The following is a 72,089-nucleotide window of genomic DNA, read 5'->3' as shown; positions in this document are numbered from 1 at the left end:
TCTCTTTAAAACTAGGGGGGTGTAGTCAGGTCTATGTAAACCTAGGGGGTTGTAGTCAGATCTATGTGAACCTAGGGGGGGTGTAGTCAGATCTATGTAAACCTAGGGGGGTGTTGTCAGATCTATGTAAACCTAGGGGGTGTTGTCAGATCTATGTAAACCTAGGGGGTTGTAGTCAGATCTATGGTACCTAGGGGGGTGTTGTCAGATCTATGTAAACCTAGGGGGGTGTAGTCAGATCTATGTAAACCTAGGGGGGTGTTGTCAGATCTATGTAAACCTAGGGGGGTGTCGTCAGATCTATGTAAACCTAGGGGGGTGTTGTCAGATCTATGTAAACCTAGGGGGGTGTAGTCAGATCTATGTAAACGTAGGGGGGTGTAGTCATATATATGGTACCTAGGAGGGTGTAGTCAGATCTATGTAAACCTAGGGTGGTGTTGTCAGATCTATGTAAACGTAGTGGGTGTAGTCAGATCTATTTAAACCTAGGGGGGTGTTGTCAGATCTATGTAAACCTAGGCGGATGTAGTCAGATCTATGTAAACCTAGGGGGTGTAGTCAGATCTCTTTAAAACTAGGGGGGTGTAGTCAGGTCTATGTAAACCTAGGGGGTTGTAGTCAGATCTATGTAAACCTAGGGGGGTGTTGTCAGATCTATGTAAACCTAGGGGTGTGTGGTCAGATCTATGTAAACGTAGGGGGGTGTTGTCAGAACTATGTAAACCTAGGGGGGTGTAGTCAGATCTATGTAAACCTAGAGGGGTGTAGTCATTTATATGGTACCTAGGAGGGTGTAGTCAGTTCTATGTAAACCTAGGGGGGTGTAGTCTGATCTATGTAAACCTAGAGAGGTGTTGTCAGATCTATGTAAACCTAGAGGGGTGTAGTCAGATCTATGTAAACCTAGGGGGGTGTTGTCAGATCTATGTAAACCTAGGGGGGTGTAGTCAGATATATTTAAACCTAGGAGGTGTAGTCAGATCTATGGTACCAATGGGGGTGTAGTCAGATCTATGGTACCTAGGTGGGTGTGGTCAGATCTATGTAAACCTAGGGGGGTGTTGTCAGATATATGTAAACCTAGGGGGGGTGTTGTCAGATCTATTTAAACCTAGGGGGGTATTGTCAGATCTATGGTACCTAGGGGGGGTGTAGTAATACCTATGGTACCTAGGGGGGTGTAGTCAGATAAATGTAAACCTAGGGGGGTGTAGTCAGATCTATGTAAACCTAGGGGGGTGTAGTCAGATCTATGTAAACCTAGGGGGGTGTTGTCAGATCTATGTAAACCTAGGGGGGTGTTGTCAGATCTATGTAAACCTAGGGGGTGTTGTCAGATCTATGTGAACCTAGGGGGTGTAGTCAGATCTATGGTACCTAGGGGGGTGTAGTCAGATCTATGTAAAACCTAGGGGGATGTAGTCAGATCTATGTAAACCTAAGGGGGTGTTGTCAGATCTAGGTAAACCTAGGGGGTGTTGTCAGATCTATGTAAACCTAGGGGGGTGTGGTCAGATCTATGTATACCTAGGGGGGTGTTGTCAGATCTATGTAAACCTAGGGGGGTGTAGTCAGATCTATGGTACCTAGGTGGGTGTGGTCAGATCTATGTAAACCTAGGGGGTTTTGTCAGATCTATGTAAACCTAGGGGGGTGTAGTCAGATCTATGTAAACCTAGGGGGGTGTAGTCATTTCTATGGTACCTAGGAGGGTGTAGTCAGATATATGTAAACCTAGGGGGGTGTTGTCAGATCTATGTAAACCTTGTGGGTGTAGTCAGATCTATGTAAACCTAGGGGGGTGTTGTCAGATCTATGTAAACCTAGGCGGATGTAGTCAGATCTATGTAAACCTAGGGGGTGTAGTCAGATCTCTTTAAAACTAGGGGGGTGTAGTCAGGTCTATGTAAACCTAGGGGGTTGTAGTCAGATCTATGTGAACCTAGGGGGGTGTTGTCAGATCTATGTAAACCTTGAGGTGTAGTCAGATGTATGGTACCAAGGGGGGTGTAGTCAGATCTATGGTACCTAGGTGGGTGTGGTCAGATCTATGTAAACCTAGGGGGGTGTTGTCAGATCTATGTAAACCTAGGGGGGTGTAGTCAGATCTATGTAAACCTAGGGGGGTGTAGTCAGATCTATGTAAACCTAGGGGGGTGTTGTCAGATCTATGTAAACCAAGGGGGGTGTTGTCAGATCTATGTAAACCTAGGGGGTGTTGTCAGATCTATGTGAACCTAAGGGGTGTAGTCAAATCTATGGCACCTAGGGGGGTGTAGTCAGATCTATGTAAACCTAGGGGGATGTAGTCAGATCTATGTAAACCTAGGGGGGGTGTTGTCAGATCTAGGTAAACCTAGGGGGTGTTGTCAGATCTATGTAAACCTAGGGGGGTGTAGTCAGATCTATGGTACCTAGGGGGGTGTTGTCAGATCTATGTAAACCTAGGGGGGTGTGGTCAGATCTATGTAAACCTAGGGGGGTGTTGTCAGATCTATGTAAACCCAGGGGGGTGTAGTCAGATCTATGTAAACCTAGGGGGGTGTTGTCAGATCTATGTAAACCTAGGGGGGTGTTGTCAGATCTATGTAAACCTAGGGGTGTGTGGTCAGATCTATGTAAACGTAGGGGGGTGTTGTCAGATCTATGTAAACCTCGGGGGGTGTAGTCAGATCTATGTAAACCTAGAGGGGTGTAGTCAATTATATGGTACCTAGGAGGGTGTAGTCAGTTCTATGTAAACCTAGGGGGGGTGTAGTCTGATCTATGTAAACCTAGAGAGGTGTTGTCAGATCTATGTAAACCTAGGGGGGTGTAGTCAGATCTATGTAAACCTAGGGGGGTGTTTTCAGATCTATGTAAACCTAGGGGGGTGTTGGCAGATCTATGTAAACCTAGGGGGGTGTTGTCAGATCTATGTAAACCTAGGGGGGTGTAGTCAGGTCTATTTAAACCTAGGAGGTGTAGTCAGATCTATGGTACCAAGGGGGGTGTAGTCAGATCTATGGTACCTAGGTGGGTGTGGTCAGATCTATGTAAACCTAGGGGGGTGTTGTCAGATATATGTAAACCTAGGGGGGTGTAGTCAGATCTATGGTACCTAGGGGGGTGTAGTAAGATCTATGGTACCTAGGGGGGTGTAGTCAGATAAATGTAAACCTAGGGGGTTGTAGTCAGATCTATGTATACCTAGGGGGGTGTAGTCAGATCTATGTAAACCTAGGGGGGTGTTGTCAGATCTATGTAAACCTAGGGGGGTGTTGGCAGATCTATGTAAACCTAGGGGGGTGTTGTCAGATCTATGTAAACCTAGGGGGGTGTAGTCAGATCTATGTAAACGTAGGGGGGTGTAGTCATATATATGGTACCTAGGAGGGTGTAGTCAGATCTATGTAAACCTAGGGTGGTGTTGTCAGATCTATGTAAACGTAGTGGGTGTAGTCAGATCTATTTAAACCTAGGGGGGTGTTGTCAGATCTATGTAAACCTAGGCGGATGTAGTCAGATCTATGTAAACCTAGGGGGTGTAGTCAGATCTCTTTAAAACTAGGGGGGTGTAGTCAGGTCTATGTAAACCTAGGGGGTTGTAGTCAGATCTATGTAAACCTAGGGGGGTGTTGTCAGATCTATGTAAACCTAGGGGTGTGTGGTCAGATCTATGTAAACGTAGGGGGGTGTTGTCAGAACTATGTAAACCTAGGGGGGTGTAGTCAGATCTATGTAAACCTAGAGGGGTGTAGTCATTTATATGGTACCTAGGAGGGTGTAGTCAGTTCTATGTAAACCTAGGGGGGTGTAGTCTGATCTATGTAAACCTAGAGAGGTGTTGTCAGATCTATGTAAACCTAGAGGGGTGTAGTCAGATCTATGTAAACCTAGGGGGGTGTTGTCAGATCTATGTAAACCTAGGGGGGTGTAGTCAGATATATTTAAACCTAGGAGGTGTAGTCAGATCTATGGTACCAATGGGGGTGTAGTCAGATCTATGGTACCTAGGTGGGTGTGGTCAGATCTATGTAAACCTAGGGGGGTGTTGTCAGATATATGTAAACCTAGGGGGGGTGTTGTCAGATCTATTTAAACCTAGGGGGGTATTGTCAGATCTATGGTACCTAGGGGGGGTGTAGTAATACCTATGGTACCTAGGGGGGTGTAGTCAGATAAATGTAAACCTAGGGGGGTGTAGTCAGATCTATGTAAACCTAGGGGGGTGTAGTCAGATCTATGTAAACCTAGGGGGGTGTTGTCAGATCTATGTAAACCTAGGGGGGTGTTGTCAGATCTATGTAAACCTAGGGGGTGTTGTCAGATCTATGTGAACCTAGGGGGTGTAGTCAGATCTATGGTACCTAGGGGGGTGTAGTCAGATCTATGTAAAACCTAGGGGGATGTAGTCAGATCTATGTAAACCTAAGGGGGTGTTGTCAGATCTAGGTAACCCTAGGGGGTGTTGTCAGATCTATGTAAACCTAGGGGGGTGTGGTCAGATCTATGTATACCTAGGGGGGTGTTGTCAGATCTATGTAAACCTAGGGGGGTGTAGTCAGATCTATGGTACCTAGGTGGGTGTGGTCAGATCTATGTAAACCTAGGGGGTTTTGTCAGATCTATGTAAACCTAGGGGGGTGTAGTCAGATCTATGTAAACCTAGGGGGGTGTAGTCATTTCTATGGTACCTAGGAGGGTGTAGTCAGATATATGTAAACCTAGGGGGGTGTTGTCAGATCTATGTAAACCTTGTGGGTGTAGTCAGATCTATGTAAACCTAGGGGGTGTTGTCAGATCTATGTAAACCTAGGCGGATGTAGTCAGATCTATGTAAACCTAGGGGGTGTAGTCAGATCTCTTTAAAACTAGGGGGGTGTAGTCAGGTCTATGTAAACCTAGGGGGTTGTAGTCAGATCTATGTGAACCTAGGGGGGTGTTGTCAGATCTATGTAAACCTTGAGGTGTAGTCAGATGTATGGTACCAAGGGGGGTGTAGTCAGATCTATGGTACCTAGGTGGGTGTGGTCAGATCTATGTAAACCTAGGGGGGTGTTGTCAGATCTATGTAAACCTAGGGGGGTGTAGTCAGATCTATGTAAACCTAGGGGGGTGTAGTCAGATCTATGTAAACCTAGGGGGGTGTTGTCAGATCTATGTAAACCAAGGGGGGTGTTGTCAGATCTATGTAAACCTAGGGGGTGTTGTCAGATCTATGTGAACCTAAGGGGTGTAGTCAAATCTATGGCACCTAGGGGGGTGTAGTCAGATCTATGTAAACCTAGGGGGATGTAGTCAGATCTATGTAAACCTAGGGGGGGTGTTGTCAGATCTAGGTAAACCTAGGGGGTGTTGTCAGATCTATGTAAACCTAGGGGGGTGTAGTCAGATCTATGGTACCTAGGGGGGTGTTGTCAGATCTATGTAAACCTAGGGGGGTGTGGTCAGATCTATGTAAACCTAGGGGGGTGTTGTCAGATCTATGTAAACCCAGGGGGGTGTAGTCAGATCTATGTAAACCTAGGGGGGTGTTGTCAGATCTATGTAAACCTAGGGGGGTGTTGTCAGATCTATGTAAACCTAGGGGTGTGTGGTCAGATCTATGTAAACGTAGGGGGGTGTTGTCAGATCTATGTAAACCTCGGGGGGTGTAGTCAGATCTATGTAAACCTAGAGGGGTGTAGTCAATTATATGGTACCTAGGAGGGTGTAGTCAGTTCTATGTAAACCTAGGGGGGGTGTAGTCTGATCTATGTAAACCTAGAGAGGTGTTGTCAGATCTATGTAAACCTAGGGGGGTGTAGTCAGATCTATGTAAACCTAGGGGGGTGTTTTCAGATCTATGTAAACCTAGGGGGGTGTAGTCAGATCTATGTAAACCTAGGGGGGTGTTGTCAGATCTATGTAAACCTAGGGGGGTGTAGTCAGGTCTATTTAAACCTAGGAGGTTTAGTCAGATCTATGGTACCAAGGGGGGTGTAGTCAGATCTATGGTACCTAGGTGGGTGTGGTCAGATCTATGTAAACCTAGGGGGGTGTTGTCAGATATATGTAAACCTAGGGGGGTGTAGTCAGATCTATGGTACCTAGGGGGGTGTAGTAAGATCTATGGTACCTAGGGGGGTGTAGTCAGATAAATGTAAACCTAGGGGGTTGTAGTCAGATCTATGTATACCTAGGGGGGTGTAGTCAGATCTATGTAAACCTAGGGGGGTGTTGTCAGATCTATGTAAACCTAGGGGGGTGTTGGCAGATCTATGTAAACCTAGGGGGTGTTGTCAGATCTATGTGAACCTAGGGGGGTGTAGTCAGATCTATGTAAACCTAGGGGGATGTAGTCAGATCTATGTAAACCTAGGGGGGTGTTGTCAGCTCTAGGTAAACCTAGGGGGTGTTGTCAGATCTATGTAAACCTAGGGGGGTGTGGTCAGATCTATGTATACCTAGGGGGTGTTGTCAGATCTATGTAAACCTAGGGGGGTGTTGTCAGATCTATGTAAACCTAGGGGGGTGTAGTCAGATCTATGTAAACCTAGGGGGGTGTAGTCTGATCTATGTAAACCTAGGGGGGTGTAGTCAGATCTATTTAAACCTAGGCGGTGTAGTCAGATCTATGGTACCAAGGGGGGTGTAGTCAGATCTATATAAACCTAGGGGGGTGTAGTCAGATCTATGTAAACCTAGGGGGGTGTTGTCAGATCTATGCAAACGTAGGGGGGTGTTGTCAGATCTATGTAAACCTAGGGGGGTGTAGTCAGATCTATGGTACCTAGGGGTGTGTAGTCAGATCTATGTAAACCTAGGGGGGTGTAGTCAGATCTATGGTACCTAGGGGGGTGTTGTCAGATCTATGTAAACCTAGGGGGGTGTGGTCAGATCTATGTAAACCTAGGGGGGTGTTGTCAGATCTATGTAAACCTAGGGGGTGTTGTCAGATCTATGTGAACCTAGGGGGGTGTAGTCAGATCTATGTAAACCTAGGGGGATGTAGTCAGATCTATGTAAACCTAGGGGGGTGTTGTCAGATCTAGGTAAACCTAGGGGGTGTTGTCAGATCTATGTAAACCTAGGGGGGTGTGGTCAGATCTATGTATACCTAGGGGGTGTTGTCAGATCTATGTAAACCTAGGGGGGTGTTGTCAGATCTATGTAAACCTAGGGGGGTGTTGTCAGATCTATGTAAACCTAGGGGGGTGTAGTCTGATCTATGTAAACCTAGGGGGGTGTAGTCAGATCTATTTAAACCTAGGCGGTGTAGTCAGATCTATGGTACCAAGGGGGGTGTAGTCAGATCTATATAAACCTAGGGGGGTGTAGTCAGATCTATGTAAACCTAGGGGGGTGTTGTCAGATCTATGCAAACGTAGGGGGGTGTTGTCAGATCTATGTAAACCTAGGGGGGTGTAGTCAGATCTATGGTACCTAGGGGTGTGTAGTCAGATCTATGTAAACCTAGGGGGGTGTAGTCAGATCTATGGTACCTAGGGGGGTGTTGTCAGATCTATGTAAACCTAGGGGGGTGTGGTCAGATCTATGTAAACCTAGGGGGGTGTTGTCAGATCTATGTAAACCTAGGGGGTGTTGTCAGATCTATGTGAACCTAGGGAGGTGTAGTCAGATCTATTGTACCTATGGGGGTGTAGTCAGATCTATGTAAACCTAGGAGGGTGTTGTCAGATCTATGTAAACCTAGGGGGTGTTGTCAGATCTATGTAAACCTAGGGGGGTGTAGTCAGATCTATGGTACCTAGGGGGGTGTTGACAGATCTATGTAAACCTAGGGGTGTGTAGTCAGATCTATGTAAACCTAGGGGGTTGTAGTCAGATCTATGTAAACCTAGGGGGGTGTTGTCAGATCTATGTAAACCTAGGGGGGTGTAGTCAGATCTATGGTTCCTAGGGGTGTGTAGTCAGATCTATGTAAACCTAAGGGGGTGTAGTCAGATCTATGGTACCTAGGAGGGTGTTGTCAGATCTATATAAACCTAGGCGGATGTAGTCAGATCTATGTAAACCTAGGGAGTGTAGTCAGATCTATGTAAACCTAGGGGGGTGTTGTCAGCTCTAGGTAAACCTAGGGGGTGTTGTCAGATCTATGTAAACCTAGGGGGGTGTGGTCAGATCTATGTATACCTAGGGGGTGTTGTCAGATCTATGTAAACCTAGGGGGGTGTTGTCAGATCTATGTAAACCTAGGGGGGTGTAGTCAGATCTATGTAAACCTAGGGGGGTGTAGTCTGATCTATGTAAACCTAGGGGGGTGTAGTCAGATCTATTTAAACCTAGGCGGTGTAGTCAGATCTATGGTACCAAGGGGGGTGTAGTCAGATCTATATAAACCTAGGGGGGTGTAGTCAGATCTATGTAAACCTAGGGGGGTGTTGTCAGATCTATGCAAACGTAGGGGGGTGTTGTCAGATCTATGTAAACCTAGGGGGGTGTAGTCAGATCTATGGTACCTAGGGGTGTGTAGTCAGATCTATGTAAACCTAGGGGGGTGTAGTCAGATCTATGGTACCTAGGGGGGTGTTGTCAGATCTATGTAAACCTAGGGGGGTGTGGTCAGATCTATGTAAACCTAGGGGGGTGTTGTCAGATCTATGTAAACCTAGGGGGTGTTGTCAGATCTATGTGAACCTAGGGAGGTGTAGTCAGATCTATTGTACCTATGGGGGTGTAGTCAGATCTATGTAAACCTAGGGGGGTGTTGTCAGATCTATGTAAACCTAGGGGGTGTTGTCAGATCTATGTAAACCTAGGGGGGTGTAGTCAGATCTATGGTACCTAGGGGGGTGTTGTCAGATATATGTAAACCTAGGGGTGTGTAGTCAGATCTATGCAAACCTAGGGGGTTGTAGTCAGATCTATGTAAACCTAGGGGGGTGTTGTCAGATCTATGTAAACCTAGGGGGGTGTAGTCAGATCTATGGTTCCTAGGGGTGTGTAGTCAGATCTATGTAAACCTAAGGGGGTGTAGTCAGATCTATGGTACCTAGGAGGGTGTTGTCAGATCTATATAAACCTAGGCAGATGTAGTCAGATCTATGGTACCTAGGTGGGTGTGTTCAGATCTATGTAAACCTAGGGGGGTGTTGTCAGATCTATGTAAACCTAGGGGGGTGTAGTCAGATCTATTTAAATCTAGGGGGGTGTTGTCAGATATATGGTACCTAGGGGGGTGTAGTAAGATCTATGGTACCTAGGGGGGTGTAGTCATATCTATGTAAACCTAGGGGGGTGTTGTCAGATCTATGTAAACCTAGGGGTGTGTGGTCAGATCTATGCAAACCTAGGGGGGTGTTGTCAGATCTATTGTACCTAGGGGGGTGTAGTCAGATCTATGGTACCTAGGGGGGTGTTGTCAGATCTATGTAAACCTAGGGGGGTGTTGTCAGATCTATGTAAACCTAGGGGGTTGTAGTCAGATCTATGTAAACCTAGGGGGTTGTAGTCAGATCTATGTAAACCTAGGGGGGGTGTTGTCAGATCTATGTAAACCTAGGGGGGGGTCGTCAGATCTATGTAAACCTAGGGGGGTGTTTTCAGATCTATGTAAACCCAGGGGGGTGTAGTCAGATCAATGGTACCTAGGGGTGTGTAGTCAGATCTATGTAAACCTAAGGGGGTGTAGTCAGATCTATGGTACCTAGGAGGGTGTTGTCAGATCTATATAAACCTAGGCGGTTGTAGTCAGATCTATGTAAACCTAGGGGGTGTAGTCAGATCTATGTAAACCTAGGGGGGTGTTTTCAGATCTATGTAAACCTAGGGGGTGTTGTCAGATCTCTTTAAAACTAGGGGGGTGTAGTCAGGTCTATGTAAACCTAGTGGGGTGTTGTCAGATCTATGTAAACCTAGGGGGGTGTAGTGAGATCTATTTAAACCTAGGAGGTGTAGTAGGATCTATGGTACCAAGGGGTTTAGTCAGATCTATGGTACCTAGGTGGGTGTGGTCAGATCTATGTAAACCTAGGGGGGTGTTGTCAGATCTATGTAAACCTAGGGGGGTGTTGTCAGATCTATGTAAACCTAGGGGGGTGTAGTCAGATCTATGGTACCTAGGGGTGTGTAGTCAGATCTATGTAAACCTAGGGGGGTGTAGTCAGATCTATGGTACCTAGGGGGGTGTTGTCAGATCTATGTAAACCTAGGGGGGTGTGGTCAGATCTATGTAAACCTAGGGGGGTGTTGTCAGATCTATGTAAACCTAGGGGGTGTTGTCAGATCTATGTGAACCTAGGGAGGTGTGGTCAGATCTATGTAAACCTAGGGGGGTGTTGTCAGATCTATGTAAACCTAGGGGGTGTTGTCAGATCTATGTAAACCTAGGGGAGTGTAGTCAGATATATGGTACCTAGGGGGGTGTTGTCAGATCTATGTAAACCTAGGGGGGTGTGGTCAGATCTATGTAAACCTAGTGGGTTGTAGTCAGATCTATGTAAACCTAGGGGGGGTGTTGTCAGATCTATGTAAACCTAGGGGGGTGTCGTCAGATCTATGTAAACCTAGGGGGGTGTTGTCAGATCTATGTAAACCTAAGGGGGTGTAGTCAGATCTATGGTACCTAGGGGTGTGTAGTCAGATCTATGTAAACCTAAGGGGGTGTAGTCAGATATATGGTACCTAGGAGGGTGTTGTCAGATCTATATAAACCTAGGCGGATGTAGTCAGATCTATGTAAACCTAGGGGGTGTAGTCAGATCTATGTAAACCTAGGGGGTGTTTTCAGATCTATGTAAACCTAGGGGGTGCAGTCTGATCTATGTAAACCTAGGGGGTGTAGTCTGATCTATGTAAACCTAGGGGGGTGTTGTCAGATCTATATAAACCTAGGCGGATGTAGTCAGATCTATGTAAACCTAGGGGGTGTAGTCAGATCTATGTAAACCTAGGGGGTGTTTTCAGATCTATGTAAACCTAGGGGGGTGTTGTCAGATCTCTTTAAAACTAGGGGGGTGTAGTCAGGTCTATGTAAACCTAGTGGGGTGTTGTCAGATCTATGTAAACCTAGGGGGGTGTAGTCAGATCTATTTAAACCTAGGAGGTGTAGTAGGATCTATTGTACCAAGGGGTTTAGTCAGATCTATGGTACCTAGGTGGGTGTGGTCAGATCTATGTAAACCTAGGGGGGTGTTGTCAGATCTATGTAAACCTAGGGGGGTGTAGTCAGATCTATTTAAATCTAGGGGGGTGTTGTCAGATATATGGTACCTAGGGGGGTGTAGTAAGATCTATGGTACCTAGGGGGGTGTAGTCAGATCTATGTTACCTAGGGGGGTGTTGTCAGATCTATGTAAACCTAGGGGGTTGTAGTCAGATCTATGTAAACCTAGGGGGGTGTAGTCAGATCTATGTAAACTTAGGGGGGTGTTGTCAGATCTATGTAAATCTAGGGGGGTGTTGTCAGATCTATGTGAACCTAGGGGGGTGTAGTCAGATCTATGGTACCTAGGGGGGTGTAGTCAGATCTATGGTACCTAGGGGGGTGTAGTCAGATCTATGTAAACCTAGGGGGGTGTTGTCAGATCTATGTAAACCTAGGGGGGTGTTGTCAGATCTATTGTACCTAGGGGGGTGTAGTCAGATCTATGTTACCTAGGGGGGTGTTGTCAGATCTATGTAAACCTAGGGGGTTGTAGTCAGATCTATGTAAACCTAGGGGGGGTGTCAGATCTATGTAAACCTAGGGGGGTGTCGTCAGATCTATGTAAACCTAGGGGGGTGTTGTCAGATCTATGTAAACCTAGGGGGGTGTAGTCAGATCTATGGTACCTAGGGGTGTGTAGTCAGATCTATGTAAACCTAAGGGGGTGTAGTCAGATCTATGGTACCTAGGGGTGTGTAGTCAGATCTATATAAACCTAGGCGGATGTAGTCAGATCTATGTAAACATAGGGGGGTGTAGTCTGATCTATGTAAACCTAGGGGGGTGTTGTCAGATCTATGTAAACCTAGGGGGGTGTAGTCAGATCTATGTAAACTTAGGGGGGTGTTGTCAGATCTATGTAAATCTAGGGGGGTGTTGTCAGATCTATGTGAACCTAGGGGGGTGTAGTCAGATCTATGGTACCTAGGGGGGTGTAGTCAGATCTATGGTACCTAGGGGGGTGTAGTCAGATCTATGTAAACCTAGGGGGCTGTAGTCAGATCTATGTAAACCTAGGGCGGTGTTGTCAGATCTATGTAAACCTAGGGGGGTGTTGTCAGATATATGGTACCTAGGGGGGTGTAGTAAGATCTATGGTACCTAGGTGGGTGTAGTCAGATAAATGTAAACCTAGGGGGGTGTAGTCTGATCTATGTAAACCTAGGGGGGGTGTTGTCAGATCTATGTAAACCTAGGGGGGTGTAGTCAGATCTATGTAAACTTAGGGGGGTGTTGTCAGATCTATGTAAACCTAGGGGGGTGTTGTCAGATCTATGTGAACCTAGGGGGGTGTAGTCAGATCTATGGTACAAAGGGGGGTGTAGTCAGATCTATGTAAACCTAGGGGGCTGTAGTCAGATCTATGTAAACCTAGGGGGGTGTTGTCAGATCTATGTAAACCTAGAGGGGTGTAGTCATATCTATGGTACCTAGGAGGGTGTAGTCTGATCTGTGTAAACCTAGAGGGGTGTAGTCAGATATATTTAAACCTAGGAGGTGTAGTCAGATCTATGGTACCAAGGGGGGTGTAGTCAGATCTATGGTACCTAGGTGGGTGTGGTCAGATCTATGTAAACCTAGGGGGGTGTTGTCAGATCTATGTAAACCTAGGGGGGTGTAGTCAGATCTATTTAAACCTTTTGGGGTGTTGTCAGATCTATGTAAACCTAGGGGGGTGTAGTCAGATCTATGTAAACCAAGGGGGTGTTGTCAGATCTATCTGAACCTAGGGGGGTGTCGTTAGATCTATGTAAACCTAGGGGGTGTTGTCAGATCTATGTAAACCTAGGGGGGTGTAGTCAGATCTATTGTACCTAGGGGTGTGTGGTCAGATCTATGTAAACCTAGGGGGGTGTAGTCAGATCTATGGTACCTAGGGGTGTGTAGTCAGATCTATGTAAACCTAAGGGGGTGTAGTCAGATCTATGGTACCTAGGGGTGTGTAGTCAGATCTATGTAAACCTAGGGGGGTGTTGTCAGATCTATGTAAACCTAGGGGGTGTTGTCAGATCTATCTGAACCTAGGGGGGTGTCGTTAGATCTATGTAAACCTAGGGGGGTGTTGTCAGATCTATGTAAACCTAGGGGGGTGTTGTCAGATCTATGTAAACCTAGGGGGTGTTGTCAGATCTATCTGAACCTAGGGGGGTGTCGTTAGATCTATGTAAACCTAGGGGGGTGTTGTCAGATCTATGTAAACCTAGGGGGGTGTAGTCAGATCTATGGTACCTAGGGGTGTGTAGTCAGATCTATGTAAACCTAGGGGGGTGTAGTCAGATCTATGGTACCCATGAGGGTGTTGTCAGATCTATATAAACCTAGGCGGATGTAGTCAGATCTATGTAAACCTAGGGGGTGTAGTCAGATCTATGTAAACCTAGGGGGGTGTTTTCAGATCTATGTAAACCTAGGGGGTGCAGTCTGATCTATGTAAACCTAGGGGGTGTAGTCTGATCTATGTAAACCTAGGGGGGTGTTGTCAGATCTATATAAACCTAGGCGGATGTAGTCAGATCTATGTAAACCTAGGGGGTGTAGTCAGATCTATGTAAACCTAGGGGGTGTTTTCAGATCTATGTAAACCTAGGGGGGTGTTGTCAGATCTCTTTAAAACTAGGGGGGTGTAGTCAGGTCTATGTAAACCTAGTGGGGTGTTGTCAGATCTATGTAAACCTAGGGGGATGTAGTCAGATCTATGTAAACCTAGGGCGGTGTTGTCAGATCTATGTAAACCTAGGGGGGTGTTGTCAGATATATGGTACCTAGGGGGGTGTAGTAAGATCTATGGTACCTAGGTGGGTGTAGTCAGATAAATGTAAACCTAGGGGGGTGTAGTCTGATCTATGTAAACCTAGGGGGGGTGTTGTCAGAACTATGTAAACCTAGGGGGGTGTAGTCAGATCTATGTAAACTTAGGGGGGTGTTGTCAGATCTATGTAAACCTAGGGGGGTGTTGTCAGATCTATGTGAACCTAGGGGGGTGTAGTCAGATCTATGGTACAAAGGGGGGTGTAGTCAGATCTATGTAAACCTAGGGGGATGTAGTCAGATCTATGTAAACCTAGGGGGGTGTTGTCAGATCTATGTAAACCTAGAGGGGTGTAGTCATATCTATGGTACCTAGGAGGGTGTAGTCTGATCTGTGTAAACCTAGAGGGGTGTAGTCAGATATATTTAAACCTAGGAGGTGTAGTCAGATCTATGGTACCAAGGGGGGTGTAGTCAGATCTATGGTACCTAGGTGGGTGTGGTCAGATCTATGTAAACCTAGGGGGGTGTTGTCAGATCTATGTAAACCTAGGGGGGTGTAGTCAGATCTATTTAAACCTTTTGGGGTGTTGTCAGATCTATGTAAACCTAGGGGGGTGTTGTCAGATCTATGTAAACCTAGGGGGTGTTGTCAGATCTATCTGAACCTAGGGGGGTGTCGTTAGATCTATGTAAACCTAGGGGGTGTTGTCAGATCTATGTAAACCTAGGGGGGTGTAGTCAGATCTATTGTACCTAGGGGTGTGTGGTCAGATCGATGTAAACCTAGGGGGGTGTAGTCAGATCTATGGTACCTAGGGGTGTGTAGTCAGATCTATGTAAACCTAAGGGGGTGTAGTCAGATCTATGGTACCTAGGGGTGTGTAGTCAGATCTATGTAAACCTAGGGGGGTGTTGTCAGATCTATGTAAACCTAGGGGGTGTTGTCAGATCTATCTGAACCTAGGGGGGTGTCGTTAGATCTATGTAAACCTAGGGGGGTGTTGTCAGATCTATGTAAACCTAGGGGGGTGTTGTCAGATCTATGTAAACCTAGGGGGTGTTGTCAGATCTATCTGAACCTAGGGGGGTGTCGTTAGATCTATGTAAACCTAGGGGGGTGTTGTCAGATCTATGTAAACCTAGGGGGGTGTAGTCAGATCTATGGTACCTAGGGGTGTGTAGTCAGATCTATGTAAACCTAGGGGGGTGTAGTCAGATCTATGGTACCCATGAGGGTGTTGTCAGATCTATATAAACCTAGGCGGATGTAGTCAGATCTATGTAAACCTAGGGGGTGTAGTCAGATCTATGTAAACCTAGGGGGGTGTTTTCAGATCTATGTAAACCTAGGGGGTGCAGTCTGATCTATGTAAACCTAGGGGGTGTAGTCTGATCTATGTAAACCTAGGGGGGTGTTGTCAGATCTATATAAACCTAGGCGGATGTAGTCAGATCTATGTAAACCTAGGGGGTGTAGTCAGATCTATGTAAACCTAGGGGGTGTTTTCAGATCTATGTAAACCTAGGGGGGTGTTGTCAGATCTCTTTAAAACTAGGGGGGTGTAGTCAGGTCTATGTAAACCTAGTGGGGTGTTGTCAGATCTATGTAAACCTAGGGGGGTGTAGTCAGATCTATTTAAACCTAGGAGGTGTAGTAGGATCTATGGTACCAAGGGGTTTAGTCAGATCTATGGTACCTAGGTGGGTGTGGTCAGATCTATGTAAACCTAGGGGGGTGTTGTCAGATCTATGTAAACCTAGGGGGGTGTAGTCAGATCTATTTAAATCTAGGGGGGTGTTGTCAGATATATGGTACCTAGGGGGGTGTAGTAAGATCTATGGTTCCTAGGTGGGTGTAGTCAGATAAATGTAAACCTAGGGGGTTGTAGTCAGATCTATGTAAACCTAGGGGGGTGTTGTCAGATCTATGTAAACCTAGGGGTGTGTGGTCAGATCTATGCAAACCTAGGGGGGTGTTGTCAGATCTATGTACACCTAGGGGGGTGTAGTCAGATCTATGGTACCTAGGGGTGTGTAGTCAGATCTATGTAAACCTAGGGGGGTGTAGTCATATCTATGGTACCTAGGAGGGTGTAGTCAGATCTATGTAAACATAGGGGGGTGTAGTCTGATCTATGTAAACCTAGGGGGGTGTTGTCAGATCTATGTAAACCTAGGGGGTGTTGTCAGATCTATGTAAACCTAGGGGTGTAGTCAGATCTATGTAAACCTAGGGGGGTGTAGTCAGATCTATGTAAACCTAGGGGGGTGTAGTCAGATCTATGTAAACCTAGGGGGTGTAGTCAGATCTCTTTAAACCTAGGGGGTGTAGTCAGGTCTATGTAAACCTAGGGGGGTGTAGTCAGATCTATGTAAACCTAGGGGGTGTAGTCAGATCTCTTTAAACCTAGGGGGGTGTAGTCAGGTCTATGTAAACTTAGGGGGGTGTAGTCAGATCTATGTAACCCTAGGGAGGTGTAGTCAGATCTATGTAAACCTAGGGGGTGTTGTCAGATCTATGTAAACCTAGGGGGGGGGTCAGATCTATGGTACCTAGGGGGGTGTAGTCAGAGCTATGTAAACCTAGGGGGGTGTAGTCAGATCAATGTAAACCTAGGGGGGGTGTCATCATAGGGGGGGGTGGGGGCACGCTTTTTGTCCAGTGTAAAATGCCTCAAACCTGGCGTTCGGTTTCCTTGCGCTGCTCGTTAGTATTCAGAACACTCACCGGCAGATTACAGAATTTACATATGAAAAGCAGAGCAGGACTTTAGTGACACAACAGACACTTTGTGGTGGTTTGGCCATACTGTTAAATAACAGACTTGCTACCGTGAGGGGTTAAATTGAAGCTGCTGCAACAAGTCATCTTTATTACAGACCGAGTAGTCTACATACCAGTAGACCTGCCCAAACGTTTACATGTTTATAAACTATTTGTTTCCAGTGCTGCTTCTTTAGTGTCCAGTTCCCGTTCCAAACTCTCCTAATTCAATCAATCATTATTATTCTCCACGCGGATAATACTGTTATAGAGCCAGTTTAGTGTTTAGGAAGGAATATTGTGTTAAGATAGAGAAGATGGTGTAGTAGGCTAAGAGAAGGATGGATAGAGGAGTCAGTGAGGTGTGTCCTCGAAGGTCTTACCAGGCGCCAGGCGGACCAGACAGGGCAAGCGGACCTTACTGACCACAGCATCTAACGGAACCGACACGGAGCTCCAAGACACCTCCGACAGGCTGGTCCAAAGCTTCTCCATCATATCTCATACTGGCACTACGTCATCACACCCCACACCGGGAGAGGTCCGGGATGGTGCAGCTCTTCGCTCAGTCTCACCATTTTTTGGAGAGCGAGAGAAAGTTGATTTGAGAGAAAGTGCACGGAAGGTGTGGGCGGGGGAACTAGCGAGCTCTGTTCCTGTTCTTCTTGCGGACATCTACTCCTCCTCCCATCTCTCTCTAAGCGTCACTCCCTCCCCTCGAACAGCCAATCATTGACTCCAGCGGATTCTCCAGGCCGGTTGATTACTAAATGAGCTCCGCCGGGAGAATAGACAGGCTCAAACCAACTGCCTCGCGAGGAAGCGGGCTGAAACCTGTGCAGCGGTGAATGACTCTAATGGAATCTAAATATCAATGTTGGTTTCTATTACACACCTTAATGAACACTTTTAAATTATACAGTATTTGAGATAAACAAAAATGACATTTTCCTTCAAGTATATTTTTTTACGATTGCTAATTGTACTGTGCCTATTACAACAAAAATAGTTAAATACATGTAATTTTCTCCTTGAAACATTTTATTGAAAAACTGTAGAATTCCATTCATTCCCATGGAGGACTGCTCCTACTATGTCCAACCGGTGGCTTCAAAGCCTCTCAATGGCCAATATTACTGTGAATCCAGGGTTTATATAGGTAATTCGTTTCTGAGTTCTACTGCAGACCTGTTTCTATATAGTTGTACTTCACTACAGAGAAGTCATGTTGATTTCACTCCAGCCAATCACAAAGTAAATTACCCAGCCATCTCCTTTGTCTTGAGACATGCAATGGAGACATCTCAAGATACTTCCATTCAAGACATGCCTCAAAACACCTCTTGAAGAGATTTCCAGAGACAGCCTGTCAAGACACTAATGCCATGTCTTGAGACATTTTATGTACAGTGCATTCAGAAAGTATTCAGACCCCCCTTGATTTGTTTTGGTACGTTACAGCCTTATTCTAAAATGGATTCAATATTATTTTCCCCTCATCAATCTACACACAATAACCCATTGTTACGTTCCCCAGATTATGTGTTGTAGTTTGTGTATTTGCATGTGTTTATTTCAGGAAATGGCTTCCTGAAATCCCTCAATCAGCTGATTGGTCGACTCCAGGGCTAATTGGAGAGCTGACCCCGCCCCCTCGTCAAGACACAGCTGTCTCCAGTTAAAAATTCATTCTGAAGCTATATATAAAGCCAGTGTTCTGTTCAGGAGAGTGAGATTTGCTGGGAGGTCATTCCAGAGCGATTGATTGTGATAGAGAGATTTTGCTAGTGGTTGAATTTGCTGGGAGTTCATTGCTGAGAGTTGGTATGTTCTGTGAGTTTGTTGCTCAGGTAGAGCTTATTTGATGTACTTTGTTTCTTAGTTTGTTTGTGAAACTGTTTAATATTCTGTTTCATTTGTTCCCAGGGGGGAAGGGGAAGGCACCTTGGGAGTGCTTAGGCAAGAGGCCCGCGGGCATACATATACCCGTAGTATATTCACTGTCTAGGCACACTAGGTAAGACCTGGGCGGACCACCCCCTGTATTTTGGTTAGGGCACCAGGTGGTGCTAAATTAGGTAAGTAGTGGGTAGGCAGGTAAGATAGGAGAGGGGGCTTTGAGATTTACTTTCTTTGCTTTGGTTCCGTCCAGCCCCTTTTCCCCATATTACCGTGTAAAGGAATAAAGTCCTTGTAAACGGTACCACATTCTGCCTGTTGTCATTCTTACTCACGCCTACAGTCCATACCTTTTTCACTTCACGGAGAGTTTAGTTGTAGCAGGATGTTGCGTTCCCTCTTCATAGAGGCGTGCGTAACACCCATTATGACATCACAATACCCCATAATGACATCACAATAACCCATAATGACATCACAATAACACAATACCCCATAATGACATCACAATACCCCATAATGACATCACAATAACCCATAATGACATCACATTACCGCATAATGACAAAGTGAAAACAGGTTTAGACATTTTTGCAAATGTATTACAAATAAAAACAGAAATACCTTATTTAGTATTCAGACCCTTTACTATGAGACTTGAAATTGAGCTCAGGTGCATCCTGTTTCCATTGATCATCCTTGAGATGTTTCTACAACTTGATTGGAGTCCAACTGTGATAAATTCAATTGATTGGACATGATTTGGAAAGGCACTCACCTGTCTATATAAGGTCCCACAGTTGACAGTGCAGTCAGAGTAAAAACCAAGCCTTGAGGTCGAAGGAATTGTCCGTAGAGCTCAGAGACAGGATTGGGGCGAGGTACAGATCTGAGGAAGGGTACCAAAACATTTCTGCAGCATTGAAGGTCCCCAAGAACACAGTGGCCTCCATCATTATTAAATGGAAGAAGTTTGGAACCACCAAGACTCTTCCTAGAGCTGGCTGCCCAGTCAAACTGAGCAATCGGGGGAGAAGGTCCTTGGTCAGAGAGGTGACCAAGAACCAGACGGTCACTCTGACAGAGCTCTAGAGTTGCTCTGTGGAGATGCGAGAACCTTCCAGAAGGACAACCATCTCTGCAGCCCTCCACCAATCAGGCCTTTATGGTAGAGTGATGAGGGAAGTTGACTGCATGATAATAGCTGTTTGTTTTTACATTGCTCCTTTTTTCAGGATAAGAGAATGGAAGACATGTTAGCAACTCAAAGTAACTTAAGGCATCGTTAAAAAGAACATAACACCTGCCAAGTTCCTTTCTTCCCATGACAACGGACTGATTCATTGTATTTTCAGACTCAACATAGAATAAAGCTGGGTCCTATCTGGTGCCAAACCGTTAGCCCTCATGGGCGGTTGGGATATCTAGTTCAACATAGAATAAAGCTGGGTCCTATCTGGTGCCAAACAGTAAGCCCTCATGGGTGGTTGGGATATCTACTTCAACATAGAATAAAGCTGGGTCCTATCTGGTGCCAAACCGTAAGCCCTCATGGGCGGTTGGGATATCTACTTCAACATAGAATAAAGCTGGGTCCTATCTGGTGCCAAACCGTAAGCCCTCATGGGCGGTTGGGATATCTACTTCAACATAGAATAAAGCTGGGTCCTATCTGGTGCCAAACAGTAAGCCCTCATGGGCGGTTGGGATATCTACTTCAACATAGAATAAAGCTGGGTCCTATCTGGTGCCAAACAGTAAGCCCTCATGGGCGGTTGGGATCTCTACTTCAACATAGAATAAAGCTGGGTCCTATCTGGTGCCAAACAGTAAGCCCTCAAGGGCGGTTGGGATATCTACTTCAACATAGAATAAAGCTGGGTCCTATCTGGTGCCAAACCGTAAGCCCTCATGGGCGGTTGGGATATCTACTTCAACATAGAAACAGTAAGCCCTCATGGGCGGTTGGGATATCTAGTTCAACATAGAATAAAGCTGGGTCCTATCTGGTGCCAAACAGTAAGCCCTCATGGGTGGTTGGGATATCTAGTTCAACATAGAATAAAGCTGGGTCCTATCTGGTGCCAAACAGTAAGCCCTCATGGGCGGTTAGGATATCTACTTCAACATAGAATAAAGCTGGGTCCTATCTGGTGCCAAACAGTAAGCCCTCATGGGCGGTTGGGATATCTACTTCAACATAGAAACAGTAAGCCCTCATGGGCGGTTGGGATATCTACTTCAACATAGAATAAAGCTGTGTCCTATCTGGTGCCAAACAGTAAGCCCTCATGGGCGGTTGGGATATCTACTTCAACATAGAATAAAGCTGGGTCCTATCTGGTGCCAAACCGTAAGCCCTCATGGGCAGTTGGGATATCCACTTCAACATAGAATAAAGCTGGGTCCTATCTGGTGCCAAACAGTAAGCCCTCATGGGTGGTTGGGATATCTACTTCAACATAGAATAAAGCTGGGTCCTATCTGGTGCCAAACAGTAAGCCCTCATGGGCGGTTGGGATATCTACTTCAACATAGAAACAGTAAGCCCTCATGGGCGGTTGGGATATCTACTTCAACATAGAATAAAGCTGGGTCCTATCTGGTGCCAAACCGTAAGCCCTCATGGGCGGTTGGGATATCTACTTCAACATAGAATAAAGCTGGGTCCTATCTGGTGCCAAACAGTAAGCCCTCATGGGTGGTTGGGATATCTACTTCAACATAGAATAAAGCTGGGTCCTATCTGGTGCCAAACCGTAAGCCCTCATGGGCGGTTGGGATATCTACTTCAACATAGAATAAAGCTGGGTCCTATCTGGTGCCAAACCGTAAGCCCTCATGGGCGGTTGGGATATCTACTTCAACATAGAATAAAGCTGGGTCCTATCTGGTGCCAAACAGTAAGCCCTCATGGGCGGTTGGGATATCTACTTCAACATAGAATAAAGCTGGGTCCTATCTGGTGCCAAACAGTAAGCCCTCATGGGCGGTTGGGATCTCTACTTCAACATAGAATAAAGCTGGGTCCTATCTGGTGCCAAACAGTAAGCCCTCAAGGGCGGTTGGGATATCTACTTCAACATAGAATAAAGCTGGGTCCTATCTGGTGCCAAACCGTAAGCCCTCATGGGCGGTTGGGATATCTACTTCAACATAGAAACAGTAAGCCCTCATGGGCGGTTGGGATATCTAGTTCAACATAGAATAAAGCTGGGTCCTATCTGGTGCCAAACAGTAAGCCCTCATGGGTGGTTGGGATATCTAGTTCAACATAGAATAAAGCTGGGTCCTATCTGGTGCCAAACAGTAAGCCCTCATGGGCGGTTAGGATATCTACTTCAACATAGAATAAAGCTGGGTCCTATCTGGTGCCAAACAGTAAGCCCTCATGGGCGGTTGGGATATCTACTTCAACATAGAAACAGTAAGCCCTCATGGGCGGTTGGGATATCTACTTCAACATAGAATAAAGCTGTGTCCTATCTGGTGCCAAACAGTAAGCCCTCATGGGCGGTTGGGATATCTACTTCAACATAGAATAAAGCTGGGTCCTATCTGGTGCCAAACCGTAAGCCCTCATGGGCAGTTGGGATATCCACTTCAACATAGAATAAAGCTGGGTCCTATCTGGTGCCAAACAGTAAGCCCTCATGGGTGGTTGGGATATCTACTTCAACATAGAATAAAGCTGGGTCCTATCTGGTGCCAAACAGTAAGCCCTCATGGGCGGTTGGGATATCTACTTCAACATAGAAACAGTAAGCCCTCATGGGCGGTTGGGATATCTACTTCAACATAGAATAAAGCTGGGTCCTATCTGGTGCCAAACCGTAAGCCCTCATGGGCGGTTGGGATATCTACTTCAACATAGAATAAAGCTGGGTCCTATCTGGTGCCAAACCGTAAGCCCTCATGGGCGGTTGGGATATCTACTTCAACATAGAAAAAAGCTGGGTCCTATCTGGTGCCAAACAGTAAACCCTCATGGGTGGTTGGGATATCTACTTCAACATAGAATAAAGCTGGGTCCTATCTGGTGCCAAACCGTAAGCCCTCATGGGCGGTTGGGATATCTACTTCAACATAGAAAAAAGCTGGGTCCTATCTGGTGCCAAACAGTAAGCCCTCATGGGCGGTTGGGATATCTCTTTCAACATAGAATTAAGCTGGGTCCTATCTGGTGCCAAACAGTAAGCCCTCATGGGTGGTTGGGATATCTACTTTAACATAGAATAAAGCTGGGTCCTATCTGGTGCCAAACAGTAAGCCCTCATGGGTGGTTGGGATATCTACTTCAACATAGAATAAAGCTGGGTCCTATCTGGTGCCAAACAGTAAGCCCTCATGGGTGGTTGGGATATCTACTTCAACATAGAATAAAGCTGGGTCCTATCTAGTGCCAAACAGTAAGCCCTCAAGGGCGGTTGGGATATCTACTTCAACATAGAATAAAGCTGGGTCCTATCTGGTGCCAAACCGTAAGCCCTCATGGGCAGTTGGGATATCTACTTCAACATAGAAACAGTAAGCCCTCATGGGCGGTTGGGATATCTAGTTCAACATAGAATAAAGCTGGGTCCTATCTGGTGCCAAACAGTAAGCCCTCATGGGTGGTTGGGATATCTAGTTCAACATAGAATAAAGCTGGGTCCTATCTGGTGCCAAACAGTAAGCCCTCATGGGCGGTTAGGATATCTACTTCAACATAGAATAAAGCTGGGTCCTATCTGGTGCCAAACAGTAAGCCCTCATGGGCGGTTGGGATATCTACTTCAACATAGAAACAGTAAGCCCTCATGGGCGGTTGGGATATCTACTTCAACATAGAATAAAGCTGTGTCCTATCTGGTGCCAAACAGTAAGCCCTCATGGGCGGTTGGGATATCTACTTCAACATAGAATAAAGCTGGGTCCTATCTGGTGCCAAACCATAAGCCCTCATGGGCGGTTGGGATATCTACTTCAACATAGAATAAAGCTGGGTCCTATCTGGTGCCAAACCGTAAGCCCTCATGGGCGGTTGGGATATCTACTTCAACATAGAATAAAGCTGGGTCCTATCTGGTGCCAAACAGTAAGCCCTCATGGGCGGTTGGGATATCTACTTCAACATAGAAAAAAGCTGGGTCCTATCTGGTGCCAAACAGTAAGCCCTCATGGGTGGTTGGGATATCTACTTCAACATAGAATAAAGCTGGGTCCTATCTGGTGCCAAACCGTAAGCCCTCATGGGTGGTTGGGAAATCTACTTTAACATAGAATAAAGCTGGGTCCTATCTGGTGCCAAACCGTAAGCCCTCATGGGCGGTTGGGATATCTACTTCAACGTAGAATAAAGCTGGGTCCTATCTGGTGCCAAACCGTAAGCCCTCATGGGCGGTTGGGATATCTACTTCAACATAGAATAAAGCTGGGTCCTATCTGGTGCCAAACAGTAAGCCCTCATGGGCGGTTGGGATATCTCTTTCAACATAGAATAAAGCTGGGTCCTATCTGGTGCCAAACTGTAAGCCCTCATGGGTGGTTGGGATATCTACTTTAACATAGAATAAAGCTGGGTCCTATCTGGTGCCAAACAGTAAGCCCTCATGGGTGGTTGGGATATCTACTTCAACATAGAATAAAGCTGGGTCCTATCTGGTGCCAAACAGTAAGCCCTCATGGGCGGTTAGGATATCTACTTCAACATAGAATAAAGCTGTGTCCTATCTGGTGCCAAACAGTAAGCCCTCATGGGCGGTTGGGATATCTACTTCAACATAGAATAAAGCTGTGTCCTATCTGGTGCCAAACAGTAAGCCCTCATGGGCGGTTGGGATATCTACTTCAACATAGAATAAAGCTGGGTCCTATCTGGTGCCAAACCGTAAGCCCTCATGGGCAGTTGGGATATCCACTTCAACATAGAATAAAGCTGGGTCCTATCTGGTGCCAAACAGTAAGCCCTCATGGGTGGTTGGGATATCTACTTCAACATAGAATAAAGCTGGGTCCTATCTGGTGCCAAACAGTAAGCCCTCAAGGGCGGTTGGGATATCTACTTCAACATAGAATAAAGCTGGGTCCTATCTGGTGCCAAACCGTAAGCCCTCATGGGCAGTTGGGATATCTACTTCAACATAGAAACAGTAAGCCCTCATGGGCGGTTGGGATATCTAGTTCAACATAGAATAAAGCTGGGTCCTATCTGGTGCCAAACAGTAAGCCCTCATGGGTGGTTGGGATATCTAGTTCAACATAGAATAAAGCTGGGTCCTATCTGGTGCCAAACAGTAAGCCCTCATGGGCGGTTAGGATATCTACTTCAACATAGAATAAAGCTGGGTCCTATCTGGTGCCAAACAGTAAGCCCTCATGGGCGGTTGGGATATCTACTTCAACATAGAAACAGTAAGCCCTCATGGGCGGTTGGGATATCTACTTCAACATAGAATAAAGCTGTGTCCTATCTGGTGCCAAACAGTAAGCCCTCATGGGCGGTTGGGATATCTACTTCAACATAGAATAAAGCTGGGTCCTATCTGGTGCCAAACCATAAGCCCTCATGGGCGGTTGGGATATCTACTTCAACATAGAATAAAGCTGGGTCCTATCTGGTGCCAAACCGTAAGCCCTCATGGGCGGTTGGGATATCTACTTCAACATAGAATAAAGCTGGGTCCTATCTGGTGCCAAACAGTAAGCCCTCATGGGCGGTTGGGATATCTACTTCAACATAGAAAAAAGCTGGGTCCTATCTGGTGCCAAACAGTAAGCCCTCATGGGTGGTTGGGATATCTACTTCAACATAGAATAAAGCTGGGTCCTATCTGGTGCCAAACCGTAAGCCCTCATGGGTGGTTGGGAAATCTACTTTAACATAGAATAAAGCTGGGTCCTATCTGGTGCCAAACCGTAAGCCCTCATGGGCGGTTGGGATATCTACTTCAACGTAGAATAAAGCTGGGTCCTATCTGGTGCCAAACCGTAAGCCCTCATGGGCGGTTGGGATATCTACTTCAACATAGAATAAAGCTGGGTCCTATCTGGTGCCAAACAGTAAGCCCTCATGGGCGGTTGGGATATCTCTTTCAACATAGAATAAAGCTGGGTCCTATCTGGTGCCAAACTGTAAGCCCTCATGGGTGGTTGGGATATCTACTTTAACATAGAATAAAGCTGGGTCCTATCTGGTGCCAAACAGTAAGCCCTCATGGGTGGTTGGGATATCTACTTCAACATAGAATAAAGCTGGGTCCTATCTGGTGCCAAACAGTAAGCCCTCATGGGCGGTTAGGATATCTACTTCAACATAGAATAAAGCTGTGTCCTATCTGGTGCCAAACAGTAAGCCCTCATGGGCGGTTGGGATATCTACTTCAACATAGAATAAAGCTGTGTCCTATCTGGTGCCAAACAGTAAGCCCTCATGGGCGGTTGGGATATCTACTTCAACATAGAATAAAGCTGGGTCCTATCTGGTGCCAAACCGTAAGCCCTCATGGGCAGTTGGGATATCCACTTCAACATAGAATAAAGCTGGGTCCTATCTGGTGCCAAACAGTAAGCCCTCATGGGTGGTTGGGATATCTACTTCAACATGGAATAAAGCTGGGTCCTATCTGGTGCCAAACAGTAAGCCCTCATGGGCGGTTGGGATATCTACTTCAACATAGAAACAGTAAGCCCTCATGGGCGGTTGGGATATCTACTTCAACATAGAATAAAGCTGGGTCCTATCTGGTGCCAAACAGTAAGCCCTCATGGGCGGTTGGGATATCTACTTCAACATAGAATAAAGCTGTGTCCTATCTGGTGCCAAACAGTAAGCCCTCATGGGCGGTTGGGATATCTACTTCAACATAGAATAAAGCTGGGTCCTATCTGGTGCCAAACCGTAAGCCCTCATGGGCAGTTGGGATATCCACTTCAACATAGAATAAAGCTGGGTCCTATCTGGTGCCAAACAGTAAGCCCTCATGGGTGGTTGGGATATCTACTTCAACATAGAATAAAGCTGGGTCCTATCTGGTGCCAAACAGTAAGCCCTCATGGGCGGTTGGGATATCTACTTCAACATAGAAACAGTAAGCCCTCATGGGCGGTTGGGATATCTACTTCAACATAGAATAAAGCTGGGTCCTATCTGGTGCCAAACCGTAAGCCCTCATGGGCGGTTGGGATATCTACTTCAACATAGAATAAAGCTGGGTCCTATCTGGTGCCAAACAGTAAGCCCTCATGGGCGGTTGGGATATCTACTTCAACATAGAATAAAGCTGGGTCCTATCTGGTGCCAAACAGTAAGCCCTCATGGGCGGTTGGGATATCTACTTCAACATAGAATAAAGCTGGGTCCTATCTGGTGCCAAACAGTAAGCCCTCATGGGTGGTTGGGATATCTACTTCAACATAGAATAAAGCTGGGTCCTATCTGGTGCCAAACCGTAAGCCCTCATGGGTGGTTGGGATATCTACTTTAACATAGAATAAAGCTGGGTCCTATCTGGTGCCAAACCGTAAGCCCTCATGGGCGGTTGGGATATCTACTTCAACAGAATAAAGCTGGGTCCTATCTGGTGCCAAACAGTAAGCCCTCATGGGCGGTTGGGATATCTACTTCAACATAGAAACAGTATGCCCTCATGGGCGGTTGGGATATCTACTTCAACATAGAATAAAGCTGGGTCCTATCTGGTGCCAAACAGTAAGCCCTCACGGGCGGTTGGGATATCTACTTCAACATAGAATAAAGCTGGGTCCTATCTGGTGCCAAACAGTAAGCCCTCATGGAAGGTTGGGATATCGACTTCAACATAGAATAAAGCTGGGTCCTATCTGGTGCCAAACAGTAAGCCCTCATGGGCGGTTGGGATATCTACTTCAACATAGAATAAAGCTGGGTCCTATCTGATGCCTAACAGTAAGCCCTCATGGGTGGTTGGGATATCTACTTCAACATAGAATAAAGCTGGGTCCTATCTGGTGCCAAACCGTAAGCCCTCATGGGCGGTTGGGATATCTACTTCAACATAGAATAAAGCTGGGTCCTATCTGGTGCCAAACCGTAAGCCCTCATGGGCGGTTGGGATATCTACTTCAACATAGAATAAAGCTGGGTCCTATCTGGTGCCAAACCGTAAGCCCTCATGGGCGGTTGGGATATCTACTTCAACATAGAATAAAGCTGGGTCCTATCTGGTGCCAAACAGTAAGCCCTCATGGGCGGTTGGGATATCTACTTCAACATAGAATAAAGCTGGGTCCTATCTGGTGCCAAACAGTAAGCCCTCATGGGTGGTTGGGATATCTACTTCAACATAGAATAAAGCTGGGTCCTATCTGGTGCCAAACCGTAAGCCCTCATGGGTGGTTGGGATATCTACTTTAACATAGAATAAAGCTGGGTCCTATCTGGTGCCAAACCGTAAGCCCTCATGGGCGGTTGGGATATCTACTTCAACATAGAATAAAGCTGGGTCCTATCTGGTGCCAAACCGTAAGCCCTCATGGGCGGTTGGGATATCTACTTCAACATAGAATAAAGCTGGGTCCTATCTGGTGCCAAACCGTAAGCCCTCATGGGCGGTTGGGATATCTCTTTCAACATAGAATAAAGCTGGGTCCTATCTGGTGCCAAACAGTAAGCCCTCATGGGTGGTTGGGATATCTACTTTAACATAGAATAAAGCTGGGTCCTATCTGGTGCCAAACAGTAAGCCCTCATGGGCGGTTGGGATATCTACTTCAACATAGAAACAGTATGCCCTCATGGGCGGTTGGGATATCTACTTCAACATAGAATAAAGCTGGGTCCTATCTGGTGCCAAACAGTAAGCCCTCATGGGCGGTTGGGATATCTACTTCAACATAGAATAAAGCTGGGTCCTATCTGGTGCCAAACCGTAAGCCCTCATGGGCGGTTGGGATATCTCTTTCAACATAGAATAAAGCTGGGTCCTATCTGGTGCCAAACAGTAAGCCCTCATGGGTGGTTGGGATATCTACTTTAACATAGAATAAAGCTGGGTCCTATCTGGTGCCAAACAGTAAGCCCTCATGGGCGGTTGGGATATCTACTTCAACATAGAAACAGTATGCCCTCATGGGCGGTTGGGATATCTACTTCAACATAGAATAAAGCTGGGTCCTATCTGGTGCCAAACAGTAAGCCCTCATGGGCGGTTGGGATATCTACTTCAACATAGAATAAAGCTGGGTCCTATCTGATGCCTAACAGTAAGCCCTCATGGGTGGTTGGGATATCTACTTCAGCATAGAAACAGTAAGCCCTCATGGGTGGTTGGGATATCTACTTCAGCTGAGCTATTCAGAATTAAAGGACATGAAAATGGCAAGGTGTGTTTCTTTTAAAAATGTAACCCTTATTTTACCACGCAAGTCAGTTAAGAACAAATTCTTAGTATATATGTTATTGCTGTATATATGATATATGTTATTGCTGTATACATGATATATGTTATTGCTGTATACATGATATATGTTATTGCTGTATACATGATACATGTTATTGCTGTATACATGATACATGATTGGTCTACACTGACAAGTTCTGGCCTGGTTTAGATCTTATCTGTCGGAAAGATATCAGTTTGTCTCTGTGAATGGTTTGTCCTCTGACAAATCAACTGTACATTTCGGTGTTCCTCAAGGTTCCGTTTTAGGACCACTATTGTTTTCACTATATATTTTACCTCTTGGGGATGTTATTCGAAAACATAATGTTAACTTTCACTGCTATGCGGATGACACACAGCTGTACATTTCAATGAAACATGGTGAAGCCCCAAAATTGCCCTTGCTAGAAGAATGTGTTTCAGACATAAGGAAGTGGATGGCTGCAAACGTTCTACTTTTAAACTCGGACAAAACAGAGATGCTTGTTCTAGGTCCCAAGAAACAAAGAGATCTTCTGTTGAATCTGACAATTAATCTTAATGGTTGTACAGTCGTCTCAAATAAAACTGTGAAGGACCTCGGCGTTACTCTGGACCCTGATCTCTCTTTTGAAGAACATATCAAGACCATTTCAAGGACAGCTTTTTTCCATCTACGTAACATTGCAAAAATCAGAAACTTTCTGTCCAAAAATGATGCAGAAAAATGTATCCATGCTTTTGTCACTTCTAGGTTAGACTTCTGCAATGCTCTACTTTCCGGCTACCCGGATAAAGCACTAAATAAACTTCAGTTAGTGCTAAATACGGCTGCTAGAATCCTGACTAGAACCAAAAAAAATTATCATATTACTCCAGTGCTAGCCTCTCTACACTGGCTTCCTGTCAAAGCAAGGGCTGATTTCAAGGTTTTACTGCTAACCTACAAAGCATTACATGGGCTTGCTCCTACCAATCTCTCTGATTTGGTCCTGCCGTACATACCTACACGTACGCTACGGTCACAAGACGCAGGCCTCCTAATTGTCCCTAGAATTTCTAAGCAAACAGCTGGAGGCAGGGCTTTCTCCTATAGAGCTCCATTTTTATGGAATGGTCTGCCTACCCATGTCAGAGACGCAAACTCGGTCTCAACCTTTAAGTCTCTACTGAAGACTCATATCTTCAGTGGGTCATATGTTTGAGTGTAGTCTGGCCCAGGAGTGGGAGGGTGAACGGAAAGGCTCTGGAGCAACGAACCGCCCTTGCTGTCTCTGCCTGGCCGGTTCCCCTCTTTCCACTGGGATTCTCTGCCTCTAACCCTATTACAGGGGCTGAGTCACTGGCTTACTGGGGCTCTCTCATGCCGTCCCTGGAGGGGGTGCGTCACCTGAGTGGGTTGATTCACTGATGTGGTCATCCTGCCTGGGTTGCCCCCCCCCTTGGGTTGTGCCGTGGCGGAGGTCTTTGTGGGCTATACTCAGCCTTGTCTCAGGATGGTAAGTTGGTGGTTGAAGATATCCCTCTAGTGGTGTGGGGGCTGTGCTTTGGCAAAGTGGGTGGGGTTATATCCTTCCTGTTTGGCCCTGTCCGGGGGTGTCCTCGGATGGGGCCACAGTGTCTCCTGACCCCTCCTGTCTCAGCCTCCAGTATTTATGCTGCAGTAGTTTATGTGTCGGGGGGGCTAGGGTCAGTTTGTTATATCTGGAGTACTTCTCCTGTCCTATTCGGTGTCCTGTGTGAATCTAAGTGTGCGTTCTCTAATTCTCTCCTTCTCTCTTTCTCTCTCTCGGAGGACCTGAGCCCTAGGACCATGCCCCAGGACTACCTGACATGATGACTCCTTGCTGTCCCCAGTCCACCTGGCTGTGCTGCTGCTCCAGTTTCAACTGTTCTGCCTTATTATTATTCGACCATGCTGGTCATTTATGAACATTTGAACATCTTGGCCATGTTCTGTTATAATCTCCACCCGGCACAGCCAGAAGAGGACTGGCCACCCCATATAGCCTGGTTCCTCTCAAGGTTTCTTCCTAGGTTTTGGCCTTTCTAGGGAGTTTTTCCCTAGCCACCGTGCTTCTACACCTGCATTGCTTGCTGTTTGGGGTTTTAGGCTGGGTTTCTGTACAGCACTTTGAGATATCAGCTGATGTACGAAGGGCTATATAAATACATTTGATTTGATTTACATGTTATTGCTGTATACATGATACATGTTATTGCTGTATACATGATACATGTTATTGCTGTAAATATATATATGATAGTGAGATTTTATTATCCAGCAGAAAGTGGAACAGCTCGGAGATCCCAACAAGAGATGACCGTCTCTGACTGCCTCTAAAGAGATGAAGACAGTTTGGAGTGCTCTACTGCCTTTACCACAAGTTATTTTGGTCAATAAATCTTGTTGACTTTGATGTGTGTGCAGTACTTTGTGCTATGGCTGTGCACGAGTTCTAGTCAATGATTAGTATGACTAATGAATAAAACATGAAAACAAAGACACTCTGAAAACAGAATTTCCAAGACATCTTCATTTTTGTCCCAAGACAAGGTGATGGCTTGGTATGAACATTCATTAGGTTGCAGGGAGGAGAAAAATGACGACATGGATACTGAACAAAAATATCAAGGCAACATGCAAAGTGTTGGTCCCATGAGCTGAAATTCAAAATCCCAGGATTTGTCTGTTAAAGCCATTGTGGGGAAAACCTCATTCTGATTGAGTGGGCCTATGGCTGCACCCCTGCCCAGTAATTAGTCTAATGAATTGATTTCTATTGACTGATTTCCTTATATGAACTATATATATCAAGGGCTCCCTCTGCTGGCCACACACACTAAGGAGCATGGTAAAGGGCTCCCTCTGCTGGCCACACACTAAGAAGCATGTTAAAGGGCTCCCTCTGCTGGCCACACACTAAGAAGCATGGTAAAGGGCTCCCTCTGCTGGCCACACACTAAGAAGCATGTTAAAGGGCTCCCTCTGCTGGCCACACACTAAGAAGCATGGTAAAGGGCTCCCTCTGCTGGCCACACACTAAGGAGCATGGTAAAGGGCTCCCTCTGCTGGCCACACACTAAGGAGCATGGTAAAGGGCTCCCTCTGCTGGCCACACACTAAGAAGCATGGTAAAGGGCTCCCTCTGCTGGCCACACACTAAGAAGCATGGTAAAGGGCTCCCTCTGCTGGCCACACACTAAGGAGCATGGTAAAGGGCTCCCTCTGCTGGCCACACACTAAGAAGCATGGTAAAGGGCTCCCTCTGCTGGCCACACACTAAGGAGCATGGTAAAGAACAGAAGACACCGGGGATATAACTTAAACAAGCTTATTTTTAATGGAGCTGCAAAACTGTTTGAATTTCCTCGAGAACGTTCTCTTACATACAGGGGCGGCAGGTAGCCTAGCGGTTAACAGTGTTGGGCCAGTAACCGAACGGTCGCTGGTTCAAATCCCCGAGCTGACTAGGTGAAAAATCTGTCAATGTGCCATTGAGCAAGGCACTTAACCCTAATTGCTCCTATAAGTCACTCTGGATAAGAGTGTCTGCTAAATGAAAACAGAGTGAAAGTTTCAACAGTACAGAAACATGGCATCACAAATGCTACCAACCCAAACAAACCCCCATCGTTAAGCAGACATCCTAACAAGATCTGGTTGGTGGGGAAATTCAAACCTTTCTGCTTAGCTCCGTCGTGGGAGGAGCCAGAATACCAAACTTTTAATTTAATTGGGTGGGTGAGGTTCCACCCGTCTTCCATATAAGGCACAAGACTAAATAAACCCCATCTCCGTTACATGTTTACAGATGTCAAAATACGGCACCTTGACAATATAACCCACTAGTGTACAAAATGTTAATCCTACATTTTTTTTCTTATTTGTTTTTTTCTTTGACCAATGGTGAGGGGACCAGGAGGCCTCAGCCAAAGGAAAGATTAAAACGTTTACTGACTTTCACTCTCATTTTGCAAATAAACAGGAAACATGATTTATCTTTTTATCAGAAACAAACTGATCTTTAGAAAGCTAAAAAGATAGAGAGAGAGAGGGGACAGGGGAGGAGAGAGAGAGAGGGGACAGGGGAGGAGAGAGAGAGAGGGGACAGGGGAGGAGAGAGGGGACAGAGAGAGAGAGGACAGGGGAGGAGAGAGGGGACAGAGAGAGAGAGGGGACAGGGGAGGAGAGAGAAAGAGAGAGAGAGAGAGAGGGGACTGGGGAGGAGAGAGAGAGGGGGGACAGGGGAGGAGAGAGAGGGGACAGGGGAGGAGAGAGAGGGGGGACAGGGGAGGAGAGAGAGGGGACAGGAGAGAGAGAGAGAGGGGACAGGAGAGAGAGAGAGGGGACAGGAGAGAGAGAGAGGGGACAGGAGAGAGAGAGAGGGGACAGGAGAGAGAGAGAGGGGACAGGAGAGAGAGAGAGGGGACAGGAGAGAGAGAGAGGGGACAGGAGAGAGAGAGGGGACAGGAGAGAGAGAGGGGACAGGAGAGAGAGAGGGGACAGGAGAGAGAGAGAGAGAGAGAGGAGACAGGGGAGGAGAGAGGGGACAGAGAGAGAGAGAGGGGACAGGGGAGGAGAGAGAGAGAGAGAGAGAGGGGACAGGGGAGGAGAGAGAGAGAGAGAGAGAGAGGGGACAGGGGAGGAGAGAGAGAGAGAGAGAGAGAGAGAGACAGGGGAGGAGAGAGAGAGAGAGAGAGGGGACAGGGGAGGAGAGAGAGAGAGAGAGAGGGGACAGGGGAGGAGAGAGAGAGAGAGAGAGGGGACAGGGGAGGAGAGAGAGAGAGAGAGAGAGAGAGAGAGAGGGGGGACAGGGGAGGAGAGAGAGAGAGAGAGAGGGGGGACAGGGGAGGAGAGAGAGAGAGAGAGGGGGGGACAGGGGAGGAGAGAGAGAGAGAGAGAGGGGGGACAGGGGAGGAGAGAGAGAGAGAGAGAGGGGACAGGGGAGGAGAGAGAGAGAGAGGGGGACAGGGGAGGAGAGAGAGAGAGAGAGAGGGGACAGGGGAGGAGAGAGAGAGAGAGAGAGGGGACAGGGGAGGAGAGAGAGAGAGAGAGAGAGAGAGAGAGAGAGGGGACAGGGGAGGAGAGAGAGAGAGAGAGGGGACAGGGGAGGAGAGAGAGAGAGAGAGAGAGAGAGAGAGAGGGAACAGGGGAGGAGAGAGAGAGAGAGAGAGAGAGGGGACAGGGGAGGAGAGAGAGAGAGAGAGAGGGGGACAGGGGAGGAGAGAGAGAGAGAGAGAGAGAGAGAGAGGGGACAGGGGAGGAGAGAGAGAGAGAGAGAGGGGACAGGGGAGGAGAGAGAGAGCGAGAGAGAGAGAGAGAGAGAGAGGGGACAGGGGAGGAGAGAGAGAGAGAGAGAGAGAGAGATAGGACAGGGGAGGAGAGAGAGAGCGAGAGAGGGGACAGGGGAGGAGAGAGAGAGCGAGAGAGGGGACAGGGGAGGAGAGAGAGAGAGCGAGAGAGAGAGAGAGAGAGAGGGGACAGGGGAGGAGAGAGAGAGAGAGAGAGAGAGAGAGAGAGAGAGAGAGAGAGAGAGAGAGAGAGGGGGAGGAGAGAGAGTTGGTCAAGAGAATTGATGACAAAAGATCGAGGGGATGAGTGTTAGAGAGTTAGCTACTAGAGATAAAGAGTGTGCATGTCAGTGTGTGTGAGGGAGGGACAGAGGGCTGTTCTAACTGCAGCACTTGCTCTTCCATCCTGTGACTCCACTCCCACCGCTGATGTCCACGTTTTCACTGTTGGGCTCTTTGACGGGCGTCTGCAACACACACCCACGTTACACACACATTATACATACAAACATTGCTTACACCACCATCATCACATATACAGTACCAGTCAAAGGTTTGGACCAACTGATTCATTTGGACTATTTTCTACATTGTAGAATAATAGTTAAGACATCAAAACTATGAAACAACACATATTGAATCATTTAGTAACCACAAATGTGTTAAACAAATCAAAATATATATATTCTTTAAAGTAGCCACCCTTTGCCTTGACAGCTTTGCACACTCTTGAATTCTCTCAAACAACTTCATGAGGAATGCTTTTCCAACAGTCTTGAAGGAGTTCCCACATATGCTGAGCACTTGCTCGCTGCGTTTTCTTCAATCCGAGGTCCAACTCATCCCAAACCATCCAAATTGAGTTGGGTGATTGTGGAGGACAGGTCATCTGATGCAGCACTCCATCACTCTCCTTCTTGGTAAAATAGCCCTTACTCAACCTGGAGGTGTGTTGGTTGGGTCATTGTCCTGTTGGAAAAACAAATAATAGTGGAACTAAGGCCAACCCAGATGGTTTAGCATATCGCTGCAGAATGCTGTGGTAGCTATGCTGGTTCAGTGTGCCTTCCCTCTTAAATAAATCACGACAGTGTCAACAGCAAAGCACCCCTACACCTCCTCCTCCATGCTTCAAGGTGGGAACCACACATGTGGAGATCATCCGTTCACCTACTCGATGTCTCACAAACACCTCGATTGGAACCAAAAATAGCACATTTGGACTCATCAGACCAAAGGACAGACTTCCACTGGTCTAATGTCCATTGCTCGTGTTTCTTGGCCCAAGCAAGTCTCTTCTTCTTATTGGTGTCCTTTAGTAGTGGTTTCTTTGCAGCAATTCAACCATGAAGGCCTGATTCATGCAGTCTCCTTGAACTTGAACTCTGTGAAGCATTTATTTGGACTGCAAATCCACAAATTAACTTTTAACAAGGTGCACCTATTCCAGGTGACTACCTCCTGAAGCTGGTTGAGAGAATGCCAAGAGTGTGCCAAGCTGTCATCAAGGCAAAGGGTGGCTACTTTGAAGAATCTCAAATATATTTAGGATTTGTTTAATACTTTTTTGGTTACTACATGATTCCATAAGTGTTATTTCATTGTGTTGATGTCTTCACTATTATTCTACAATGTATAAAAAAGTAAAATAAAGAAAAACCCTGGAATGAGAAGATGTGTCCAGACTTTTGACTGGTACTGTACATACACACATGCTACAGATACTAACACCACCAACCTTTCTGAGGATGTCTTCTGCTAGCGTGAGGAAAGCCTTCTCGATGCTGACGTTGGCCTTGGCACTCGTCTCAAAAAATCTAATACCATGTTCTCTGGCAATCTGAGAGAGAGTGAAAGAGGAGGACATGACTGATTATTTACTATAACTCTATAACAAATGTACTTTAAGGGAAACAAACACATGCTACGTGTTGCAGTAGACCTTCAGAAAAATAGAATAATGCAAAACATATCCTTGACTATCCAGTGAAGAAAACGATGCCCACTGAATGAATGACAAATGGACGATAATTGTGCAAGTTTGCTTCACAATCTAATTTAAAATTAGGCCTAATTGAATGATAAGGTTGATTTAATTTAGAACAATAGTGTAATGAGGTTTGACAGCTCGCCTTGCAGAATGATAACATTATCTTTTACGTTTTACTTTGTAAAACGAAGCCGTTTGTTTGCTGCTTGGTTTACTGTAATCCCTCTACTAATCTAATTTATTGTAAGGGAAATAAAAACAGGCCTTTAGAATAATGCAAAACATATCCTTGACTTTATCCAAGTTGAAACGATGCCAGTCAGCCAATCAAAACTACACCGAAAACAATTTCACACATAAAAATAACCTATAGACAAGATTAAATGGACAATAACCTGATGAGTGACAATATTATCAGTTGTCAAATTGTAGATGAAGAGATGGATGCATCATATAATTGACAGATGCAGAGAAAGGAGCAACACAGTATCAAATCCTCCTTCAAAGTCACATGCAGATAAAACATTGTGATTTCTATATAGAATCTGAAAGAGTCTTTTTTTTTAAAAACGCGTACCTTTGTCAAATAACTCATAATTCAATAGGTGCAGCTCTATTTCCAAATGTCACTTTTTCCAAGAATACCCCTGCATTCGGCACATTACCACTCCCGCAACGGCATTGCTTTGGTTACTAAGCAAACATTTGTAACATAATAACATATATAGGCTTTGTTTTAACATAATAAACGTAAAATATGCTATTTCTTTATGCAATTCATTCTTTACAGTTCAGGTGCTTTTGTTTAGGAATTCAGCAAAACATTTCACCAACCTGGACGGTTATATTGTAATCTTATTCATTTCTACTTTTTTTAAACAAAAGTAGTTCCCTGAATTCCTATCTTATCTTTCAGTCATGGCAGATAATATTCTAATTTTTGGTGATTTTAATATTCACATGGAAAAGTCCACAGACCCACACCAAAAGGCTTTCGGAGCCATCATCGACTCAGTGGGTTTTGTCCAACATGTCTCTGGACCTACTCACTGTCACAGTCATACTCTGGACCTACTCACTGTCACAGTCATACTCTGGACCTACTCACTGTCACAGTCATACTCTGGACCTACTCACTGTCACAGTCATACTCTGGACCTACTCACTGTCACAGTCATACTCTGGACCTACTCACTGTCACAGTCATACTCTGGACCTACTCACTGTCACAGTCATACTCTGGACCTACTCACTGTCACAGTCATACTCTGGACCTAGTTTTGTCCCATGGAATAAATGTTGTGGATCTTAATGTTTTTCCTCATAATCCTGGACTATCGGACCACCATTTTAGCACATTTGCAATCGCAACAAATAATCTGCTCAGACCCCAACCAAGGAGCATCAAAAGCTGTGCTATAAATTCTCTGACAACCCAAAGAGTCGGCCTATATCGAATCTCCCATTCCTCTAGCAGCAACTCGCTGCCTTCCTGAAGACCAACAATGTATACGATACTCTTCAGTCTGGTTTATGACCCCATCATAGCGCTGAGACTGCACTTGTGAAGGTGGTAAATTACCTTGTAATGACATCAGACCGAGGCTCTACATCTGTCCTCGTGCTCCTAGACCTTAGTGCTGCTTTCGATACCATTGATCACCACATTCTTTTGGAGAGATTGTAAACCCTAATTGGTCTACACGGACAAGTTCTGGCCTGGTTTAGATCTTATCTGTCAAACAAATATCAGTTTGTCCTCTGACAAATCAACTGTAAATTTCAGTGTTCCTCAAGGCTCCGATTTAGGACCACTATTGTTTTCCCCTATATATTTTACCTCTTGGGGATGTCATTCGGAAACATAATGTTAACTTTCAGTGCTATGCGGACGACACACAGCTGTATATTTAGATGAAACATGGTGAAGCCCCAAAATTGCCCTCCCTGGAAGCCTGTGTTTCAGATATAAGGAAGTGGAGAGCAGCAGATGTTCTACTTTTAAACTTGGACAAAACAGAAATGCTTGTTCTAGGTCCCAAGAAACAAAGAGATCTTCTGTTGAATCTGACAATTAATCTTGATGGTTGTACAGTCATCTGAAATAAAACTGTGAAGGACCTCGGTGTTACTCTGGACCCTGATCTCTCTTTTGACGAACATATCAAGACTGTTTCAAGGACAGCTTTTTTCCATCTACGTAACATTGCAAAAATCAGAAACTTTGTCCAAAAATGATGCCGAAAAATGTATCCATACTTTTGTCACTTCTAGATTAGACTACTGCAATGGTCTACTTTCCGGCTACCCGGAAAAGGCACTAAATAAACTTCAGTTAGTGCTAAATACGGCTGCTAGAATCCTGACTAGAACCAAAACATATTAGTGAGTGAGACTCGGTCTCAACCTTTAAGTCTTTATTTAAGACTCATCTTTTCTGTAGGTCCTATGATTGAGTGTAGTCTGGCCCAGAAGTGTGAAGGTAAACGGAAAGGCTCTGGAGCAACGAACCGCCCTTGCTGACTCTGCCTGGCCGGTTCCCCTCTCTCCACTGGGATTCGCTATTACAGGGGCTGAGTCACTGGCACTCTTCCAAGCTGTCCCTAGAAGGGGTGCGTCACTTGAGTGGGTTGAGTCACTGACGTGGTCTTCCTGTCTGGGTTGCCCACCCCCCTCCCCTCGGGTTTGTGGCGTGGCGGAGATCTTTGTGGCCTATACTCGCCTTGTCTCAGGATAGTTAGTTGGTGGTTGAAGATATCCCTCCGACCCCTCGTGTCTCAGCCTCCAGTATTTATGCTACAATAGTTTGTGTCGGGGGGCTAGGGTCAGTTTGTTATATCTGGAGTATTTCTCCTGTCTTATCCGGTGTCCTGTGTGAATTTAAGACGGCTCTCTCTAATTCTCTCTTTCTCTCGGAGGACCTGAGCTCTAGGACCATGCCTCAGGACTACCTGGCATGATGACTCCTTGCTGTCCCCAGTCCACCTGGCCGTGCTGCTGCTCCAGTTTCAACTGTTCTGCCTGCGGCTATGGAACCCTGACCTGTTCACCGGACGTGCTACCTGTCCCAGACCTGCTGTTTTCAACTCTCTAGAGACAGCAGGAGCGGTAGAGATACTCTGAATGATCGGCTATGAAAAGCCAACTGACATTTACTCCTGAGGTGCTGACCTGTTGCACCCTCGACAACTACTGTGATTATTATTATCTGACCCTGCTGGTCATCTATGAACATTTGAACATCTTGGCCATGTTCTGTTATAATCTCCACCCGGCACAGCCAGAAGAGCCATCCTCTCTAGGTTTTTTCCTAGGTTCTGGCCTTTCTAGGAGGTTTTTCCTAGCCACCGTGCTTCTACACCTGCATTGCTTGCTGTTTGGGGTTTTAGGCTTGATTTCTGTACAGCATTTTGAGATATCAGCAGATATAAGAAGGGCTTTATAAATACATTTGATTGATAGAATTATACAAAACATATAATTGATTATCTAAAACAAATAACTATTGTTGTTATTTTGTTTAAATATATATATTTCCACAAATATTTCTTCAAGCAATGAATCCTAGATAATAGTTACTGCACCATTTATCATATCTATATATCAACGTTTGCTGCACATTGCAGGTTGACATTGATGCTAAAGGCGACACCTGGCAACGTTCTGACAGGCTGAAAGTCTACTGTTAATACAACATGGAGCCTATTGAAATGATAGTGTGTCTCACCTGCTCTCCCTTGGCTTTTGGTACCACCCTCTTGTCCTCCATGTCACACTTGTTGCCTAGCAGCATTCTCTCCACGTCCTCGTTGGCATGCTGAAAAACATCATATTACAGACTGACTCGAACCCCAACATCACACAACACCCCGACGCATCGTCGTACAGACTGACCTTGGCGCATAATCGTACAGACTAACTAACCCCAACAGTCTGCACTGTGTGTTGGGGTTAGTTAGTCTGTACGATGACGGGGTTAGTTAGTCTGTACTAACTAACCCCATCACAGTACAGACTAACCCCATCACAGTACAGACTAACCCCATCACAGTACAGACTAAACCCATCATAGTACAGACTAAACCCATCATAGTACAGACTAACCCCATCCGGCCCTCTGAATGAGGCAGTGAACGCTTTAGCAAGATTCTCTCTCCACAACTATATAACGTGTGTGTGTGAGAGAGGTGTGTGTGTGTGTGTGTGTGTATATATATATATATATATATATATATATATATATATATATATATATATATATATATAGAGAGATCAGAGATCCTCACTGAACTTCTGGAGAGAGTTTGCTGCACTGAAAGTAAAGGGGCTGAATAATTTTGCACGCCCAATTTTTCAGTTTTTGATTTGTTAAAAAAAGTTTGAAATATCCAATAAATGTCGTTCCACTTCATGATTGTGTCCCACTTGTTGTTGATTCTTCACAAAAAAATACAGTTTTATATCTTTATGTTTGAAGCCTGAAATGTGGCAAAAGGTCGCAAAGTTCAAGGGGGCCGAATACTTTCGCAAGGCACTGTGTGTGTGTGTGTATATATATATAGAGAGATAAAATAAAATCAAATTGATCAGAAACAGTGTAGACATTGTTAATGTTGTAAATTACTATTATAGCTGGAAACTGCTGATGTTTTATATTTTGTACACACACACACACTTGAAGTCAGAAGTTTACATACACTTAGGTTGGAGTAACTAAATCTCGTTTTTCAAACACTCCACAAATGCCTTAGGACATCTACTCGGTTAGGACATCTACTTAGTGCATGACACAAGTCATTTTTACAACAATTGTGTACAGACAGATTATTTCACTGTATCACAATTCCAGTGGGTCAGAAGTTTACATACACTAAGTTGACTGTGCCTTTAAACAGCTTGGAAAATTCCAGAAAATTATGCCATGGCTTTAGAAGCTTCTGATAGGCTAATTTACATAATTTGAGTCGATTGGAGGAGTACCTGTGGATGTATTTCAAGGCCTACCATCAAACTCAGTGCCTCTGTTTGACATCATGGGAAAATCAAAAGAAATCAGCCAGAAAAATAATTGTAGACCTCCACAAGTCTGGTTTATCCTTGGGAGCAATTTCCAACACCTGAAGGTACCGCGTTCATCTGTACAAACAATAATACGCAAGTATAAACACCCTGGGACCACGCAGCCATCATACCGCTCAGGAAGGAGACGCGTTCTGTCTCCTAGAGATGAACATACTTTGTTGTGAAAAGTGCAAATTAATCTCAGAACAACAGCAAAGGACCTTGTGAAGATGCTGGAGGAAACAGGTACAAAAGTATCTATATCCACAGTAAAACGAGTCCTGTATCGACATAACCTGAAAGGCGCTCAGCAAGGAAGAAACCACTGCTCCAAAACCGCCATAAAAAGCCAGACTACGGTTTACAACTGCACATGGGGACAAAGATAGTACTTTATGGATAAATGTCCTCTGGTCTGATGAACCAAAAATAGAACTGTTTGGCCATAATGACCATCGTTATGTTTGGAGGAAAAAGGGGGAGGCTTGCAAGCCGAAGAACACCATCCCAACCGTGAAGCATGGGGGTGGCAGCATCATGTTGTGGGGGTGGCAGCATCATGTTGTGGGGGTGCTTTGCTGCAGGAGGGACTGGTGCACTTCACAAACTAGATGGCATCATGACAGAGGAAAATTATGTGGATATATTGAAGCAACATCTCAAGACATCAAATAAAAGTTTATTTGTCATGTGCACCGAATATAACAGGTGTAGGTAGATCTTACAGTGAAATGCTGAATCCAACAGGTGTAGTAGACCTCACAGTGAAATTATGAATACAACAGGTGTAGTAGACCTTACAGTGAAATGCTTACATACAGGCTCTAACCAATAGTGCAAAAAAGGTGTTAGGTGAACAATAGGTAGGTAAAGAAATAAAACAACAGTAAAAAGACAGTCAGGAAGTTAAATCTTGGTCGCAAATGGGTCTTCCAAATGGACAATGACCCCAAGCATACTTCCAAAGTTGTGGCAAAATGGCTTAAGGACAACAAAGTCAAGGTATTGGAGTGGCCATCACAAAGCCCTGACCTCAATCTTATAGAACATTTGTGGGCAGAACTGAAAAAGCTTGTGCGAGCAAGGAGGCCTACAAACCTGACTCAGTTACACCAGCTCTGTCAGGAGGAATGGGCCAAAATTCACCCAACTTATTGTGGGAAGCTTGTGGAAGGCTACCCAAAATATTTGACCAAAGTTAAACAATTAAAGGCAATGCTACCAAATACTAGTTGAGTATATGTAAACTTCTGACCCACTGGGAATGTGATGAAAGAAATAAAAGCTGAAATAAATCATTCTCCCTTCTATTATTCTGACATTTCACATTCTTAACTGTATCTCTATCTATATGTGTGTGGGAATGTGTGCGTGTGTATAATGTCCGTGTGTGTACCTCGTCGATGTTGCGGAGCCACTTGCTGATGTTCTCGAAGCTCTTGGCGTTGGTGATGTCATAGACCAGCATGATGCCCATGGCGCCTCGGTAGTAGGACGTGGTGATGGTGTGGAACCTCTCCTGACCAGCTGTGTCCCTGTTAAACACATTATATATAAACCTCTCCTGACCAGCAGTGTCCCTGTTAAACACATTATATATAAACCTCTCCTGACCAGCAGTGTCCCTGTTAAACACATTATATATAAACCTCTCCTGACCAGCTGTGTCCCTGTTAAACACATTATATATAAACCTCTCCTGACCAGAAGTGTCCCTGTTAAACACATTATATATAAACCTCTCCTGACCAGCAGTGTCCCTGTTAAACACATTATATATAAACCTCTCCTGACCAGCAGTGTCCCTGTTAAACACATTATATATAAACCTCTCCTGACCAGCTGTGTCCCTGTTAAACACATTATATATAAACCTCTCCTGACCAGCAGTGTCCCTGTTAAACACATTATATATAAACCTCTCCTGACCAGCAGTGTCCCTGTTAAACACATTATATACAGTTGAAGTCAGAAGTTTACATACACCTTAGCCAAATACAATTCAACTCAGTGTTTCACAATTCCTGACATTTAATCCTAGTAGAAATTCCCTGTCTTAGGTCAGTTAGGATCACCACTTTATTTTAAGAATGTGAAATGTCAGAATAATAGAGATAATTATTTATTTCAGCTTTTATTTCTTTCATCACATTCCCAGTGGGTCAGAAGTTTATATAAACTCAATTAGTATTTGGTAGCATTGCCGTTAAATTGTTTAACTTGGGTCAAATATTTTGGGTAGCCTTCCACAAGCTTCCCACAATAAGTTGGGTGAATTTTGGCCCATTCTGAATTTAGGCCTCCTTGCTCGCACACGCATTTTCAGTTCTGCCAACAAATTTTCCATAGGATTGAGGTCAGGGCTTTGTGATGGCCACTCCAATACCTTGACTTTGTTGTCTTTAAGCCATTTTGACACAACTTTGGAAGTATGCTTGGGGTCATTGTCCATTTGGAAGATCCATTTGCGACAAAGCATTAAGTTCCTGACTGATGTCTTAAGATGTTTCTTCAATATATCAACATAATTTTCCTCCTCTTGATACCATCTATTGTGTGAAGTGCACCAGTCCCTCCTGCAGCAAAGCACCCCCACAACATGATGCTGCCACCCCTGTGCTTCACCGTTGGGATGGTGTAGTTGCAAACCGTAGTCTGGCTTTTTTATGGCAGTTTTGGACCAGTGGCTTCTTCCTTGCTGAGCGGCCTTTCAGGTTATGTCGATATAGGACTCGGTTTACTGTGGATATAGATACTTTTGTACCTGTTTCCTCCAGCATCTTCACAAGGTCCTTTGCTGTTGTTCTGGGATTGATTTGCACTTTTCAAACCAAAGTACGTTAATTTCTAGAAGACAGAACGCGTCTCCTTTCTGAGTTGTGTGGTCCCATGGTGTTTATACTTGCTTACTATTGTTTGTACAGACGAACATGGTACCTTCAGGTGTTTGGAAATTGCTCCTGAGGATGAACCAGACTTGGAAGTCTACAATTAATAAAAGCTGAAATAAATCACTCTCTCTACTATTATTTTGACATTTCACATTCTTAAAATAAAGTGGTGATCCTAACTGACCTAAGACAGGGATTGATTTTTTTTTAAATGCATTTGGCTAAGGTGTATGTGAACTTTGACTTCAACTGTATATACAGATACACACACACACGGTTGACAAGCTACTCATTCAAGGTTTTTTAATTTGACTATTTTCTACATTGTAGAATAATAGTGAAGACATCCAAACTATGAAATAACACATTTGTAATCATGTTGTAACCAAAAAAGATTATTCAAAGTAGCCACCCTTTGCCTTGACAGCTTTGCACACTTTTTAAACTCCTGGCATTCTCTCAAGCATCTTCATGAGGAATGATTTTCCAACAGTCTTGAAGGAGTTTCCACATATGCTGAGCACTTGTTGGCTGCCTTTCCTTCACTCTGCGGTCCAACTCATCCAAAGTGATTCGAGGTCGGGTGATTGTGGAGGCCAAGTCATCTGATGCAGCACTCCATCACTCTCCTTCTTGGTCAAATAGCCCTTAAACAACCTGGAGGTGTTTTGGGTCATTGTCCTGTTGAAAAACAAATGACAGTCCCACTCAGCCCAAACCAGATGGCATGACATATCGCTGCAGAATGCTGTGGTAGCCATGCTGGTTAAGTGTGCCATGAATTCTAAATGAATCACTGAGTGTCACCAGCAAAGCACCATCACACCACCTCCTCCATGCTTCATGGTGGGAACCACACACGTGGAGCTCATCCGTTCACCTACTCTGCGTCTCACATAGACACAGTGCTTGGAACCAAAAATCTCAAATTTGGACTTATCAGACTAAAGAACAGATTTCCACCTGTCTAATGTCCATTGCTTGTGTTTCTTGGCCCAAGCAAGTCTCTTCTTATTGGTGTTCTTTAGTAGTGTTTTTTTTTTGCAGCAACTTCAACCATGAAGGCCTGATTCACGAAGTCTCCCCTGAACAGTTGATGTTGAGATGTATCTTACATTAACTCTGTGAAGCATTTATTTGGGCTGCAATCTGAGGCGAGTAAATCTAGTGAACTTATCCTCTGCAGCAGAGGTAAATCTGGGTCTTCCTTTCCTGTGGCGGTCCTCATGAGAGCCAGGTAACTCTAATGAACGTATCCTCTGCAGCAGAGGTAACTCTGGGTCTTCCTTTCCTGTGGCGGTCCTCATGAGAGCCAGGTAACTCTAATGAACGTATCCTCTGCAGCAGAGGTAACTCTGGGTCTTCCTTTCCTGTGGCGGTCCTCATGAGAGCCAGTTTCATCATAGTGCTTGATAGTTTTTGCGACTGCACTTGAAGAAATGTAAAAGTTCCTGAAATGTTCCGTATTGACTGACCTTCATGTCTTGAAGTAATGATGGACTGACCTTCATGTCTTGAAGTAATGATGGACTGACCTTCATGTCTTGAAGTAATGATGGACTGACCTTCATGTCTTGAAGTAATGATGGACTGACCTTCATGTCTTGAAGTAATGATGGACTGACCTTCATGTCTTGAAGTAATGATGGACTGACCTTCATGTCTTGAAGTAATGATGGACTGACCTTCATGTCTTGAAGTAATGATGGACTGACCTTCATGTCTTGAAGTAATGATGGACTGACCTTCATGTCTTGAAGTAATGATGGACTGACCTTCATGTCTTGAAGTAATGATGGACTGACCTTCATGTCTTGAAGTAATGATGGACTGACCTTCATGTCTTGAAGTAATGATGGACTGACCTTCATGTCTTGAAGTAATGATGGACTGACCTCCATGTCTTGAAGTAATGATGGACTGACCTCCATGTCTTGAAGTAATGATGGACTGCCATTTCTCTTTGCTTATTTGAGCTGTTCTTGACATTATATGGACTTGGTCTTTTACCAAAATCGGGCCATCTTCTGTATACCACCCCTACCTTGTCACAACACAACTGATTGGCTCAAACGCAATAAGGAAAGAAATTCCACAAATTAACTTTTAACAAGCACACCTGTTAATTGAAATGCATTCCAGGTGACTACCTCATGAAGCTGGTTGAGAGAATGCCAAGAGTGTGCAAAGCTGTCATTGAGGCAAAGGGTGGCTACTAAAATATATTTTGATTTGTTTAACCCTTTTGTGGTAACAACATGATTTCATATGTGTTATTTCATAGTTTTGATGTCTTCACGATTATTCTACAATGTAAAAAATTTTAAAAAATAAAGAAACCCTTGAACGAGTAGGTGTCCAAACGTTTAACTGTTACTGAATATATAAAAATAACGAAATACACATTACTTGTGTGTTAATGGGAAAAGGACAAGGGGCCTAAATGCTTTCTGAATGAACTGTGTATAGTGGGTGTGTTTGTCACTAGGACAGGGCTCCAGAGTCCCTCTGTGGAGAACCTTCAAGAAGGTCAACCATCTCTGCAGCACTCTGCCAATCAGACCTTTATGGTAGAGAGGCCAGACGGAAGCCAAAAGGTACCTAAAAAGACTCTCAGACAATGGGGGAAAAAAACAAGATTCTCTGAACTGATGAAACCAAGATTTAACTCTTTGGTCTGAATGCCAAGCGTCACGTCAGGAGGAAACCTGACACCATCCCTACGGTGAAGCATGATGGTGGCAGCATCATGCTGTGGGGATGTTTTTCAGCGGCAGGGACTGAGAGACTAGGCAGGATTAAGGGAAAGATGAATGGAGCAAAGTACAGAGAGATCCTTGATGAAAACCTGCTCCAGAGCGCTCAGGACCTGACTGGGGCGAAGGTTCACCTTCCAACAGGACTACAACCCTAAGCACACAGCCAAGACAACGCATGAGTGGCTTCGGGGCAAGTCTCTGAATGTCCTTGAGCGGCCCAGCCAGAGCCTAGACTTGAACCCGATCTAACAACTCTGGAGAGACCTGAAAATAGCTGTGTAGTGACGCTCCCCATCCAACCTGACAGAGCTTGAGAGGATCTGCAGAGAAGAATGGGAGAAACTCCACAAATACAGGTGTGCCAAGCTTGTAGCATCATACATAAAAAGACGTGAAGCTGTAATCGCTGCCAAAGGTTAAAGTACTGAGTAACAGGTCTGAATACTTATGTAAATGTATTATTTCATTTATTTATTTTTTTGCCCCCAGAACAACTTCAATTCATCAGGGCATGGACTCAACAAGGTGTTGAAAGCGTTCCACAGAGATGCTGGCCCATGTTGACTCCATTGCTTCCCACAGTTGTGTCAAGTTGGTTGGATGTCCTTTGGGTGGTGGACCATTCTTGAGCACGGAAAACCCAGCAGCGTTGCAGCTCTCGACACAAACCGGTGCGCCTGGCACCTACTACCATACCCCATTCAAAGGCACCTAAATCTTGTCTTGCCCATTCACCCTCTGAATGACACACATACACAATCCATGTCTCAAGGTTTAAAAGCCTTCTTTAACCTGTCTCCTCCCCTTCATCTACACTGATTGAAGTGGATTTAACAAGTGACGTCAATAAGGGATCATAGATTTCACCTGGATTCACCTGGTCAGTCTGTCATGGAAAGAGCAGGTGTTCCTAATGTTTTATGCACTCAGTGTAGCAGGTGGTGATGGCGTTGAACCGCTCCGATGCGTCCCTGTTACACCTCCTCCACTCACCATATCTGTAGTTTGATCTTCTTTCCTTGGAGTTCAACAGTTTTGATCTTGAAGTCTATTCCTGGAAAACACACAGAAACAAAGAAACGCACATTAATATAGAGCAGAGCCCCTTAAAAAGGTCTGTTACAGACCCCTCTCATTTCAGAAAGAAATGTAAATAATAGATCTGTCACTCACCACAAACCAGTCTGATAAGCATTATCCATTCTATGTGCCATTTGTCTATGCTTCCCCTTCAGAAGTTTCATTTTGGTTTCTTTTTACTTTCAGTGTTGTACATCATGTGAAAAACCAGGAAACCAGGAAATTAGGTATTTAATATATGCATCCTTTAAAAGCAGGAATGTCAACAGTAGGGCTGTCCAACCCAAGTCTTTTGAGCAAGCGCAAAATGTTTAAGTGTATTTTTCATATATACACCTATGTGATTGAATTAAAATCAACTATAGAGATTGTCGGATGCTTTAAGCACACTGTTTGACAAAATCATTCAGACACAAATGACTCAAAGAGACCTGCTACCGACCCGACCACTCCTGAAGGTGCCAGTAATACGGTACAACCAGGGGACAGCAAACTGTTTCAGCCGAGCGCCAATTTACCATTTCTACTGATCTGCCAGTTAGGGCATGTTTTCATAGAACAGTTTCATTTATAATAACGTCTTTGAATCTCAAGATCATTGTTATGTGGTTAATATAGAATTAAACAAATATAAAACTTATATTGCCAACTCTATAAAAACAGCCTACATAAAACAAACAAATAAAAACATTGCAGCCTGCAAGTAAAACATATTCTGATGTAAATAAATGTGGTATAAATCACATGTGGATCTGTTGGGGCGGATTGGGTATAAAGGTTTCCGGGATGATGGTGTTGATGTAGTCATTTAGGCAGGTCACCTTCACATTCTTGGGCACAGGGACTACGGTGGTCTGCTTGAAACATGTAGCCATTACAGACTCAGTCAGGGAGAGGTTGAAAATATCAATGTAGACACTTGACTCTCACTTTTCCACCAAGGCACCTGCAAGTTTCCCAGACATTTCTGGGGGGGGGGCCTCACCCTCCGATCCAACAGGTCCCAAACGATCCGGGCTCCTCATTGGCAATGGCAGAACACTGACATCCCTGTCTTGCAGGAAATCAGCCATACTGCTCGTTCTGTGTGTGGTGGCATTGTCATGCTGGAGGGTCATGTCAGGATGAGCCTGCAGGAAGGGTACCACAGGATGTCTTCCATGTAATGCACAGCGTTGATACGATAAACATGGCTCACTCGAGACACGCTATCAGAGTCGGTACGCATCGCACAGACAGAAACAAACATCTCTCTGGTAAGAAGAGGGGCGGAGGGGTATGGGGCCTTATGATTAACAAGTCGTGGTGTGATCATAACAACATACAGGAACTCAAGTCTTTTTGTTCACCTGACCTAGAATTCCTTACAATCAAATGCCGACTGCCAAGAGAAGTCTCTTCGATTATAATCACAGCCGTGTATATCCCCCCCAGATTAACAAGGCTAATCTGAAAACAAGGCTCCCTAAACTTTATCAGCATATCAAATACCCAGGATGGAACAATTCTGGATCATTGTTACTCTAACTTCAGCAACGCATACAAAGCCCTCACTCACCCTCCTTTTGGCAAATCTGACCTCGACTCCATTTTGTTGCTCCCAGCCTATAGACAGAAACTTAAACAGAAAACGCCCGTGCTCAGGTCTGTTCAACGCTGGTCCGACCAATCTGATTCCACGCATCCAGATTGCTTCGATCACGTGGACTGGGATGTGTTCCAGATAGCATCAGACAACAATATTCATGAATACGCTAATTTGGTGAGCGAGTTAATTAGCAAGTGCATCGGTGATGTTGTACTCATGGAGACAATTAAAATCTTCCCCAACCAGAAACCGTGGATTGACAGCAGCATTCGCGCAAAACTGAAAGCGTGAACCACTGCTTTTAAGGAGGGCAAGGCGACCAGAAACATGACCGATTACAAAAAAGTGTAGCTATTCCCTCCACAAGGCAATCAAACAAGCTAAGCGTCAGTATAGAGACAAAGTAGGATCGCAATTCAACGGCTCAGACACGAGACGTATGTGGCAGGGTCTACAGTCAATCGGACTACAAAAAGAAAACCAGCCCCGCCGCGGACCAGGATGTCTTGTTCCCAGACAAACTAAACAACTTCTTTGCCCCGTAGCACTCACTTCCGTCATCATGAAGTGCTTTGAGAGACTAGTCAAGGACCATATCACCTCCACCCTACCTGACACCCTAGACTCACTCCAATGTGCTTACCGCCCCAACAGGTTCACAGATGACGCAATCGCAATAACACTGCCCTAACCCATCTGGACAAGAGGAATACCTATGTAAAAATGCTGTTCATCGACTACAGCTCAGCATGTAACACCATAGTACCCTCCAAACTCGTCATTAAGCTCAAGACCCTGGGTCTCAACCCCGCCCTGTGCAACTGGGTACTGGACTTTGACGGGACACCCCCAGGTGGTGAGGGTAGGTATCAACATCTCCACCCCGCCGATCCTCAACAATGGGGCCTCACAAGGGTGCGGATCTCAGCCCTCTCCTGTACTCCCTGTTCACCCACGACTGCGTGGTCATGCACGCCTCCGACTCAATCATCAAGATTACCAACAACGACGAGACGGCCTACAGGGAGGAGGTGAGGGACCTCGGAGTGTGGTGTCAGGAAAATAACCTCACACTCAACGTCAACAAAACTAAGGAGATGATTGTGGACTTCAGAAAACAGCAGAGGGAACACCCCCCTATCCACATCGCTGGAACAGTAGTGGAGAGGGTAGTAAGTTTTAAGTTCCTCGGCGTACACATCACAGACAAACTGAATTGGTCCACCCACACAGACAGCATCGTGAAGAAGGCGCCTCTTCAACCTCAGGAGGCTGAAGAAATGTGGCTTGTCACCAAAAGCACTCACAAACTTCTACATGTATATGTTTGAATTTTCAAACTAGTTTTCATTGGGAAGGCAGTCACTTTCGCATGCGAAAACACATAATCCTACTCATTAATCCACGTGCCTAATTACATCAGTTTTGTTTTGAGCTGACATTGTTGTGGGCTTCTAACGGGCACCTGGCTCACTGTCCGGTTGGCAACCCGGTTCCAAAACGTTCACCCGCTGCAAAACACGTCTACCCGGGAGCACAGGCCAGATTAATCGAATCCCCTCGGCTAAACCCTGCCCATCTCTGCAATTTCTCCTCTTAAAATCTGATTTTAAACCTAACCATAATCTAAACCACACAGTTAACATTATGCCGAACCCCAACCTTAAATTAATTCCAAAAATAAATGATGTTTGCATTAATTTTTACGACATTTGACTTTGTGGCTGTGGTAATTAGTGCCAACCCTGATGCCGGCATTTCTAGATACATAGTTTAGCTACATGGTATGAAAAACAAGGAGGTTTACAATAGTCAAAGGGCAGCTAAATGTCTTTAAATCTAGACTAGTTAGTTGGCAGTCGTTAGCATGGCTAGACCAAGTATGTAGACACACAAATGGCTTAAGTGAAACTTTAGCAATAACTGACTTTAATTCAGGGATAATGCACCTGAAACAAACGGGCTAACTTGACTGGCATTGTGTCATAACGTTTAACTAACCATTTAGTACACTCAAAGTTTAGTTAACAGCTGTGGCCCGGGAGGGTCGACACCCCCCCCGGTCCCGGTACCTCACCTATGGTGGAGATGAAGGTGGTGTTGAAGGCGTCGTCTGAGAAGCGGAACAGCACGCATGTCTTCCCCACGCCCGAGTCCCCGATCAGCAGGAGCTTGAAGAGCAGGTCGTAGGTCTTCTTCGCCATCGAGAAACCAGATGTGTTCACCGGACAGACGAGAAACGATCTCCCGCAGGTCTAGAGAGCCAGCGCGAGTTACGAGCAGAGAGGTGGAATATCAGCGTGTGATTATGATATTGTTGATGTCCAAGTTAGTTTGATAGTTAACTAAATATCGCAGAGGGTAGAGTGTCGCAACCGTATCCGATGTGTAACTAATGTTATTTCCAAAAACAGAACCGTTCCTCTTACAGCATGTGAATAAAAAAATATATTCTCCCGTGTGATTCCCCTTTTCTTTCTCTCACCCTGCCGAGACAAAATGGCTCCCCGACTTACTCTTTCTTCAAACTACCACCGAGCTCATTAAACTGATCGGCATACCCCGTTATTCCAAACATTTTGGGACTCTCGATCAAGAAGAATTATAAATTCTAGGTCAAATTACCGATCTTATCACATTATTTGTTTAGTCAAATGATTAGCCGAATAGACTGTCGCCTTCGAATACAGCCACCTCGGCGACACCCTAGTTTACATACACGCCTACTCTCTGACACTATTGTCAAACAATTACGCTCGGCGATTGGCTCTGGGAACTGCTTGTCAAATATACAGCTGAACCCGATTGGTCAGATTGTCACCCGTCAAGGGGTGGTTGACATGTAGGGACGTCAAATGTTTTTGCATGGCCATTCCGGACCTTTTCCAGACTCAGACTCTCAGTTCATTTGACTGGTGGAACGTAACCGTTTGATCCAAAATGGCCGCGGATTTTCGTATTGGCTGGCCGTGGCAGATATCTGTATGTAATGACGAGATGCCAATGTCTCCATCCTAACAATGGGAGTTGTTGTCCAATGGTGGGTAGGCATGCGACAAGCTTAGGTACAAAATATGCCCATAGAAACACCTTGGACTTATTTTAGACCGATTCTGGCCAGAGTGAAACCTCTCGCTTTGCCTCTTCCTCGCTGGGCAGGGTGTGTTGGCTGTTTGGTGGCTGGCCAGACATTGAGGTTGAGGTTGTGCCAGAGGTTTGACATCCCATCTGCTAGTCAAGCTGAGATGTCATAAATTATCCTGTAAATGGCACAGTCATTTTCCGTAACTCAAAATTCTGCTACCATAGTACAGTTTCAGTACTTTCCACAGGGCACAGCCTTTTATTATTCAGTCCAATAATAACACATCAAACATAACAGGGATATTTGTCATTTCCATCTTTTCTGGGGTGTCCTGTTTTAAAAAAAAAACAGAAGTGTCTTTCTGGTTTTGTCCAAACATGCACAACTCATCAGTCTGACAACAGGAAGTATAGGATTAAAGTCAGCCGTTTACTGACCAACCGTGTGTGTAGATAATAGGTCCTGTCCCTGTCCTGCCCTGTGTACAAGACTGTTCATTGAGCAATCAATCAATAATTTGGTCAATTAATCAATCAGTCACTAATCAGAGAGAGAAACATGTCTGTCAGTCTTGCTCCGACACACTCTTACACTTCTCCTGGTGTAACAGGGTTGGTTATGTTTCCACTTGCCTCTAAAGAAATGTGTATTTAATGTTCAAGCATTCTTATTGGTTAGTTCAACTCTGATGACAATAAGGCGTGTTGTGATTGGCCCCGCTTGCAGATAGGGGGAGATTGCGAACATCAGGTCTTCCCAGTATGAAAATGTGATGCAAGGGGTAGGTCACGTTCTGAATACTGTTTTCTATTTTCTATTTTACAATGTGTACAAGTTTGCTGTACGTTACTGATTTATAAATGTGTGGGTATATGGTACCTGTTAGGGATTGAGGGGCTTTCTGGGATGTGCTTTGGCATATGATTGCTGTAAATAAGTGTGTTAGCTAGCATACACAGATGTAATGGTCACATAAGCCACTGCTAACACAGTTGTCTTCATGCTACAGATTTTTAGTTTTTATTTTATTTTGATCAATATCCGATACAGATACGAGGTGGACGAGATCCAACCCAAAACTTGTCCGATTTGAGAGAGAATTAGATCCAAAATTGGGTCGGGTCTATATCCTACCCGAATGGATCCAAATGATTAAAAATGCAGCTTTATTGCTGTGCAGCACATTTAACCAGGTAGGCTAGTTGAGAACACCTTTATTTAACCAGGTAGGCTAGTTGAGAACACCTTTATTTAACCAGGTAGGCTAGTTGAGAACAAGTTCTCATTTACAACTGCAACCTGGCCAAGATAAAGCAAAGCAGTTTGACACAAACAACAACACAGAGTTACACATGGAATAAACAAACATACAATCAATAATACAGTAGAAAAATCTATATACAGCATGTGCAAATTAGGTAGGATAAGAGAGGTAAAGGCAATAAATAGGCCATGGTGGAGAAGTACAATATAGCAATTAAACACTGGAATGGTAGGTGTGCAGAAGATTAATGTGCAAGTTGAGATACTGGGGTGCAAAGGAGCAAGATAAATAAATAAATACAGTATGGGGATGAGGAAGATTGGATGGGCTATTTACAGATGAGCTATGTATAGGTGCAGTGATCTGTGAGCTGCACTGACAGCTGGTGCTTAAAGCTAGTGAGGGAGATATGAGTCTCCAGCTTCAGAGATTTTTGCAGTTCGTTCCAGTCATTGGCAGCAGAGAACTGGAAGGAAAGGCGGCCAAAGGAAGAGTTGGCTTTGGGGGTGACCAGTGAAATATACCTGCTGGAGCGCGTGCTACGGGTGGGTGCAGATATGGTGACCAGTGAGCTGAGATAAGGCATGGCTTTACCTAGCAGAGACTTGTAGATGACCTGGAGCCAGTGGGTTTGGTGACGAGTATGAAGCGACGGCCAGCCAACGAGATCATACAGGTCGCAGTGGTGGGTAGTGTATGGGGCTTTGGAGACAAAACGGATGGCACTGTGACAGACTGCTATTTTGTAAATGACATCACCGAAGTCAAGGATCGGTGGGATGGTCAGTTTTACAAGGGTATGTCTGGCAGCATGAGTGAAGGATGCTTTGTTGCGAAATAGGAAGCCAATTCTAGATTTAAATTTGGATTGGAGATGTTTAATGTGAGTCTGGAAGGAGAGTTTACAGTCTAACACAACACAGAGTTACACATGGAATAAACAAACATACAAGGTATTTGTAGTTGTCCACATATTCTAAGTCATAAATGGCCAGAGTAGTGATGCTGAACGGGCGGACACGTGCGGGCAGCGATCAGTTAAAGAGCATGTCTTTAGTTTTACTTGCATTTAAGAGCAGTTGGAGGCCACGGAAGGAGAGTTGTACGGCATTGAAGCTCATCTGGAGGTTAGTTACACCTGCATTGCTTGCTGTTTGGGGTTTTAGGCTGGGTTTCTGTACAGCACTTTGAGATATCAGCTGATGTACGAAGGGCTATATAAATACATTTGATTTGAATTGATTTGAGTTAACACAGTGTACAACGAAGGGTCAGATGTGTACAGAATGGTGTTGTCTGCGTAGAGGTGGATCAAAGAATCACAAGCAGCAACAGCGACATCATTGATGTATTCTGAGAAGAGAGTCGGCCCAATAATTGAACCCTGTGGCACCCCCATAGAGACGTCCAGAGGTCCGGACAACAGGCCCTCCGATTTGACATACTGAACTCTATCAGAGAAGTAGTTGGTGAACCAAGCGAGTCAGTCATTTGAGAAACCAAGGCTGTTGAGTCTGCCAATAAGAATGTTGTGATTGACAGAGTCGAAAGCCTTAGCCAGGTCGATGAATACGGCTGCACAGTAATGGTTCTTATCGATGGCGGTTATGATATTGTTTAGGACCTTGAGCGTGGCTGAGGTGCACCTATGACCAGCTTGGAAACCAGATTGCAGAGTGGAGAAGGTACGGTGAGATTCGAAATGGTTGGTAATCTGTTTGTTAACTTGGCTTTCAAAGACCTTAGAAAGGCAGGGTAGAATAGATATAGGTCTGTAGTAGTTTGGGTCTAGAGTGTCTCCCCCTTTGAAGAGGAGGATGACCACGGCAGCTTTCCAATCTATGGGAATCTCAGACGATACGAAAGAGAGGTTGAACAGGCTAGTAATAGGGGTTGCAATCATTTCGGCAGATAATTCTAGAAATGGAGGGTACAGATTGTCTTGCCCTGCTGATCTGTAGGGGTCCAGATTTTGCAGCTTTTTCAGAACATCAGCTATCTGGATTTGGGTGAAGGAGAAGTGTGGGAGGTTTGGGCGAGTTGCAGTGGGGAGCGCAGGGCTGTTGACAGGGGTAGGGGTAGCCAGGTGGAAAGCATGGCCAGCCGTAGAAAAATGCTTGTTGAAATTCTCAATTATTGTGGATTTACCAGTAGTGACAGTGTTTCCTAGCCTCAGTGCAGTGGGCAGCTGGGAGGAGGTGCTCTTATTCTCCATGGACTCAGTATCCCAGATCTTTTTTGAGTTTGTACTACAGGATGCACATTTCTGTTTGAAAAAGCTAGCCTTAGCTTTCCTAACTGCCTGTGTATATTGGTTCCTAACTTCCCTAGAAATGTGCGTATCACGGGGGCTATTCGATGCTAATGCAGAACGCCACAGGACGTTTTTGTGCTGGTCAAGGGCAGACAGGTCTGGAGTGAACCAAGGGCTGTATCTATTCCTAGTTCTACATTTTTTTGAATGGAGCATGCTTATTTAAGATGGTGAAGAAGGCACTTTTAAAGAATAACCAGGCATCCTCTACGGACAGGGTGAGGTCAATGTCATTCCAGGATACCCCGGCCAGGTCAATTAGAAAGGCCTGTTCGCAGAAGTGTTTTAGGGAGCATTTGACAGTGATGAGGGGTGGTCGTTTGACCGCAGACCCATTACGGATGCAGGCAATGAGGCAGTGATCACTGAGATCTTGGTTGAAAACAGCAGAGGTGTATTTGGAGGGCGAGTTACTTAGGATGACATCTATGAGGGTGCCCATGTTTACGGATTTTGGGTTCTACCTGGTCGGTTCATTGATAATTTGTGTGAGATTGAGGGCATCAAGCTTAGATTGTAGGATGGCCGGGGTGTTAAGCATGTCCCAGTTTAGATCAACTAGCAGCATGAGCTCAGAAGATAGATGGGGGGCAATCAATTCACATATGGGTTCAGAGGGTGGTCTATAGCAAGCTGCAACGGTGAGAGACTTGTTTCTGGAAAGGTGGATTTTTAAAAGCAGAATCTTGAACTTTTTGGGCACAGACCTGGATGGCATGACAGAACTCTGCAGACTATCTCTGCAGTAGATTGCAACACCGTCCCCTTTAGCAGTTCTATCTTGGTGGAAAATGTTATAGTTAGGGTTGGAGATTTCAGGGTTTTTGATGGTTTTCCTAAGCCAGGATTCAGACACGGCTAAGACATCCGGGTTAGCAGAGTGTGCTAAAGCAGTGAGTAAAACAAACTAAGGGAGTAGGCTTCTAATGTTAACATGCATGAAACCAAGGCTTTTACGGTTACAGAAGTCAACAAATGAGAGCATCTGGGGAGTAGGTGTGGAGCTAGGCACTCCAGGACCTGGATGAACCACCTCTACATCACCAGAGGAACAGAGGAGAAGTAGGATAAGGGTACGGCTAAATGCTATAAGAACTGGCCGTCTAGCACGTTCGGAACAGAGAGTAAAAGGAGCAGGTTTCTGAGAACGATAGCATAGAGTCAAGACATAATGTACAGACAAAGGTAAGGTAGGAAGAGAGTACATTGGAGGTAAACCTAGTCATTGAGTAATGATGAAAGAGATATAGTCTCTAGAGACGTTTAAACCAGGTGATGTCATCGCATATGTGGGAGGTGGAACAACATGGTTGGTTAAGGCATATTGAGCAGGGCTAGAGGCTCTACAGTGAAATAAGACAATCACTAACCAGAACAGTAATGGAAGAGGCATATTGATATTAGGGAGAGGCATGCGTAGCCAAGTGATCAGTCGGCGATTCAGTCAGTTAGCAGGCCGGGGCTAGCAAGTTAGCCTTTGGGGGACGTCGCGATGGGGGTAAGTCTGTTTTTGCCTCCTCGTGCGGTGACGTTGATAGACCAGTCATGGAATAAGTAGGGTTCCAAGTAGCAGAGGGGTCCAAGTCCAATTGGCAAAATGGGTATTGTGGTCCAAGAAACTGGCCGGTGGATCAGCTAACAGTCCAATAGGCTACAGATAGCTAGCAGGCCGCGGTAAGCAGAATGGGCCTTCAGTCGTGAAGGATCGGCGGGGTTCCGTGCCCCATACAGGCAATAGAAGGGGTCCGGATATTGTAGCCGAGGAGTGGACTTCAGCAGTAGCCCAGGAGCCCTAGCCGGGAGATGGATCTAGCATGGGCCAGACCCAGGCTAGTTGGTGCTTGCACCGGGATGGAAATGTTAGCCAGGAGTGGTCAACCTGGGTTGCGGTTAGCTAGCTGCGATGATCCAGATGAAAAGGTTCAGAGTTTTGCGGTAGGAATCCGGGGATATGGAGATAAAAATAGGTCCGGTATGCTCTGGTTTGAAACACGTTGTACGAACTGGCGAGAGCTTTCCGAGCTAAAGGTTAGCTGATGACCGCTAGCAGTGGTTAGCTGACTGATAGCTGGTAGCTAGTTAGCTGACTAGCTTCAGTTGAGGGATTCCAGTTCGGAGGTAAATAAAAATACTTTAGGAAGAAAAAAAACAGATCCACACCACATTGGGTGAGGCGGGTTGCAGGAGAGTATTTAGATGAAGTTGAGGTTTAGGAAAAATATAAAAAAGAATGCGAAGAAAAATATCTAAAAAGATATATACATGGGACACAACAAGACAGAGACAAGGACGTCTGACTGCTTCGCCATCTTGGAATGAAAAGGTTTACTTGCCTGTCAGTGAACTTTAAAGTGCATTTTCAGTTGTATCTAAAATAGTTTATTTGTGGTCTACAGATGAGTATAACCCTGGCCCTATAGTTAGATGGAGAACATTATGAGGTTTTCAAATATGTTTTCCTTATTTCTGTTGACCAAATATTTGAGTAGGAGGATTTTTTATGTGACGATCATCACGTGCCGGACTGAGAGCAGCAAATAGTTCACTTTTCTCTGGAACCTAATATTCTGTATGTCTATTATTTTACTGAGCAACATTTCAATAGACTATTTAACTGTTTTTTTTCTATACATTGATTTAGGCTAAATTCAAAATCAAATCTGAGTAGACTAGGGAAGGATGGAGTCTCCCATCTGCATTCCCGTGTCATTTCCAAACATTGTGATGTGTAGGTGTAGGTTAGTATTGCTGCTATGACAACACTGTAATGGGATGAGAATATTTGGAGGTTTTCATCTGTTTGTTTTGTTTCTGTTGACCACACAGGATTTTTATGTGGTGATTTCAGGATGCTAAATAGTAAGCAAGTGCTGTGTGTTAGACATATTTTGGTAGACTGTCTATAACTCAGGTCTAACCCATTATAATAGCCTGATATAGTTTGTTCTACATATAATCATTTAGGCTTACATCCTTCAGCCTATACAGCCTGAAATTGGTTTGGATGTGGGTTTGATAGAAAAGTAATCCACTCCACAGCTGTGTAGGTCTACAGTCATCCACTCCACAGCTGTGTAGGTCTACAGTCATCCACTCCACAGCTGTGTAGGTCTACAGTCCTCCACTCCACAGCGGTGTAGGTCTACAGTCATCCACACCACGGCTGTGTAGGTCTACAGTCATCCACTCCACAGCTGTGTAGGTCTACAGTCCTTCACTCCACAGCGGTGTAGGTCTACAGTCATCCACACCACGGCTGTGTAGGTCTACAGTCCTCCACTCCACAGCGGTGTAGGTCTACAGTCATCCACTCCACAGCTGTGTAGGTCTACAGTCATCCACTCCACAGCTGTGTAGGTCTACAGTCCTCCACTCCACAGCTGTGTAGGTCTACAGTCCTCCACTCCACAGCTGTGTAGGTCTACAGTCCTCCACTCCACAGCTGTGTAGGTCTACAGTCCTCCACTCCACAGCTGTGTAGGTCTACAGTCATCCACTCCACAGCTGTGTAGTGTGCCCCTGTGGGACGTAGATGTGGACAATCACCAGACTCTGGAGAGGGAGCCCACACCCACTAAATGTCCTCCCGAGCGTATCTACGTTCCTGCAGGGATAAGGGACCAGTTACTGACCTGGGCACACAGCTCTCATCGCTGGAAATCAGGTATTTCATGCACTACCCAATCCATCTCTGAGAAATACTGGTGGCCCACCCTGGCACAGGATGTCACTTGCTACGTCAACACCTGTTCCGTATGTGCCCAAACCAATTCCCCCCAGAACGCTCAAGCAGGGAAACTCCTTCCCCTTCCTGTGCCTCAGCGTCCCTGGTCTTATCTATCCTCCCCTTCCCGTGCCTCAGTGTCCCTGGTCTTATCTATCCTCCCCTTCCTGTGCCTCAGTGTCCCTGGTCTTATCTATCATCCCTTTCCTGTGCCTCAGTGTCCCTGGTCTTATCTATCATCCCTTTCCTGTGCCTCAGTGTCCCTGGTCTTATCTATCATCCCCTTCCTGTGCCTCAGTGTCCCTGGTCTTATCTATCATCCCCTTCCTGTGCCTCAGTGTCCCTGGTCTTATCTATCATCCCTTTCCTGTGCCTCAGTGTCCCTGGTCTCATCTATCCTCCCCTTCCCGTGCCTCAGTGTCCCTGGTCTTACCTATCCTCCCCTTCCCGTGCCTCAGTGTCCCTGGTCTTACCTATCCTCCCCTTCCTGTGCCTCAGTGTCCCTGGTCTTATCTATCCTCCCCTTCCTGTGCCTCAGTGTCCCTGGTTTCATCTATCCTCCCCTTCCTGTGCCTCAGCGTCCCTGGTCTTATCTATCCTCTCTTTCCTGTGCCTCAGTGTCCCTGGTTTCATCTATCCTCTCTTTCCTGTGCCTCAGTGTCCCTGGTTTCATCTATCCTCCCCTTCCTGTGCCTCAGTGTCCCTGGTTTCATCTATCCTCCCCTTCCTGTGCCTCAGTGTCCCTGGTTTCATCTATCCTCCCCTTCCTGTGCCTCAGCGTCCCTGGTCTTATCTATCCATTGACTTTGTTACTGATCTCCCCTCGTCTGAATGGTTTCAACACCATGTCGTTTAATACCTCTTTCTGTCTCCCTACTGCTCTCCAGGTCCTTGATTTAGTTTAGTTTATTAATTTGACCATTTAAAAAAACAAGCACACATACAACTTGAAAAAGCCATACATGCACATTAATGAAATCATGGAGGATAACACACAATAAAGTCTGGGACTTATTTCCATTGTGGATGGCGAGACAAGATGGCTAGACAAGATCGAACACAGTTAAACACAGTATGGCAGTGAAATAGTAAAACCAAAACAGAGAAGAAGAACATCTATCTCATCATTGCAGTTACATCATAGGGGTTATTCATATGGGCACAGAAGACATCATCTAGAAGCGAAGGAAACGCACACCTATTTAGGAGAGGTGCTGGCTAGCGGAGTGGAACACCTATTTAGGAGAGGTGCTGGCTAGCGGAGTGAAACACCTATTTAGGAGAGGTGCTGGCTAGCGGAGTGGAACACCTATTTAGGAGAGGTGCTGGCTAGCGGAGTGGAACACCTATTTAGGAGAGGTGCTGGCTAGCGGAGTGAAACACCTATTTAGGAGAGGTGCTGGCTAGCGGAGTGGAACACCTATTTAGGAGAGGTGCTGGCTAGCGGAGTGGAACACCTATTTAGGAGAGGTGCTGGCTAGCGGAGTGAAACACCTATTTAGGAGAGGTGCTGGCTAGCGGAGTGGAACACCTATTTAGGAGAGGTGCTGGCTAGCGGAGTGGAACACCTATTTAGGAGAGGTGCTGGCTAGCGGAGTGGAACACCTATTTAGGAGAGGTGCTGGCTAGCGGAGTGGAACACCTATTTAGGAGAGGTGCTGGCTAGCGGAGTGGAACACCTATTTAGGAGAGGTGCTGGCTAGCGGAGTGGAACACCTATTTAGGAGAGGTGCTGGCTAGCGGAGTGAAACACCTATTTAGGAGAGGTTGCTGGCTAGCGGAGTGGAACACCTATTTAGGAGAGGTGCTGGCTAGCGGAGTGGAACACCTATTTCGGAGAGGTGCTGGCTAGCGGAGTGGATCACCTATTTAGGAGAGGTGCTGGCTAGCGGAGTGGAACACCTATTTAGGAGAGGTGCTGGCTAGCGGAGTGGAACACCTATTTAGGAGAGGTTGCTGGCTAGCGGAGTGGAACACCTATTTAGGAGAGGTGCTGGCTAGCGGAGTGGAACATCTATTTAGGAGAGGTGCTGGCTAGCGGAGTGGAACACCTATTTAGGAGAGGTGCTGGCTAGCGGAGTGGAACACCTATTTAGGAGAGGTGCTGGCTAGCGGAGTGGAACACCTATTTAGGAGAGGTGCTGGCTAGCGGAGTGAAACACCTATTTAGGAGAGGTGCTGGCTAGCGGAGTGAAACACCTATTTAGGAGAGGTGCTGGCTAGCGGAGTGAAACACCTATTTAGGGGAGGTGCTGGCTAGCGGAGTGAAACACCTATTTAGGAGAGGTGCTGGCTAGCGGAGTGAAACACCTATTTAGGAGAGGTGCTGGCTAATGGAGTGGAACACCTATTTAGGAGAGGTGCTGGCTAGTGGAGTGGAACACCTGTTTAGGAGAGGTGCTGGCTAGCGGAGTGGAACACCTATTTAGGAGAGTGGAGTGGAACACTTAAAAAATAAAGGAGAGCAGCACACTCTAGGTGCTCAAAATATTTATGTCCAACGTTTTAACAGACAAGCTGTCTTCATCAGGGTATAATGACAAACACTGCGGGGTGACTAATTTATATTGTGTCAAAAGACTCACAGGTGTCTGTAATCATGGCCGGGTGTGGCCTGATATCATTGGTTAATCACATGGCCTGATATCATTGGTTAATCACATGGCCTGATATCATTGGTTAATCACAGACAAGCTGTCTTCATCAGGGTATAATGACAAACACTGCAGGGTGACTCTTCTATATAGTGTTAAAAGACACACAGGTGTCTGTAATCATGGCCGGGTGTGGCCTGATATCATTGGTTAATTCTCATATTAAATTAGCATACAAAATACATAAATGGATAGCGTATATAATTTGGCTCCATAAGCCCACAAACATTTACAATAGCAAAAACACAACAATCACAAGAATGGCCTCAGATCAAAGTCTATGTTGAGACCGAAGGGAGCAAGGGTCTTTAAATTAAAGATCCAGACAGCCTCTCGTTTTAACAATAAATGATCGAGGTCACCCCGTCTCCTAGAGAGGGTGACATGTTCGATGCCGATATAACGTAGAGACCAAATCAAGTGGTTTTCTTCCAAAAAGTGGTCCTCAACTGGGTAAGTCCAGTTTTTGCACCTAATGGTGCTACGATCCTCTGAGATACGTACTTTTCATTCGCACTTTGTTTTACCCACATCATTCAAATCAAGTCAAAGTTTACCACAAGGACAAGTTATAAGATAAATAACTGCCTTGGTGGAGCACGTGATAACGCCTTTTTATTGGGATCTGTTTCCCTGTTTGGGGGTGTTTGAAGGATCTACATTTATGAGTGCCATTGCATTGAGCACAGCCATTGCATTTGTAATTTCCATCCAGTAGGGTGCAAATAGACGTTGTTCAGGAATATCTTGGGGTGGAAAATCAGAGTTTACCAGTTGATCTCTGAGGTTTCTGCCCTGCGAGAAAACGACCAAGGGAGGGCCCGAAAACATATTACCGATACTGTCATCAGATCTTAGAATGTGCCAATGCTTGTGAAAGATTCTCTTAATTTGTTCAGAGCACTTTGAATAGCGGGCAGTTAGAACGCAAGAATGCTTATTTTTGCTAGACTGACCTTGAAAAAGGTAATGTCTCATTTGGTTTAGTATTTTCTCAGTATTAATCTGACCATTCTTGTAGCCCCTCTCCTTGAATTTTCATTGAGACTGATGGTGTCCTTTAGGAGGGGAGCTGTTCTGAGACCATGCTGCTGGTGTCCTTTAGGAGGGAAGCTGGTCTGAGACTCATTTGGTTTAGTATTTTCTCAGTATTAATCTGACCAGTCTTGTAGCCGCTCTCCTTGAATTTTCATTGAGTCTGATGGTGTCCTTTAGGAGGGGAGCTGTTCTGAGACCATGCTGCTGGTGTCCTTTAGGAGAGGAGCTGGTCTGAGACCATGCTGCTGGTGTCCTTTAGGAGAGGAGCTGGTCTGAGACCATGCTGCTGGTGTCCTTTAGGAGAGGAGCTGGTCTGAGACCATGCTGCTGGTGTCCTTTAGGAGAGGAGCTGGTCTGAGACCATGCTGCTGGTGTCCTTTAGGAGGGGAGCTGGTCTGAGACCATGCTGCTGGTGTCCATTAGGAGGGAAGCTGGTCTGAGACTCATTTGGTTTAGTATTTTCTCAGTATTAATCTGACCAGTCTTGTAGCCCCTCTCCTTGAATTTTCAGCCATCTTGCTGTCGAAATCTGATTGTTTTTTCCAGATTCTTTTGATTCGACAGAATTGGCTGTAGGGCAAACTGTTTTTCAGGGGAAGTGGGTGACAACTATCAGCCCTCAACAAACTGTTACGATCAGTAGGTTTCCTGTAAAGATCAGTGTGTAGAACATTATCTTCACACAAGATCAGAAGATCAAGGAGGCTGATTTGACGTGTGTCAGACTGCATAGTAAATGTCAGATGCTCAGAACAGGAGTTAAGAAAAGCATGGAACGCCTGGAGCTGTTTTGGATCACCCCTCCACAGAACACAAATATCATCAATATACCGTTTCCACATAATGATGTGAGGCAAGAAAACATTTTTGAGAGGATTGAAAATAGACTGTTTCTCCATGTAACCCACATACAAATGAGAAAAGTTAGGAGCCACGGGGGATCCCATAGTAGTACCCTTCGTCTGAATAAAGAAATCATTTAGAAACATGAAGTAGTTGTTTTTGAGTACTATTTCTACCAATGTTATAATGCATGCACTGGAAGGTAGTTCATTAGGGTCACGTTGCAGAAGAAAATGTTCCATAGCTTCAATACCGCCCTCGTGTGGAATATTAGTGTATAACGACTCAACATCAAACGTAGCTAACAAAATATCAAGAGACTCAATATCAAATCAAATCAAATCAAATTTTATTTGTCACATACACATGGTTAGCAGATGTTAATGCGAGTGTAGCGAAATACTTGTGCTTCTAGTTCCGACAATGCAGTAATAACCAACAAGTAATCTAACTAACAATTCCAAAACTACTGTCTTATACACAGTGTAAGGGGATAAAGAATATGTACATAAGGATATATGAATGAGTGATGGTACAGAGCAGCATAGGCAGGATACAGTAGATGGTATCGAGTACAGTATATACATGAGGTGAGTATGTAAACAAAGTGGCATAGTTAAAGTGGCTAGTGATACATGTATTACATAAGGATGCAGTCGATGATATAGAGTACAGTATATACGTATGCATATGAGATGAATAATGTAGGGTAAGTAACATTATATAAGGTAGCATTGTTTAAAGTGGCTAGTGATATATTTACATCATTTCCCATCAATTCCCATTATTAAAGTGGCTGGAGTTGAGTCAGTGTCAGTGTCAGTGTGTTGGCAGCAGCCACTCAATGTTAGTGGTGGCTGTTTAACAGTCTGATGGCCTTGAGATAGAAGCTGTTTTTCAGTCTCTCGGTCCCAGCTTTGATGCACCTGTACTGACCTCGCCTTCTGGATGATAGCGGGGTGAACAGGCAGTGGCTCGGGTGGTTGATGTCCTTGATGATCTTTATGGCCTTCCTGTAACATCGGGTGGTGTAGGTGTCCTGGAGGGCAGGTAGTTTGCCCCCGGTGATGTGTTGTGCAGACCTCACTACCCTCTGGAGAGCCTTACGGTTGTGGGCGGAGCAGTTGCCGTACCAGGCGGTGATACAGCCCGACAGGATGCTCTCGATTGTGCATCTGTAGAAGTTTGTGAGTGCTTTTGGTGACAAACCAAATTTCTTCAGCCTCCTGAGGTTGAAGAGGCGCTGCTGCGCCTTCTTCACGATGCTGTCTGTGTGAGTGGACCAATTCAGTTTGTCTGTGATGTGTATGCCGAGGAACTTAAAACTTGCTACCCTCTCCACTACTGTTCCATCGATGTGGATCGGGGGGTGTTCCCTCTGCTGTTTCCTGAAGTCCACAATCATCTCCTTAGTTTTGTTGACGTTGAGTGTGAGGTTATTTTCCTGACACCACACTCCGAGGGCCCTCACCTCCTCCCTGTAGGCCGTCTCGTCGTTGTTGGTAATCAAGCCTACCACTGTTGTGTCGTCCGCAAACTTGATGATTGAGTTGGAGGCGTGCGTGGCCACGCAGTCGTGGATGAACAGGGAGTACAGGAGAGGGCTCAGAACGCACCCTTGTGGGGCCCCAGTGTTGAGGATCAGCGGGGTGGAGATGTTGTTGCCTACCCTCACCACCTGGGGGCGGCCCGTCAGGAAGTCCAGTACCCAGTTGCACAGGGCGGGGTCGAGACCCTGTGGACCTATTTGGGCGGTAAGCAAATTGGAGTGGGTCTAGGGTGTCGGGTAGGGTGGAGGTGATATGGTCCTTGACTAGTCTCTCAAAGCACTTCATGATGACGGAAGTGAGTGCTACGGGGCGGTAGTCGTTTAGCTCAGTTACCTTAGCTTTCTTGGGAACAGGAACAATGGTGGCCCTCTTGAAGCATGTGGGAACAGCAGACTGGTATAGGGATTGATTGAATATGTCCGTAAACACACCGGTCAGCTGGTCTGCGCATGCTCTGAGGGCGCGGCTGGGGATGCCGTCTGGGCCTGCATCCTTGCGAGGGTTAACACGTTTAAATGTCTTACTCACCTCGGCTGCAGTGAAGGAGAGTCCGCATGTTTTTGTTGCAGGCCGTGTCAGTGGCACTGTATTGTCCTCAAAGCGGGCAAAAAAGTTATTTAGTCTGCCTGGGAGCAGGACATCCTGGTCCGTGACTGGGCTGGATTTCTTCTTGTAGTACGTGATTGACTGTAGACCCTGCCACATGCCTCTTGTGTCTGAGCCGTTGAATTGAGATTCTACTTTGTCTCTGTACTGACGCTTAGCTTGTTTGATAGCCTTGCGGAGGGAATAGCTGCACTGTTTGTATTCGGTCATGTTACCAGTCACCTTGCCCTGATTAAAAGCAGTGGTTCGCGCTTTCAGTTTCACACGAATGCTGCCATCAATCCACGGTTTCTGGTTAGGGAATGTTTTAATCGTTGCTATGGGAACGACATCTTCAACGCAAGTTCTAATGAAGTCGCACACCGAATCAGCGTATTCGTCAATATTGTTATCTGATGCAATACGAAACATGTCCCAGTCCACGTGATGGAAGCAGTCTTGGAGTGTGGAATCAGCTTGGTCGGACCAGCGTTGGACAGACCTCAGCGTGGGAGCCTCTTGTTTTAGTTTCTGTCTGTAGGCAGGGATCAACAAAATGGAGTCGTGGTCAGCTTTTCCGAAAGGAGGGCGGGGCAGGGCCTTATATGCGTCGCGGAAGTTAGAGTAACAATGATCCAAGGTCTTTCCACCCCTGGTTGCGCAATCGATATGCTGCTAAAATTTTGGGAGTCTTGTTTTCAGATTAGCCTTGTTAAAATCCCCAGCAACAATGAATGCAGCCTCCGGATAAATGGATTCCAGTTTGCAAAGAGTCAAATAAAGTTCGTTCAGAGCCATCGATGTGTCTGCTTGGGGGGGGAATATATACGGCTGTGATTATAATCGAAGATAATTCTCTTGGTAGATAATGCGGTCTACATTTGATTGTGAGGAATTCTAAATCAGGTGAACAGAAGGATTTGAGTTCCTGTATGTTTCTTTCATCACACCATGTCTCGTTAGTCATAAGGCATACGCCCCCGCTCCTCTTCTTACCAGAAAGATGTTTGTTTCTGTCGGCGCGATGCGTGGAGAAACCCGCTGGCTGCACCGCCCCCGATAGCGTCTCTCCAGTGAGCCATGTTTCCGTGAAGCAAAGAACGTTACAGTCTCTGATGTCCCTCTGGAATGCTACCCTTGCTCGGATTTCATCAACCTTGTTGTCAAGAGACTGGACATTGGCGAGAAGGATGCTAGGGAGTGGTGCACGATGTGCCCGTCTCCGGAGTCTGACCAGAAGACCGCCTCGTTTCCCTCTTTTTCTGAATCGTTTTTTTGGGTCGCTGCATGGGATCCATTCCGTTGTCCTGGGTGAAAGGCAGAACACAGGATCCGCGTCGCGAAAAACATATTCTTGGTCGTACTGATGGTGAGTTGACGCTGATCTTATACTCAGTAGTTCTTCTCGACTGTATGTAATGAAACCTAAGATGACCTGGGGTATTAATGTAAGAAATAACACGTAAAAAAACAAAACACTGCATAGTTTCCTAGGAACGCGAAGCGAAGCGGCCATCTCTGTCGGCGCCGGAAGTATAATAGAGATCATACTGCTGGTGTCCTTTACACAGGAGGGGAGCTGTTCTGAGTCCATACTGCTGGTGTCCTTCACAAAGGAGGGGAGCTGTTCTGAGACCAGACTGCTGATGTCCTTTACAAAGGAGGGGAGCTGTTCTGAGACCATACTGCTGGTGTCCTTTACAAAGGAGGGGAGCTGTTCTGAGACCAGACTGCTGGTGTCCTTTACAAAGGAGGGGGGCTGTTCTGAGACCTGACTGCTGGTGTCCTTTACAAAGGAGGGGAGCTGTTCTGAGACCATACTGCTGGTGTCCTTTAGGAGGGGAGCTGTTCTGAGACCATACTGCTGGTGTCCTTTAGGAGGGGAGCTGTTCTGAGACCAGACTGATGGTGTCCTTTACAAAGGAGGGGAGCTGTTCTGAGACCATACTGCTGGTGTCCTTTACAAAGGAGGGGAGCTGGTCTGAGACCATACTGCTGGTGTCCTTTAGGAGGGGAGCTGTTCTGAGACCATACTGCTGGTGTCCTTTAGGAGGGGAGCTGTTCTGAGACCATACTGCTGGTGTCCTTTACAAAGGAGGAGAGCTGTTCTGAGACCATACTGCTGGTGTCCTTTAGGAGGGAAGCTGTTCTGAGACCATACTGCTGGTGTCCTTTAGGAGGGGAGCTGTTCTGAGACCATACTGCTGGTGTCATTTACAAAGGAGGGGAGCTGTTCTGAGACCAGACTGCTGGTGTCCTTTACAAAGGAGGGGAGCTGTTCTGAGACCAGACTGCTGGTGTCCTTTACAAAGGAGGGGAGCTGTTCTGAGACCAGACTGCTGGTGTCGTTTAGGAGGGGAGCTGTACTGAGACCATACTGCTCGTGTCCTTTACAAAGGAGGGGAGCTGTTCTGAGACCAGACTGCTGGTGTCCTTTACAAAGGAGGGGAGCTGTTCTGAGACCAGACTGCAGGTGTCCTTTACAAAGGAGGGGAGCTTTTCTGAGACCAGACTGCTGGTGTCCTTTACAAAGGAGGGGAGCTGTTCTGAGACCATACTGCTGGTGTCCTTTAGGAGGGGAGCTGTTCTGAGACCATACTGCTCGTGTCCTTTAGGAGGGTAGCTGTTCTGAGGTCATACTGCTGGTGTCCTTTACAAAGGAGGAGAGCTGTTCTTAGACCATACTGCTGGTGTCCTTTAGGAGGGGAGCTGTTCTGAGACCATACTGCTGGTGTCCTTTAGTAGGGGAGCTGTTCTGAGATCATACTGCTGGTGTCCTTTACAAAGGAGGGGAGCTGTTCTGAGACCATACTACTGGTGTCCTTTACAAAGGAGGGGAGCTGTTCTGAGACCATACTGCTGGTGTCCTTTACAAAGGAGGGGGGCTGTTCTGAGACCAGACTGCTGGTGTCCTTTACAAAGGAGGGGAGCTGTTCTGAGACCAGACTGCTGGTGTCCTTTACAAAGGAGGGGAGCTGTTCTGAGACCAGACTGATGTTGTCCTTTAGGAGGGGAGCTGTTCTTAGACCATACTGCTGGTGTCCTTTAGGAGGGGAGCTGTTCTGAGACCAGACTGCTGGTGTCCTTTAGGAGGGGAGCTGTTCTGAGACCAGACTGCTGGTGTCCTTTAGGAGGAGAGCTGGTCTGAGACCATACTGCTGGTGTCCTTTAGGAGGGGAGCCGTTCTGAGAACATACTGCTGGTGTCCTTTAGGAGGGGAGCTGTTCTGAGACCAGACTGCTGGTGTTCTTTAGGAGGGGAGCTGGTCTGAGACCATACTGCTGGTCTTTAGGAGGGGAGCCGTTCTGAGAACATACTGCTGGTGTCCTTTAGGAGGGAAGATGTTCTGAAACCAGACTGCTGATGTCCTTTAGGAGGGGAGCCGTTCTGAGAACATACTGCTGGTGTCCTTTAAAAAGGAGGGGAGCTGTTCTGAGACCATACTGCTGGTGTCCTTTAGGAGGGGAGCTGTTCTGAGACCAGACTGCTGGTGTCCTTTACAAAGGAGGGGAGCTGTTCTGAGACCAGACTGCTGGTGTCCTTTACAAAGAATGGGAGTTGTTCTGAGACCAGACTGCTGGTGTCCTTTACAAAGGAGGGGAGCTGTTCTGAGACCTGACTGCTGATGTCCTTTAGGAGGGGAGCCGTTCTGAGAACATACTGCTGGTGTCCTTTAAAAAGGAGGGGAGCTGTTCTGAGACCATACTGCTGGTGTCCTTTAGGAGGGGAGCTGTTCTGAGACCAGACTGCTGGTGTCCTTTACAAAGGAGGGGAGCTGTTCTGAGACCAGACTGCTGGTGTCCTTTACAAAGAATGGGAGTTGTTCTGAGACCAGACTGCTGGTGTCCTTTACAAAGGAGGGGAGCTGTTCTGAGACCTGACTGCTGGTGTCCTTTACAAAGGAGGGGAGCTGTTCAGAGACCAGACTGCTGGTGTCGTTTAGGAGGGGAGCTGTTCTGAGACCATACTGCTCGTGTCCTTTACAAAGGAAAGAGCTGTTCTGAGACCAGACTGATGGTGTCCTTTAGGTGGGGAGCTGTTCTGAGACCATACTGCTGGTGTCCTTTACAAAGTAGGGGAGCTGTTCTGAGACCAGACTGCTGGTGTCCTTTACAAAGGAGGGGAGCTTTTCAGAGACCAGACTGCCTTTGTCCTTTACAAAGGAGGGGAGCTGTTCTGAGACCATGCTGCTGGTGTCCTTTAGGAGGGGAGCTGTTCTGAGACCATGCTGCTGGTGTCCTTTAGGAGGGGAGCTGTTCTGAGACCATACTGCTGGTGTCCTTTACAAAGGAGGGGAGCTTTTCTTAGACCAGACTGCTGGTGTCCTTTAGGAGGGGAGCTGTTCTGAGACCATACTGCTCGTGTCCTTTAGGAGGGTAGCTGTTCCGAGGTCATACTGCTGGTGTCCTTTACAAAGGAGGAGAGCTGTTCTTAGATCATACTGCTGGTGTCCTTTAGGAGGGGAGCTGTTCTGAGACCAGACTGCTGGTGTCCTTTAGGAGGGGAGCTGTTCTGAGACCAGACTGCTGGTGTCCTTTAGGAGGAGAGCTGGTCTGAGACCATACTGCTGGTGTCCTTTAGGAGGGGAGCCGTTCTGAGAACATACTGCTGGTGTCCTTTAAGATGGGAGATGTTCTGAGACCAGACTGCTGATGTCCTTTAGGAGGGGAGCCGTTCTGAGAACATACTGCTGGTGTCCTTTACAAAGGAGGGGAGCTGTTCTGAGACCATACTGCTGGTGTCCTTTAGGAGGGAAGCTGTTCTGAGACCATAATGCTGGTGTCCTTTAGGAGGGGAGCTATTCTGAGACCATACTGCTGGTGTCCTTTACAAAGGAAGGGAGCTGTTCTGAGACCAGACTGCTGGTGTCCTTTACAAAGGAGGGGAGCTTTTCTGAGACCAGACTGCTGGTGTCCTTTAGGAGGGGAGCTGTTCTGAGACCATACTGCTGGTGTCCTTTAGGAGGGGAGCTGTTCTGAGACCATACTGCTTGTGTCCTTTACAAAGGAGGGGAGCTGTTCTGAGACCAGACTGCTGGTGTCCTTTACAAAGGACGGGAGCTATTCTGAGACCAGACTGATGTTGTCCTTTAGGAGGGGAGCTGTTCTGAGACCAGACTGCTGGTGTCCTTTAGGAGGAGAGCTGGTCTGAGACCATACTGCTGGTGTCCTTTAAGAGGGGAGCCGTTCTGAGAACATACTGCTGGTGTCCTTTAGGATGGGAGATGTTCTGAGACCAGACTGCTGATGTCCTTTAGGAGGGGAGCCGTTCTGAGAACATACTGCTGGTGTCCTTTACAAAGGAGGGGAGCTGTTCTGAGACCATACTGCTGGTGTCCTTTAGGAGGGAAGCTGTTCTGAGACCATACTGCTGGTGTCCTTTACAAAGGAGGGGAGCTGTTCTGAGACCAGACTGCTGGTGTCCTTTACAAAGGAGGGGAG

The 72,089-nt window shown here is 45.7% G+C and overlaps 1 protein-coding gene across 1 annotated transcript; it reads right to left on the bottom strand.

Annotated features, from left to right (window-relative positions):
- Positions 1–32,248: 32,248 nt before the first annotated feature.
- On the bottom strand, positions 32,249–52,323 carry LOC139405211 (ras-related protein Rab-10-like). Its single transcript, XM_071147640.1, has 6 exons — positions 51,669–52,323; positions 47,917–47,977; positions 42,670–42,808; positions 39,940–40,029; positions 35,961–36,062; positions 32,249–34,689 (listed from the first exon to the last, which is right to left on the bottom strand). Exons 1-6 carry the CDS (start codon positions 51,793–51,795, stop codon positions 34,603–34,605), a joined length of 606 nt encoding a protein of 201 aa, XP_071003741.1. The 5' UTR covers positions 51,796–52,323; the 3' UTR covers positions 32,249–34,602.
- Positions 52,324–72,089: the final 19,766 nt, after the last annotated feature.

The sequence above is a fragment of the Oncorhynchus clarkii genome, unplaced genomic scaffold (genome assembly GCF_045791955.1).
Source record: "Oncorhynchus clarkii lewisi isolate Uvic-CL-2024 unplaced genomic scaffold, UVic_Ocla_1.0 unplaced_contig_1422_pilon_pilon, whole genome shotgun sequence".
Taxonomy (NCBI): domain Eukaryota; kingdom Metazoa; phylum Chordata; class Actinopteri; order Salmoniformes; family Salmonidae; genus Oncorhynchus; species Oncorhynchus clarkii.
The sequence above is the reverse complement of the archived record's forward strand: the minus strand, read 5'-3'. Positions and strand labels throughout refer to the sequence as shown.

What these genes read in the sequence shown, in the direction of transcription:
- LOC139405211 (XM_071147640.1), bottom strand. Translation starts at nt 51,795, where the DNA reads ATGGCGAAGAAGACCTACGACCTGCTCTTCAAGCTCCTGCTGATCGGG. An exon ending in AAGATCAAACTACAGATATG is followed by an intron (nt 42,809 to 47,916) that starts GTGAGTGGAGGA and finishes TGTGTTTAACAG; the next exon opens with GGACACAGCTGGTCAGGAGA. An exon ending in CAAAAGCCAAGGGAGAGCAG is followed by an intron (nt 36,063 to 39,939) that starts GTGAGACACACT and finishes ACTCTCTCTCAG; the next exon opens with ATTGCCAGAGAACATGGTAT.